Source organism: Odocoileus virginianus, unplaced genomic scaffold (genome assembly GCF_023699985.2).
Source record: "Odocoileus virginianus isolate 20LAN1187 ecotype Illinois unplaced genomic scaffold, Ovbor_1.2 Unplaced_Scaffold_19, whole genome shotgun sequence".
In the NCBI taxonomy this organism is placed as follows: Eukaryota; Metazoa; Chordata; class Mammalia; order Artiodactyla; family Cervidae; genus Odocoileus; species Odocoileus virginianus.
Genome location: NW_027224281.1, coordinates 530880 through 602765, shown reverse-complemented (window position 1 = coordinate 602765; position 71886 = coordinate 530880). Strand labels below are relative to the sequence as shown.

The 71886-nt window shown below is 39.5% G+C and overlaps 3 protein-coding genes, 1 long non-coding RNA gene and 2 pseudogenes across 5 annotated transcripts; 2 read left to right on the top strand and 4 right to left on the bottom strand.

Moving 5' to 3' along the window:
- Positions 1 to 2320: 2320 nt before the first annotated feature.
- Positions 2321 to 4130, bottom strand: LOC110151934 (olfactory receptor 8B3-like). The gene is made up of 2 exons (XM_020915404.2): positions 4117 to 4130; positions 2321 to 3311 (listed from the first exon to the last, which is right to left on the bottom strand). The coding sequence occupies exons 1-2, from the start codon at positions 4128 to 4130 to the stop codon at positions 2321 to 2323; spliced, it is 1005 nt and encodes a 334-aa protein (XP_020771063.2).
- Positions 4131 to 21780: 17650 nt separating this feature from the next.
- LOC139033584 (olfactory receptor 8B3-like) lies at positions 21781 to 33366 on the bottom strand (annotated as a pseudogene).
- A 794-nt stretch (positions 33367 to 34160) lies between these two features.
- Positions 34161 to 35391, bottom strand: LOC110152893 (olfactory receptor 8B3-like; annotated as a pseudogene).
- A 2401-nt stretch (positions 35392 to 37792) lies between these two features.
- On the bottom strand, positions 37793 to 41242 carry LOC139033575 (transmembrane protein 225-like). 2 transcript variants are annotated; one of them, XM_070462985.1, is made up of 4 exons: positions 40780 to 41215; positions 39996 to 40142; positions 39564 to 39698; positions 37803 to 38582 (listed from the first exon to the last, which is right to left on the bottom strand). In XM_070462985.1, exons 1-4 carry the CDS (start codon positions 40955 to 40957, stop codon positions 38341 to 38343), a joined length of 702 nt encoding a protein of 233 aa, XP_070319086.1. In that variant the 5' UTR covers positions 40958 to 41215; the 3' UTR covers positions 37803 to 38340. The 2 variants fall into 2 exon arrangements, with proteins under 2 accessions (XP_070319087.1, XP_070319086.1); XM_070462986.1 differs by lacking the exon at positions 39564 to 39698 and having other exon boundaries at positions 37793 to 38582; positions 40780 to 41242.
- On the top strand, positions 41179 to 48150 carry LOC110152889 (uncharacterized). The gene is made up of 3 exons (XR_011486125.1): positions 41179 to 41274; positions 47318 to 47409; positions 47757 to 48150. It is a non-coding gene; the product is annotated as an uncharacterized lncRNA (long non-coding RNA).
- Positions 48151 to 64717: 16567 nt separating this feature from the next.
- LOC110125424 (olfactory receptor 8G1-like) lies at positions 64718 to 65665 on the top strand. Its single transcript, XM_020874447.2, has one exon. It carries the CDS (start codon positions 64730 to 64732, stop codon positions 65663 to 65665), a length of 936 nt encoding a protein of 311 aa, XP_020730106.2. The 5' UTR covers positions 64718 to 64729.
- The last annotated feature ends 6221 nt before the right edge of the window (positions 65666 to 71886 follow it).

The window sequence follows — 71886 nt, the reverse complement described above, 5'->3', positions numbered from 1 at the left end:
ATGCTTCTTACTTTACAAAAGTCCTAGTCTTTAATGTGTGGCTCCAAAAAGAAAAACATGATGGGAGGGGAAAAGGGTACAGGCCTTTAAATTCCCTGGAAGTCACTTCAGCTGGATCAGGAGTGGATTATAGCCAGGGTGGGGAGATGCACCAACAGCGGCTGCTCCCCCTGTGTCTGCACATATGGTTCAGAAGCAGAAATCAGTCATCAGAGCACAGACACTGGGTATTGGAGGGGAAGGTCCTACTAGCCGACCTTGGGTTACATAAGCTTTGTCGAAGCCTCTCCTAGACATGTGCTTGCCTGACATCCATGGAAAATATTTATATTAACCCATGACGCATCATATGGAGGATTTTATAGGTTGCATTTTTTGCCTTTAAAAAATAAGAATGCAACATCTTTTCCAGTACAGACAGTGTAAAAATATGTGTATCCACTGAGTATTTCTTTCAAGATGTCATTATACTACCAGTTGCACTTTGAGGTTGAGTAATTTAAAATCTGTATGGAAGTAGCACATGAAGCTCCATAAAAAACTGTCAAAAATCAAATAACTTAAGCTGATAGCCTATTTAGAGAAACACTGTGAGCTCAATAATATTTCTAGGGCCTTATAGAAAGGAGAGCAGGGTCATAGGTAGGAGCTTTCAAATCTGTCAATTTATTCTCTAAATTACTTCTTCCTAACTTGCATTTCAAATGCTCTTAACTATTTTATTACCTGCAGTTGCCCTCTTTCTCCCTGATTCCAAATGTGACACACCCTTTTCACCATCATTTCCCAATGCCCTACTACTGTACAATCATGTACATTATAACTTTGTCAAAGATTTATATACATATAAATACATATACAGTGAAATACATAGGAATTCATATACACATGAAATACATATACAGTCCTGCATAGAAGAATACAATGTCAGAATAAAATCTGTTTCCTCAGCCTTATGACCACTTCCCACACAGCGACCTCTTATTTTCTGGCTATTTGTCTTGTAGAGGTCTGTCTTGATGATGTGATTCTGGACTCCTTTCTTTGCCATGTCCTGTTCTCTTAATAATAATAATAATAATAATAATAATAATAATAATAAACACTTTCAAACACCTGAAATTCAGTTTTCTTAATTTTAGACACATACAAAAACACTTCCTATATGAGTCAATCATTTCACCAATGTGTGCTAAGTCATTTAGTTGTGTCTGACTCTTTGTGACCCTATGGACTGTAGTCTTCCAGTCTCCTCTGACCATGGGCTTCTCCATGTAGGAATACTAAAGTGGGTTGCTTTGCCCTCCTTCAGGGGATCTTCCAGACCCAGTGATCAAACCCACATCTCTTATGTTTCCTGCATTGGCAGTCAGTTTCTTTATGATAGTGCCACCTGGGAAGCCCCCATCTCATCAATATACTAGTCCAAAAGACCTTCCTTTCCCACCCAAAGAAACCTATGAAACTCTTTGCCTAAACAAGCAAACAAATAATAAAAAAGCACCATGCACAATGAGAGAAATTCATACATCCCCTGGAATAAACAACAGTTAAGCTTCAAATTAAAAATATTTTCTCATTAATGATCATACTGAAATAAATAGAATAGAATGAAGTAGATGTAAGTAGACTACAGAAGTAGTAGACTTGAAATTAGAAGGCTAACAGTTTAGTCTAGATTTTTTTCTTTATGAACCTGTGACATTTAATAATTAACCATTCAGAGCTTCATTTTACCATCAATGAAATAAATATATTTAGATGATCTGCTGAGTTCATTGTGCAAAGGTAAAGAGAAAATCTCAGCCCAAAGAAGTTTGATGTAAAATATTTACCAGATACAAAATAAATTACAGATAAAGCCTTTTGGAAACTTCAATCTCTGACATTTAAAGGAGACATAGCCTTCCAGATTAGAGAATGGAAAGATGGGAGTAGAAACAGAATATCTGATGCATGTTTCTAACAGCAAGTGGCCGATAAGCACAACTCCAGTGAAACAATGTTACTTTAGTCTTATCTAGCTGATTTTCATCACTGGTCTGTCATTATATCAGAGGGGTCTCAAATTTGATCACTTGGGGGCCATTTTCCTTTTCAGTAAAAACTCAAAGTATGAAATGACAATAAAAATAACAGAGATGCTACATTTTTAATTTAAAATTACTAGTAAGAAGAAAACCTGCAGGAGATCTCATGCAAACGATTCAGAAAAATGAAGTAACAGAAAAACCAGAGATAAATTATTGGGGGAAGCCTCAAATATTATTTAAATCATGTTATTTAAAAAAGAGATAAATAAGATTCTAACTATAAATATTTAAATAAACACACAGAATCTCCTTCTCCTAAAACTATATGCACAGACAGATAATGTCTCTGATCTAAACTTCACCATCCTCAGGACTTTTCTCAGAGCAAGTTTAACATCTTTGTTTCTTAAGCTGTAAATTAAGGGATTCATCATGGGAACCACGTTGGTGTAGAAGACAGAAGAGAATTTTCCCTTATTCATGGGCATAGAAGATGGCTTGAGATACACAAATGCACTAGATCCAAAGAACAGAGAAACAGCAATGATGTGGGAACTGCAGGTGCTGAAGGCTTTAGACCTGCCCTCTCTGGAGCTGATGTGAAGGATGTTGGAGAGGATGAGGCCATAAGAGACAAAGATGGTGAGACTGGGAAGAATGATGTTGATTCCTGACACGATGATTATTTCCAGCTCAAGGATGTAGGTACTCGTGCAGGAGAGCTGGAGCAGAGGGTAGGTGTCACACAAATAATGGTTGATAGTGTTTGCATCACAGAAGGTCAGTCTCAACATGCCTCCAATAAGGGTCATGGCATCCAGAAAGGCCATCAAGTAGGAAATGAGCATAAGGCTGGAACACACTTTAGGGGACATGGCAGCATTATACAAGAGTGGGCTACAGATGGCCACATAGCGGTCATAGGCCATTGATGTCAGCACATAGCATTCAGAAATACCAAAAAAAATGAAGAAGTAAAGCTGAGTCATGCACCCCATGTAGGAGATAATCTTCTTTGATATGATGTTGATCAGCATTTTAGGTGTAAAAACAGAAGAATAACAGAGATCTATTAAGGACAAATTAAACAGGAAAAAGTACATAGGTGTGTGTAGGTGTGAACTCAGCCCAATTAGGATGATCAAGCTCAAATTTCCCATCACGGTGACCACATACATTACTAGAAACAGGAAAAAGAGGGGGAGCTGAAGAACTGATTGGTCTGTTAATCCTACTAAAATGAACTGAGTCATGAAAGAGTCATTCCCTGGAGCCATTCTTCTCTAAGGGGATCTGTGAAAACAGGGGAGAAGGGTTACATAGAGAAAAAAGAGTATTTCTCACATCTCCTCATATAAAGTGATGTATGCACTGGGAATGACTGCGAATAGCCCAAACTGGATCCATAGAATTTACTTATCATTACCATGGAAATGAGTGACATAAATTTCCCTTATAAACATTTTACAAACTAAAGCATTTGTAAAGCACACAAAGCATATTTGATGCTTTGCAAAGCACCAAAATATAGCCTTTTATCCAAAGGAATAATGGTGGCTCAGGGGTAAAGAATCGATCTGCGAGACACAGACAAGGCAGGTGTGACCCATGGGTCAGGAAGATCCCCTGGAGAAGGGAATGGCAATCTACTCCAGTATTCATGCCTGGAGAATCCTATGGACAGAGGAATCAGGAGGCTACAGTCCATAGGGTTGCAAAGAGTCAGAAATGACTGAGCAACTGAACAACAATGGAAAAGAAGTGTGAACGAGGACAGTTTCCCTTTTCTCATCTCACCATTATTTCATTCACTTGGATCCTCTCCTCACCTCTCCTCTTCTTTTGGCAGCAACCCCAAAAGCCTGGTTTTTGCCTCTAGTGCACATAAGACTATACAGGGTAGGAACCAAGAATATTGCTTCCAATTTATTAAAAAAAACAAACAAACAAGGTAAGAGGAAATAAAGTCTAGGACAGCTTAAGTTACTCCATATCAGTTCAGTCACTCAGTCATGTCTGACTCTTTGTGACCCCATGGACTGCAGCATGCCAAGCCTCCCTGTCCATCACCAACTCCCGGAACCTACTCAAACTCATGTCCATCAATTCAGTGATGCCATCCAACCATCTCATCCTCTGTCTTCACCTTCTCCACCTTCAATCTTTCCAAGCATCAGGATCTTTTTCAGTGAGTCAGTTCTTCGCATCAGATGGCCAAAATATTGGAGTTTCAATTTCAGCCTCAGTCCTTCCATATACCATACAAGAAAAGTTATAAAAGTTGAAGAAAAAGTGTTCCATCCACGGAGAAGAAACTTACTAAGGAACTGCATCTCTTGTATCTGTAAATGATTCTGAACATTCCCTACTCTTCCCTCAAACAGATTTCTCTGCAAGATTCAGTTGAATCTCAGGACTGCACAAATAGGAAATGAACTGTCATCTTAGGTTCTCAGTCTCCCTCTTGAACAAGGAAAACATGAATATAAATGGGATTCAGAAACTCACCCTCTTAAGGCAGAATATCTCAGGGCTTTCTTCTTGTTTTTACCCTTTGGTCCTGGAAAGGCAATTTCAGTTTCTGAGGATTTGGTTCATTGATTTTAAGAAATCACCATCTGTAATTAACTTTTATATGCCCTAGAATTCTTTCAGAATTAGAGGTCACAGTTTTGATTATGATTTCAGTCCTATCCAGCAGCAGAAAAAATAAATGGTTGCTATTATCACTTTGGCCACATAGGAATTTACAGAGGTTTTAATGTAAGTGTAATGATATAACATACTCAGATATAGATATGGCAGCATCTTGTTCCATCTATTCCCCAGGGAACAATTTCTATGTGTAATAGGGAACTAAGGGGATTGTATATACAATCTTTCTTTAGTTCCTTATAGACTCAATATTTAACTCAAGCTTTTCCCTTGCTATAGGGATTGCTTATCCTCCAAGGAACAGCCAAAATTAATGACCATTTCCCATCAGCAAGATGGCAGAAGAGCAAGCCCTAGAATCTCCTTCCTTGCATGAACACACTGACTCAAAACAAATTATGTACAGATTCCCTCTGTAAGAAACCCAAGACTTAGTTAAAAGGATGCTGCACACAGTTCCAGCATGATACCAATTATGTTGAAACTGTTAAGAAAATGTAAGGTACATCTTGCCATATACCTATGGTGATCCAGAACTATGTGATTGGGACAAAATTCTCCAGTTCCCAGGTTCTCCCTGGGGAGAGAAAGAGATGCACAATACATCCAAAGCCCCAACTTTTCTAAGGGCCGTTCAGAAGACTGGCCTCTGTATAGCCTGTGTGAGAAAGCTGAAGGGATATGGGATATGGCATAGTTTAGCTGCCTGAGGTGAGAGAGAAGAGAGACAGCAATTTGGGCTAAAACTAACTGTAGCCACCTACCCCACATTAACTTAACACAGCTAGTAGTAGAAAATAGTTTTCCTACAGTTTCTCCTAGGTAAAGCAAAAGGTACACTGTTCAACCAATGACCCAACTAATCTGGGAGCTGCCCGAGGAATTGACGAATCTCCTGTGAAGGGTCCACGGGATCCTGACATTCTCCAGAGGCCTGGAGCTACTGAAAACAAAGTGGGTTATACTACCACAGGATTGAGAGGTCTGCTTTTTCTAGCCAAGTTTATTGAGAGGGTCAGCTCCTTTACAAGGGCAGGTCATGAGAATTAAAATAGTTTGCTATTTTGTCTATATGCAGACATGAGTGCAGAAAAACAAGGAAAAATGAAGAAAAGTGTAATTACATAAAAAAAAAAAAGGCTCTTTCCAAGAAAGTGATCCTAAAATTGGCCCTACTGAAGTGGAGATACATGATTTACTTGACTGATAATTTAACTATCATAAAGATGGTCAAAGTAGTTGAAGAAAAATACATTAACAAAGTGGCAATTTTATTCTTTGAAGAGTACCAAACAGAAATACTGAAGCCAAAATACCATAATTGAACTGAAAAATTCGCTAGAAGGTCTAAATAACAGACTAAACAAATGTAAGAAAGAATTATAGAGTTTGGAAAAAGGATATCTGAAATAATTTAGTAAGTGGAGCAAAAAGAAAAAAGAATGAAAAGTTGTGTCAAAAGTCTAAGATTTATAGGAAGTGTTAATATCACGAGTCACATAGGCATTCCATGGATCACCACAGGAGAAAATGTGAGTGATGATCTAAAAGATTTCTCAAATAAAATCTGGCTGAAAAAATCCTCAAGTCTATGCAAGCAACTGGACATCCAGAAGTAGGAAACAAAAACCATAACATCCCAAATAAGATGATCCCAAAGAAATCCACCACAAGGCACATTACAATCGAGTTAACAGAAGTCAAAGAAAGAGCTTTCTCTTTAAGTATAATTGATTTATGTCAGGAAGCATTTAACAGGAGGCTTCCTGTGTGCCTGTTTTGGATCTGTCAGGAATCCTTTGGTCCTTATTAATTCCTGAATATTCAGGAATTAAGAGGAGAGGCATGCCTTTCCCAGGGCTGAGGAATCCAGGCATTTCCTTTGTTAGTTTCTCATTATGGTGATAAGTACCCTCTTCTCTCTTTAATAGGGATCGCCTTGTGTTTTGTAAGTCTGGAATTTTAATCTTTATCTTTGCTGAGAATAACTACCTTGTAAGACAGTATATATGCCCACACCATGTTGATTAAAACACCTTTGCTCCATCAGAGCTTTGGTCCCTGTGTCTTTCTTTCTTTCTTCTCTCTCTCTCTCTCTCTCTCTCTCTCTCTCTTTCTGGCTGATTCCCTGGAGCATGAAGCTGGCTGCATAACCCAGGGAATATTAGCCTCTTTCCTTCTTTCACTCTCTCATCGTCGACTCTGGACCACCAGGTTCCAGTCCAATAAAGGACCAACAGATTTACAACATCATGTTAGTTTCAGGTGTAAAATATAGTGATTCAATATTTTTGTAGATCATACTTCATCTAAATTTTTATGAAAATATTGACTATATTCTCTATCTATATAATATACCCTTGTTGTTCATTCATTTTATACATACTGTTATGTATCTTTTCATCCCCTACTCCTATATTTCCCTTCACCCCTTCCCTTTCCTCACTGGTAACCTCTAGTTTTGTCTCTACATCTGTGAAAATGTTTATTTCTGTAATATTCACTTTTATTTCATTTTTTAAATATTTCACATATAACATAACATATAGCATTGATCTTTGCATTATTTCACTGAACATACTATTCTCTATGGTCAACTACATAATTGCAAACAGCAGAATTTCATTTTTTCATGACTGATATTTATATTAACAACAAAAAAGATGTCCTTTTCACTATAGGAAGTCAAGAAACACCTGGAGTAACAGGCAAATTTGGCCTTGGAGTACAGGATGAAGCGGGGCAAAGGTTAATAGACTTCTGCCAAGAGAACACACCAGGTCACAGCAAACACCCTCTTCCAACAACACAAGAGAAGACTCTACACATGGACAACACCAGATGGTCAACACTGAAATCAGACTGATTATATTCTTTGCAATCAAAGATGGAGAAGCTCTATACAGTCAGCAAAAACAAGGCTGGGAGCTGACTGTGGCTCAGATCATGAACTCCTTATTGCCTAATTCAGACTGAAATTGAAAAAAGTGGAAAAAAACCACTAGACCATTGAGGTATGACCTAAATCAAATCCCTTATGACTATACAGTGGAAGTGAGAAATAGATTAAATGGACTAGCTCTGATAGACAAAGTGCCTGATAACTATGGACAGAGGTTCGTGACATTGTACAGGAGACAGGAAACAAGATCATCGCAAGAAAAAGAAATGCAAAAAAGCAAAATGGCTGTCTGAGGAGGTCTTACAAATAGCTGTGAAAAGAAGGGAAGTGAAAAGCAAAGGGAAAAAGGAAAGATATACCCATTTGAATGCAGGGTGTTCCAAAGAATAGCAAGGAGAGATAAGAAAGCCTTCCTCAGTGATCAATGCAAAGAAATAGAGGAAAACAATAGAATGGGAAAGACTAGAGATCTCTTCAAGAAAATTAGAGATACCAAGGGAAATTTTCATGCAAAGATGGGCACAATAAAGGACAGAAATGTATGGACCTAACAGAAGCAGAAGATATTAAGAAGAGGTGGCAAGAATACACAGAAGAACTGTACAAAAAAAAATCTTTATGACCCAGATAATCACGATGGTGTGATCACTCACCTAGAGCCACACATCCTGGGATGTGAAGTCAAGTGGGCATTAGGAAGCACCACTAGGAACAAAGCTAGTGGAGGTGATGGAATTCCAGTTGAACTATTTCAAATCCTAAAAGATGATGCTATGAAAGTGCTGCACTCAATATGTCAGCAAATTTGGAAAACTCAGCAGTGGCCACAGGACTGGAAAATGTCAGTTTTCATTCCAATCCCTAAGAAAGGCAATGCCAAAGAATGCTCAAACTACCACACAATTGCACTCATCTCACACGCTAGTAAAGTAATGCTCAAAATTCCCCAAGCCAGGCTTCAGCAATACATGAACCATGAACTTCCAGATGTTCAAGCTGGTTTTAGAAAAGGCAGAGGAACCAGAGATCAAATTGCCAACATCCGCTGGATCATCAAAAAAGCAAGAGTGTTCCAGAAAATCATCTATTTCTGCTTTATTGACTACGCCAAAGCCTTTGAATGTGTGGATCACAATAAACTGTGGAAAATTCTGAAAGAGATGGGAATACCAGACCACCTGACCTGCCTCTTGAGAAACCTATATGCAGGTCAGGAAGCAACAGCTAGAACTGGACATGGAACAATAGACTGGTTCCAAATAGGAAAAGGAGTACGTCAAGGCTGTATATTGTCATCCTGCTTATTTAGCTTATATGCAGAGTACATTATGAGAAACGCTGGGCTGGAGGAAGCACATGTTGGAATCAAGATTGCCGGGAGAAATATCAATAACCTCAGATATGCAGATAACACCACCCTTATGGCAGAAAGTGAGGAAGTACTAAAAAGCCCCTTGATGAAAGTGAAAGAGGAGAGTGAAAAAGTTGGTTTAAAGCTCAACATTCAGAAAACTAAGATCATGGCATCCAGTCCCATCACTTCATGGCAAATAGATGGGGAAGTAGTGGAAACAGTGGCTGATTTTATTTTTCTGGGCTCCAAAATCACTGCAGATGGTGATATATATATATAAAACTCAGCCATTAAATGTATATGTGTATATATGTATAAATTCATTTGTTGATGGACACTTAGGTGGCTGCCACATCTATGTTATTAAAATAATGCTGCTGTGAACACTCCTGTCATGTATTTTTTCATATTACTGGTTTTGTTTCCTTCAGATATATTCCAATTGTTGGATCATCCATAAGTTTTATTTTTAGTTTTTTAAGAACCTCTGTAACTTTTTCCATAGTGGTTGCACTCATTTGTATTCCCAGAATTGTATTAAGGTTTTCTTTTCTCAACATCCTTGCCAATTTTTGTTATTTGTGTTATTATTCATGAGAGCCATTCTAACAGGTGTGAGGTGATAATCTCACTATTATTTTCATTTACATTTCTCTGTCATTCAGCTGGTAAAGAACCTGCCTGCAATGAAAGAGACCCCGGTTCGATTTCTGGGTTGGGAAGATCCCCTGGAGAAAGGATAGGCTACCCACTCCAGTATTCTTGGACTTCCCTGGTGGCTCAGATGGTACAGAATCCACCTGCAATGTGGGAGACCCAGAGTGATCCCTGGGTTGGGAAGATCTCCTGGAGGAGGGCATGGCAATCCACTCTGGTATTCTTGCCTTGAGAATCCCCATGGACAGAGGAGCCTGGCGGGCTAGAGTCCATGGGTCACAAAGAGTCGGACATGACTGAACAAATAAGCACAGCACAGCATTCCATTGTGTACATATACCACATCTTTTTTATCCCCTCAGTTTCTGACGGGTGCTTAGGTTGCTTTGATATCTTGACATGATCTCACAATTTTCATTTTTAACCATTCCACTAGCTTATTTAAGTGGTTGATCAACAGTCTACCATATATTTGCCTTTACCTGTGAAATCCTCTCTTCCTATATTTCTTAATATTCTTTCAGTCTTTTCTTTTTCAATAAGAAGGCATTTTAACATTTCTTATATGGTTGGTTTAGTACTGATGAACGCTTCTAGGTTTTGCTTGTTGGTGACACTCTTTATTTCTTCTTCAATTCTGAATGATAGCTTTGTTTCAAAGAGTATCTTAGGTTATAGTTTTTTTACTTTCAGCACTTCAAATATATTATGCTACTTCCTCTGGTCTACAAAGTTTCTTCAGAATAGTCAGTTTATAATAGATGTATGTGGATTCTCTCATATGAAATTCCTTATTTTTATATTGCTACCATTAATATTCTACTGTGATCTTAAATTTTGCCATTTTAAATATGAAATGGATTGGTTTGGTTCTCTTTGGGTTCATCTTATTTGAAACTCTCTGCTTCTCAAACCTAGATATTGGTTTCCTTCTTCAGGTTCACGAAGTGTTTAGCCATAATTTCATTAAATACTTTTTTTCCCCCACCACTTTCTTGCTCTTTTCCATTGCTGGGTCCACTAGAATACAAATGTTAGTAAACTTGATGCTGTCATGGAGCTCCCTAAAACTATTCATACTTTTAGATTTTATTTGCATTTTTTTGCTATTTTTACTGGGAAATTTCCATTATTCTCTCTTTCATATCCACTTAGGTGTTACCCTTTATCACTAATCTACTGCTAATTCTCCAGTGTACTTTTCATTTCAATTATTATATACCTCAGTTATGATTTTTAAATATATTTTATAGTTCCTTGTTAAAATTTTCATAGTGTTCATCTGTTCCTTTTCTTACTTTAGAATTCTCATTGCTATTGCTTTGAACTCCATCAGGTAAATTATTTATCTCCTTTCTGTTACAGTTTTTATTGAGGTTTATTTGGTTTTTTTTTTTTGTTTGTTTGTTTAAAACAAATTCTTCTAACATCTCAGTTTGCTTAATTTTCTATGTCTCCATGACATTAGGTAAAATGATTACCTATCCCATGCTTGAGAGTGGTTTCCTGTGTGTTAGAATGTCCTTATGCAGTCTGTGAATGTCCAGTGGCTTTGCTGGGAGAACTGGATCTGAAGTGAGCATGGACTGTGTCTTCTCCTGGACTGTGATGGCAGCACTGCACTGGTGGGATGCAGGATGGAGTTGGTGGGACCAGAGCAAGAGCCAGGGGTGAGCAAGGGCTCGTCCAGTTCTCAATGGCTGTCACTTCCCTATCATGTCCAGAGCTATAGCCTAAGAAGGTGGTACAGGAACCTTCAGAAACTGAGTTTCTCCTGCATTTGATGGCAGTCAGTATTTGGGAGAGGACCAAGGCCTGAGAGATTGGGTCTATATTTCTATGCTGGTTTTTCCCCAGTGTGCATGCCTTGGTTAGCAACTTTTTCCCCCAGTGTGGTGAGTGACTTGTTAGTGACTTTTTGCCAATTTTCCCCCAGTGTGCGTGCCTTGAGTGGTGACTTGTTAGTGACTTTTCCCCCCACTTTTCCCCTTGATTACTTGCTTGCCTTGATTACTGACTGAGTCATGGTGGAGGGGTTGGTGCCACAGCACAGAACTGAACTTGCCCTCTCCCAATATGGAAAAGGATGTGCACTCTGGTGACAGTATTCTTTCCTGGACACAACTTCGTTCCTCCTGGAGTGCCTGCAGAGACATATGAGTTGACAGTTGGCTCAGTTGCAGCCTCAGTGTCCAAGTCACCTCCCACCCTTCCAAGTGTGCACACACTTGTTAGCTATGGTATCCTCCCCTTTAGCGGGCAGCAAACACAGGAGCATGAGAGGCTGGGGCAGGAGCTCAGTTAGGCCTGGGTAGACGGGGATGTTGGGGTGGTCCTTGCCAGCTGGATGGAGTCCCAGGCAGTTTTCAATCTGCTGCCTCCATGCTGTCATTGAGAGTGAGCAGGTCTGGCAATGCTCTTCAAGAGCAGGGTGTCAGTTACTTGCAGCATTCAGTAAATCTCCACTGGTTTTCAAGCCAGAAAGGAGGCTTATTTCCTGTTGTTAAACCCCAGGGCAGGTGTGCCTAAACTCTGGCCCCAAATCCTTGTTCCTCCAGGAGGATTCCCCAGCCTATGATATGCCTTTCTTCTTCTCTGCCCCAGGTGAGACGTATAGGTCCCAACCATATCACTTCTCTCCCCTTCCTGGAAGACTCCATATGGATCATTCTTTATACCTTTCATTATAGATCAGCTGTTCTGTTCTTGCCCAGATGGATTTCAGCAAGAGTTTCTCTATATATAGTTGTAACGTGATGTGTTTCCTGAAGCAGGGTGAGCTTAGCATCCTGCCAACCTGCGATCTAGAACTCCCTCTTCATTTTTGTAGTTTAGATTGCTTTAGGAAATCTCTGTGCAGAGGATAAGGCTCAGGTGAAAATTTAAAAATTTGGTCTTTTTGAGCATGTATCATTCCAAGCACACGCACAGGGACTTTCTCCTTATCTCTATATATGCTTATTTTTTAAAAAGTCCTGTCTTTTTAATAGCAGAGTTATATTCCATTGTGTATATGTATTACAGCTTCCATTCATCTGCCGATGGACATCTAGGTTGCTTCCATGTCCTAGCTATTGTAAACAGTGCTGTGATGAACTTTGGGGTACACGTGTCTCTTCAATTCTGGTTTCCTTGGTGTGTATGCCCAGCAGTGGGATTGCTGGGTTGTATGGCAGATCTATTTTGAGTTTTTTAAGGGATCTCCACACTGTTCTCCATAGTGGCTGTACTAGTTTGCAATCCCACCAACAGTGTAAGAGGTTTCCCTTTTCCCTGCACCCTCTCCAGCATTTATTGTTTGTAGATTTTTTGATAGCAGCTATTCTGTCTGGCGTGCGATGGTACCTCATTGTGGTTTTGATTTGCATTTCTTGGATAATAACTGATGTCGAGCATCTTTTCATGTATTTGTTAGCCATCTGTATGTCTTCTTTGGAGAAATGTCTGTTTAGTTTTTTGGCACATTTTTTGATTGTGTCATATATTTTTTGGGAATTGAGTTGCATGAGCTACTTGTATATGTTTTAGATGAATTCTTTGTCAGTTGCTTCATTTGCTATAATTTTATCCCATTCTGAAGGCTGTCTTTTTACCTTGCTTAGAGTTTCCTTTCTTGTACAAGAGCTTTTGAGTTTAATTAGGTCCCATTTGTTTATTTTTAGTTTTATTTCCATTACTCTGAGAGGTAGGTCATAGAGGATCCTGCTGTGATTTATGTCAGAGAGTGTTTTGCCTAAGTTTTCCTCTAGGAGTTTTATAGATTCTGTCCTTGCCTTTAGATCTTTCATCCATTCTGAGTTTATTTTTGTGTATGGTGTTAGAAAGTGTTCTCATTTCATTCTTTTACAGGTGGTTAACCAGTTTTCCCAGCACCACTTGTTAAAGAGATTGTCTTTTCTCCATTGTATATTCTTGCCTCCTTTGTCAAAGATAAGGTGTCCATAGGTACGTGGATTTACCTCTGGGCTTTCTATTTTGTTCCACTGATCTATATTTCTGTCTATGGGCCAGTATCATACTGTCTTAATGACTGTAGCTTTGTAGTAGAGTCTGAAGTCAGACAGGTTGATTCCTCCAGTTCCATTCTTCTTTCTCAAGATTCCTTTGGCTATTCGAGGTTTTTTGTATTCCCATACAAACTGTGAAATTATATATTTTAGTTCTCTGAAAAATACCATTGGTAGTGTGATAGGGATTGCATTGAATCTATTGATTACTTTGGGTAGTAAACTCATTTTCACTAAACTGATTCTTCTGATCCAATGAAATGCTATAGTTCTCCATCTATTTTTGTCATCTTTGATTTCTTTCATCAGTGTTTTATAATTTTCTATATATAGCTCTTTTGTTTCTTTAGGTAGATTTATTCGTGAGTATTTTATTCCTTTTGTCTCAATGGTGAATGGAATTGTTTCCTTAATTTCTCTTTCTGTTTTCTCTTGGCATATAGGAATGCAAAGGATTTGTGTGTTAATTTTATATCCTACAGATTTACTATATTCATTGATTAGCTCTAGTAATTTTCTGGTGGTGTCTTTAGGGTTTTCTATGTAGAGGATCACGTCATTAGCAAACAACGAGAGGGATTTGTTTTATTTCTTTTTCTTCTCTGATAGCTCTGGCTAAAACTTCCAAAGCTATGTTGAATAGTAGTGGTGAGAGTGGGCACCCTTGTCTTGTTCTTGACTTTAGAGGAAATGCTTTCAGTTTTTCACCATTGAGGATAATGTTTGCTGTGGGTTTATCATATATGGCTTTTATTATGTTGAGGTATGTTCCTTCTATGCCTGCTTTCTGGAGGGCTTTTATCATAAATGGATGTTGAATTTTGTCAAAGGCTTTCTTTGCATCTATTGAGATAATCATATGGTTTTTATCTTTCAATTTGTTAATGTGGTGTATCACTTTGATTTGCAAATATTGAAGAATCCTTATATCCCTGGGATAAAGTCCACTTGGATTCTCTTTGCTAGAATTTTGTTGAGGATTTTTGCATCTATGTTCATCAGTGATATTGGCCTGTAGTTTTCCTTTTTGGTGGTATTTTGTCTGGTTTTGGCATTAGGGTGATGGTGGCCTCATAGAATGAGTTTGAAAATTAGCTTTCCTCTACAGTGGTCTGGAAGAGTTTGAGTAGGATAGGTGTTAGCTCTTCTCTAAATTTTTGGTAGAATTCACCTGTGAAGCCATCTGGTCCTTGTCCTTTGTTTGCTAGCTTTTTTACACTTTCAATTTCCATGCTTGTGATGGATCTGTTTGATTTTTTATTTCTTCCTGGCTGAATTTTGGAAGGTTACTTTTTTCTAAGAATGCATCTATTTCTTCTAAGTTGTCCATTTTATTGGCATATAGTTGCTGATAGTAGTCTCTTATGATCCTTTGTATTTCTGTGTTGTCTGTTGTGATTTCTCCATTTTCATTTCTAATTTTGTTGACTTGATTCTTCTCCCTTTTTTCTTGATGAGTCTGGCTAATGGTTTGTTTATTTATCTTCTCAAAGAACCAGCTTTTAGTTTTGTTGATTTTTTTCTATAGTCTTTGTTTCTTTTTCATTTATTTCTGCATTAATTTTTATGATTTTTCCTTCTACTAACCCTGGGGTTCTTCATTTCTTCTTTTTCTATTTGCTTTAGGTGTAAAGTTAGATTATTTTTTTTCTTTTAAAAATTTATTTTATTTAATAAGAGGATAATAACTTTACAATATTGTGATGGTTTTTGCCATATATCAGCATGGATAGGCCACAGGTATACATATGTCCCCTTCCTCTTGAGCCTCCCATTCCTCCTCCCTCCACAGCCTATCCCTACAGGTTGTCACAGAGCAATGGCTTTGGGTTCCCTGTGTCACAAATCAAACTCCCACTGGCTATATATTTTACATATGGAAAGTTAGATTATTTATTTGATTTTTCTCTTGTTTCCTGAGGTAAGCTTGTATTGCTGTGAACCTTCCCCTTAGCACTGCTTTTACTGAATCACATAGGTTTTGGGTTGTCCTGTTTTCATTTTCATTGATTTCTATGCATATTTTGATTTCTTTTTTTATTTTGTCTGTGATTTGTTGGTTATTCAGAAGTGTGTTGTTTAGTCTCTATATGTTTGTATTTTTAATATTTTTTTTCCTGTAGTTGACATCTAATCTTACCACATTTTGATCAGAAAAGATACTTGAAATGATTTCAATTTTTTTTTTTTTAAATTTACCAAGGCTAGATTTATGGCCCAGGGTGTGATCTATACCTGGAGAATGTTCCGTGTGCACTTGAGAGAAAGGTGAAATTCATTCTTTTGGGGTGAAATGACCTATAGATATTAATTAAGTCTAACTAGTCCATTGTATCATTTAAAGTTTGTGTTTCCTTGCTAATTTTCTGTTTAGTTGATCTATCCATAGGTATGAGTGGGGTATTAAAGTCTTCCACTATTATTGTGTTACTGTTAATTTCCCCTTTCATGGGGAAATCTAGGTAGGAAACACAGAAAAGGTTTATAAACTCGAATCCAGAACAATAAAGTAAAGGACAATGGGATCATATTTATCAATAATTACCCTAAATGTAAATGGGTTGAATGCCCTGACCAAAAGACAAAGACTGGCTGAATGGATACAAAAACAAGACCCCTATATATGCTGTCTACAAGACAGCCTTTCATTGGCCTTACACATTGCAGTGCTCCTATGTTGGGTGCATATATATTTATAGTTGTTATATCTTCTTGGATTGATCCTTTGATCATTATGTAGTGTCCTTCTTTGTCTCTTTTCATGGCCTTTATTTCAAAGTCTATTTTATCTGATATGAGTATTGCTACTCCTGCTTTCTTTTGGTCTCTATTTGCATGAAATATCTTTTCCCAGCCCTTCACTTTCAGTATGTATGTGTCCCTTGTTTTAAGATGGGTCTCTTGTAGACAGCATATATAGGGGTCTTGCTTTTGTATCCATTCAGCCAGTCTTTGTCTTTTGGTTGGGGCATTCAACCCATTTACATTTAGGGTAATTATTGATAAATATGACCCCATTGTCATTTACTTTATTGTTCTGGATTCAAGTTTATAAACCTTTTCTGTGTTTCCTACCTAGAGAAGATCCTTTAGCATTTGTTGAAGAGCTGGTTTGGTGGTGCTGAATTCTCTCAACTTTTGCTTGTCTGTAAATCTTTTGATTTCACCTTCATATTTGAATGAGGTCCTTGCTGGGTATAAGAATCCAAGTTGAAGGTTTTTCTCTTTCATCCTCAAGTATGTCCTGCCATTCCCTTCTGGCCTGAAGAGTTTCTGTTGAAAAATCAGCTGTTATCCTTATGGGGATCCCCTTGTGTGTTATTTGTTGCTTTTCCCTTGTTGCTTTTAATATTTTCTCTTTGTGTTTGATCTTCATTAATTTGATTAATATGTGTCTTGGGGTGTTTCACCTTGGGCTTATCCTGTTTGGGACCCTTTGGTTTCTTGGACTTGGGTGGTTCTTTCATTCCCCATTTTAGGGATGTTTTCAACTATTATCTCCTCAACTATTTTCTCATGGCCTTTCTTTCTGTATTCTTCTTCTGGGATTTCTATGATTCGAAAGTTGGGGCATTTAACATTGTCCCAGAGGTCTCTGAGGTGACCCTCATTTCTTTTACTTCCTTTTTCTTCTCTGCTTCATTTATTTCCACCATTTCTATTTCTATCTTCTGCCTCACTTATCCTATCTTTTGCCTCCGTTTTTCTACTGTTGGTTTCCTCCAGAGTGCTTTTGATCTCAGTTATTGCATTATTCATTATTGATTGACTTTTAAAAATTTCTTCTAGGTCCTTGTTAAACATTTCTTGCATCTTCTCAATCCTTGTCTCTAGTCTATTTATCTGTAACTCCATTTTGTTTTCAAGATTTTGGATCATCTTTACTATCATTATTCTGAATTCTTTTTCAGGTAGACTCCCTATCTCCTCTTCTTTTGTTTGGTTTGGTGGGCATTTATCATGTTCCTTTACCTGCTGAATATTTCTCTGCCTTTTCATTTTGTTTAGATTGCTATGTTTGGGGTGGCCTTTCTGTATGCTGGAAGTTTGTGGTTCCTTTTTATTGTGGAGCCTGCTCCCTGTGGGTGGGGTTGGACTAGTGGCTTGTCAAGGTTTCCTGGTTGGGGAAGCTTGTGTCTGTGTTCTGGTGGGTGGAGCTGGATCTCTTCTCTCTGGAGTGCAATGAAGTGTCCAGTAGTGAGTTTTGAGGTGTCTATGGGTTTGGTGTGACTTTGGGCAGCCTGTATTTTAATGCTCAGGGCTATGTTCCTGCATTGCTGGAGAATTAGCATGGTATGTCTTGCTCTGGAACTTGTTGGCTCTTGGGTGGAGCTTGGTTTCAGTGTAGGTATGGAGGCTTGTTTGGATGAGCTCTTGTTGATTAATGTTCCCTGGAGTCAGGCATTCTCTGGTGTTCTCAAGTTTGGATTTAAGCCTCCTGCCTCTGGCTTTCAGTCTTATTCTTACAGTAACCTCAAGACTTCTCCATCCATACAGCACTGATGATAAAACATCTAGGTTAATGGTGAAAAGATTCTCCACAGTGAGGGACACCCAGAGAGGTTCACAGAGTTACATGGAGAAGAGAAGAGGGAAGAGGGAGATAGAGGTGACCAGGAGGAGAAGAGGGGAATCAAAAGGGGAGAGAGCAATCTAGCCAGTAATCAAATCCCTATGTGCTCTCCACAGCCTGGAACACCCAGAGAGGTTCACGGAGTTACATAGAGAAGAGAAGAGGGAGGAAGGAGATAGAGGTGACCAGGAGGAGAAGAGGGGCAATCAAAAGGGGGGAGACCAATCTAGCAAGTATTCAGTACCCTAAATGTTCACCACAGCGCAGAATACTCAGAGAGAGTCACAGAGTTAGGTAGAGAAGAGAAGGGGGAGGGAGGAGATAGAGGTGACCTATCTCTATAGGGGCGAGAAAAGCGAGAGTCAAAAGGGGAGAGAGCAATCAGGCCAGTAATCACACCCCAAAGTAAAAATGGGTACTGAAAATTAGATTCTTAAAGGTACAAAATTGATAATACATACAAAAAAGCAAAAATTAAAAATCTAGAGTAGAGGTTAGATTCTCAAAAATACAAAGTTAAAAATAAAAAAAAATCAATCACAAAAATTATAAACTAACTCTGGCGGGGGGCTGGGCTGGGCTGTAGCCAGCTAGCTCTCCTTTGGTTTTTGCTCAATCCTTTGTTCTGTAACCAGCCAGGCTGTGCCTTAGGTTAGAGCTTTTTTTGCGGGAAAGTTCTCTTTTTTTCTCTTGAGGTATCCTGCAGTTTGGATTGCTATCTCAGATTAGCTCCTTCAGATTGTCCTCAGGACATTCAGGCCCGGTCCTTACCCTAAGCATGCACCCCACACCTCCCCCGCTTGCTGGTGACAAACACGAGAGTCTGGATATTTATCCGCTGGGAGCTGTGGTTAAGGGACGTATTCTGTGGGTTTTTGTTTTTTTTTTTCCTTTCCTCCAGGTTATGTTGCCCTCTGAGATTCCAGAACTTCCCACACACACGCTGTTGAGAGGGTTTCCTGGTGTTTGGAAACTTCTCCTCCTTCACGACTCCCTCCCCAGGACAGGTCTCTGTCCCTAACTCTTTTGTCTCTCTTTTTGTCTTTTATATTTTGTCCTACCTCCTTTCAAAGAGAATGGGCTGCCTTTCTGGGTGCCTGGTGTCCTCCGCCAGCATTCAGAAGTTGTTTTGTGGAAGTTGCTCAGCATTCAAATGATCTTTTGATGAATTTGTGGGGGAGAAAGTGGTCTCCCTGTCCTATTCCTCCACCATCTTAGGACCGCCCCCGTGTCTTTTTCAATTATGGTTTTCTCAGGGTACATTCCCAGTCGTTGGATTGCTGAGTCAGTGGTAAAGAACCTGCCTGCCTGCCTGCCAATGCAGGAGACATAGATGTAGGTTCAATCCCTGGGTCTGGGAGATATCCTGAGGAGGACATAGTAACCTGTTCCAGTGTTCTTGCCTGGTGAATCCCATGGACAGAGGGATCTGGTGGGCTACAGTCCATAGGGTCACAGAGAGTCAGACACAACTGAAGTGACTTAGCATCCATGCATCCACAAGGTTGTTTTTTCCCCAGTTTTTAAAGAAATCTGCATACTGTTCTCCACAGAGGCTGTATCAATTCATGTTGACACCAACTGCGCAAGAGGTTTTCCTTTTCTCCTCATCCTTTCCAGCAATTTTTGTTTGTAGATTTTGATGATGGACATTCTGATTGGTGTGAGGTGATACCTCACTGTAGTTTTGATGTTCATATCTCTAATAATGACTTATGTTTAGTATTTTTTTCATGTGTTTATTGGCCATCTGTATGTCTTCTTTGCAGGAATGTCTGTTTAGGTCTCCTGCCCATATTTTGGTGGGGTTGTCTATTTTTCTGACGGTGAGCTGCATGAGCTGCTTATGTATTTTGAAGATTAATCTTTTGTCAGTTGTCTCATTTGCAATATTATTTCCCATTCTGAGGGTTGTCTTTTCATTTTGTTTATAGTTTTCTTTGCTGTTCAAAAGCTTTTAAGCTCAATTAAATCCCATTAAAATTTTTTGTTTTTATTTCCACTAATCTAGGAGGTGGGTAAAAGAGGATCTTGCTGTGATTTATGTCAAAGTGTTCTACCTACATTTTCTGAGTTTTATAGTTTCTGACCCTACATTTAGGTCTTTAATTTGATTTTCTTTTTGTGTATGGTGTTAGGAAGTGTTCTCATTTCATTTTTACATGTAGCTGTCCAGTTTTCCCAGCACCACTTATTGAAGAAACTGTCTTTTCTCCACTGTATAGTATTGCTTGCCTCTTTTGTCAAAGATAAGGTGCCCATAGGTGTGTCAGTTTATCTCTGGGTTTTCTAGCTTGATCTGTTTGTCTATATTTCTGTTTTTGTACCAGTACTATACTGTCTTGATCACTGTGACTTTGTAGTATGTTATGAAGGGAGGAAGTTTGGTTCCTCCAGTTTCTTCATTGAGATTGCTTTGGCCATTTGAGGTCTTAGGGAGGAAGGTTGATTCCTCCTGTTCTACTTTTCTTTCTCGAGATTGTTTGGGCTGTTTGAGGTCTTTTGTGTTTCCATAAAATTGTGAAATTTTTTGCTCTAGTTCTGTGAAAAATGTCATTGGTAATTCGACAGAATTTCATTGACTCTATAGACAGTTTTAGGTAGTATAGTAATTTTCACAATATTGATTCTTCCAATCCAAGAACATGATATATCTCTTCATCTGTTTGTGTCATCTTTCTTTCATCAGTATCTTATAGTTTTCTGCATACAGGTCTTTTGTCTCCTTAGGTAGGTTTATTCCTAGGTATTTTATTCTTTTTGTTGCAATGGTGAATGGGATTGTTTCCTTAATTTTTCTTTCTGATTTTTTGTTAGTAGTGTATAGATGCAGGGGATTTCTGTGTATTGATTTTGTATCCTGTAACTTTACTAAATTCATGATTAGCTCTAGTAATTTTCTGATGGTATCTTATTTGCAAAGAGTAAGAGTTTTACTTCTTGTTTTCCAATGTAGATCCATTTTATTTTTTTTCTTCCCTGATTGCCATGTATAGGACTTACAAAACTTTGTTGAATAATAGTGGTTAAAGTGGCTACTAATTGTAATTGTCTTCTCTTGTTCCTGATCTTAGAAGAAATGTTTCCTGTTTTTTACTATTGAGAATAATGTTTGTTGTTTTTTACATATTACATTTTAAAGAACTTTATGAAGTCATTTTAACAGAGAAAAGTAAATCAAAGGGAAAATCCATTATCCCACCACCACCACCAAAAAAGAAAAGAAAAACCCTCAATACTAAAATAATAAATGCATATGTACTATTAGATATTTCAGATATAACAGAAGCATTTGGGAAAGTCCCGTTTCAAAAGTTGTTCACTAGTAAGCAAACTCTGCTGGACCTTCCCCATCAGCTCCTTCAGATCCCCACTCCTTTCCTCTGCAACTTTCTCTGGACCCCTCCCTGAAGGCTGGCTTTTATGGGCTGCATCAGTAGCTCCCTGGTTACCTGGTGTCTACTTGGGAACTGTCAGGGGAGGCACGAGCTGAGAGGGAAGGAGGGAGGGGCAAATTGCATTCATGGGACTAAGACATACAAACCACTACATAAAACAGACAAGGAACAAGAATATATTGTAAAGTAATATATGGATATTTAAGAAATCAGGATGGTGAAACTGGGTATTGTGATGTTAATACCCATGACAATGAGAACCACCACCTCATTGACATAGGTGCTGGTACAAGAGAGTTGGAGGAGTGGGAGGATGTCACACAAGTAATGGTTGATGACATTAACATTGCAGAAGGTTAGTCTAAGCATGCACCCTGTGTGGGCAAACACTCCAGCAAATCCCATCACATATGCAGCCAAACAGAGCACCAAAAGGACCTGATGGGACATGGACCTTATACAGCAAGGGATTACAGATGGCCACATAGCAATCATAGGCCATTGAGGTCAACATATAGCACTCAGAGATGACAAAAAAGAGAAAGAAAAACAGCTGAGTCATGCACCCCACAAACGAGATGGTATTCTTCCTGAAGACAAAGTTCATCAGCATCTTGGGGGCGAAAACAGAAGAGTAATAGAGATCAATGAAGGACAGGTTGAAGAGAAAATAGTACATGGGGGTGTGAAGGTGAGAATTTAGACCAATAAGAAGGATCAAGCCTAGGTTGCCAACCATGGTGACAACATAGATCATTAGAAACAGGTAATAGAGGGGTTGCTGGATGGCCTGTTAATCCAGCAAGAGTAAATTCAATCACTAAGGAGTCCTTTATAGCCAGCTTTCTAGTCTCAACTTTGGAAATCTGTGAGAACAGAAGAAAATTTCATTAGTAGGGAACACAGCTTTGTCCTTACAAACTAGGTTTTATATGAGCTTTATTTATGAGAAAAAGTCTCAGACTGGCAGAAATCATGTAAGTCCTCCTCTGCTTCATAGTGTCTGAAGGCACACACATCTCAACATTTAAATCACTGCCTTTTTATTAAATTTATTTTTAATTGAAGGATAATTGCTTTACAGTATTGCATTGGTTTCTACCAAACATCAACATGAATCAGCCATAGATTTGCCCATGCCTTCCCCCATGTCTTTTGTTTTCATGAGTTGTATGGGACAAATAATAGCTCTAACTTTACTAAAAGATAGAGGGATGGGATAGCTGAGGAACAAACCTAACTGTTGATGAGTTTCAGTAGTAGGAATGTATCCCCATCACTCCAACCAACACATCTGCCCAGTCACTTTTTCCCTACTCAAGTTTCCATCACTCTACTAGATATCTCAGTTTCCCTGTGGTGACCTTCAAGAAAGAGAGAATTCATATAGAGCAGAGGTCACACCAATATTCTGCTTCCTGGAAGGAAGTTTTTAACAGTCAATATGATTTACAGACACTCTACTACAAGATATTATGAAGTCAATAATTAATAACAGATCTGGAGGAGAGCCTTGGTGGCCTAAACTTTATACTTAACCATATACTCCATTGCTTCTACACTTTCTCGTGCTCTATTTCATCCTAGAAGAACAGAGGATGAATAAAACAAGGTGGATGTACTTTACCATGTTTTACAGAATGGCATGAAAGAGAAATAAATTAAGTTGGGTGCTAATTAAATTAGCCGTTAAATTAGTGAAAGCATACCAAGCTGTATTCTTATAATGACATGTAAAGTTGTATAATACATACATTTCAACAAAAGAATTTTAGGAGAAAAACAAATATTTTCTTCCTCTGATATTGCTATGTTCTAGATTTGCCACTTGGAACTCCTTTAGGTTCCCCTGCTACCAGAGGGAGGACAAGGCTAACACAGAGAATACTCAGAGAATGCTCAGAACAATACAAGCAGTCATGCTGGAGATCCAGACCTTGGAGTTTCTTGTTATTCAGTAGAAATGCTTTTCCTCATTTTTTAGCAACGAGAGAAAAAGAAACCTGGTTAACTCACATTCTTTCCATTGAGGGAACTCAGTGTCAAGGGAACTTCATATGTGTTTCACCTCCACCCTTCTGGAAGAACTGGATTTGGAGATATTGACACTGAGCAGATGCAGTCACAGAATCTTCTCCGTGTTGGCAAAAGAGTCAGAGCACTGATATGACAGTCTGAACGTTACAGGAGTTAGTCTAAAGTTCAGGTTAAACTTGTACCTATAAATCTTTCAAGAGACTGTAAAGGGAAACCACAGACTTGGCAGCTCCACCACCACGGTGTAGATTTCATGGCATTTGCTTAAGGCTTGTATTTTTTTTATACCTGATTAGAAATCCAGGGGTAAGTGTCCCTTAAGACTTTCCCATCATGATAAGCTCTGCAGGCAAGAAATTTGTGTCTGTTTTCACAGCCTAATCATTTCCTTCAGGGAATGTACATCCCTGAAGCATAGAAAAAGTTCCTCTCTGTTCTTCATAAAAATGAAAATAATTAATGTCACTGAGAATTTCATTAACTGTCATTCCAGGTAACATATTAATCTTAGTAAAATTTATCAACACTTCGGTAAAGGTTATTTATTTTGCTTTATAAAATAGTTTGAGTATCTTTAAATATATATGAACATTTTATAGACATATAGACAAAAGGATATTTTATTGCTTTTAGATATTATTGCTTCAGTAAAATGCTATTAGATATAATTCTAATCCAACATTCCATGAAAATTTACTTTGGGCTGTTCTGATTCAATATGTCTTTGCTTTTAATAAATTAAGTCTATAAGAAAATCAGGGGCTTCCCTGGTAGATCAGCTGGTAAAGAATCTGCCTGCAATGCAGGAGACCCCTGTTCAATTCCTGGGTGGGAAGATCCCCTGGAGAAAGGATAGGCTACCCACTCCAGTATTCTTGGGCTTCCTTGGTGGCTCAGACAGTAAAGAATCCACCTGCAATGCAAGAGATATGGGTTCAATCCCTGAGTTGGGAAGATTCCTTGGAGGAGGTCATGGCAACCCATGCCAGTACTCTTTTTTTCCCCCATTTATTTTTATTGGTTGGAGGCTAATTACTTTACAATATTGTAGTGGTTTTGCCATACATTGACATGAATCAGCCATGGATTTACATGTATTCCCCATCCCGAACCCCCCTCCCACCTCCCTCCCCACCCCATCCCTCTGGGTCTTCCCAGTGCACCAGGCCCAAGCACTTGTCTCATGCATCCAACCTGGGCTGGTGATCTGTTTCACCCTTGATAATATACATGTTTCAATGCTGTTCTCTCAAAACATCCCACCCTTGCCTTCTCCCACAGAGTCTAAAAGTCTGTTCTGTACATCTGTGTCTCTTTTTCTGTTTTGCATATAGGGTTATCATTACCATCTTTTTAAATTCCATATATATGCTTTAGTATACTGTAATGGTCTTTATCTTTCTGGCTTACTTTGCTCTGTATAATGGGCTCCAGTTTCATCCATCTCATTAGAACTGATTCAAATGAATTCTTTTTAATGGCTGAGTAATATTCCATGGTGTATATGTACCACAGCTTCCTTATCCATTCATCTGCTGATGGGCATCTAGGTTGCTTCCATGTCCTGGCTATTATAAACAGTGCTGCGATGAACATTGGGGTGCACGTGTCTCTTTCAGATCTGGTTTCCTTGGTGTGTGTGCCCAGAAGGAAGATTGCTGAGTAATATGGCAGTTTTATTTCCAGGTTTTAAGAAATCTCCACACTGTTCTCCATAGTGGCTGTACCAGTTTGCATTCCCACCAACAGTGTAAGAGGGTTCCCTTTTCTCCACATCTTCTCCAGCATTTATTGCTTGTAGACTTTTGGATAGCAACCATCCTGACTGGTGTGTAATGGTACCTCATTGTGGTTTTGATTTGCATTTCTCTGACAATGAGTGATGTTGAGCACCTTTTCATGTGTTTGTTAGCCATCTGTATGTCTTCTTTGGAGAAATGTCTGTTTAGTTCTTTGGCCCATTTTTTGATTGGGTCATTTATTTTTCTGGAATTGAGCTTCAGGAGTTGCTTGTATATTTTTGAGGTTAATCCCTTGTCTGTTGCTTTGTTTGCTATTATTTTCTTCCATTCTGAAGGTTGTCTTTTCACTTTGCTTATAGTTTCCTTTGTTGTACAAAAGCTTTTAAGTGTCATTAGGTCCCATTTGTTTATTTTTGCTCTTATTTCCAATATTTTTGGAGGTGGGTTATAGAGGATCCTGCTGTGATTTATGTTGGAGAGTGTTTTGCCTATGTTCTCCTCTAGGAGTTTTATAGTTTCTGGTCTTACATTTAGATCTTTAATCCATTTGGAGTTTATTCTTGTGTATGGTGTTAGAAAGTGTTGTAGTTTCATTCTTTTACAAGTGGTTGACCAGTTTTCCCAGCACCACTTGTTAAAGAGATTGTCTTTTCTCCATTGTATATTCTTGCCTCATTTGTCGAAGATAAGGTGTCCACAGGTATGTGGATTTATCTCTGGGCTTTCTATTTTGTTCCATTTATCTATGTTTCTGTCTTTGTGCCAGTACCATACTGTCTTGATGACTGTGGCTTTGTAGTAGAGTCTGTAGTCAGGCAGATTGATTCCTCCAGTTCCATTCTTCTTTCTCAAGATTGCTTTGGCTATTTGAGGTTTTTGGTACTTCCATACAAATTGTGAATTTATTTGTCCTAGTTCGGTGAAGAATACTGTTGGTAGATTGATAGGGATTGCATTGAATCTATAGATTGCTTTTGGTAGTATAGTCATTTTGACAATATTGATTCTTCCAATCCATGAACACGGTACCTTTCTCCATCTGTTTGTGTCCTCTTTGATTTCTTTCATCAGTGTTTTATAGTTTTCTATGTATAGGTCTTTTGTTTCTTTAGGTAGATATACTCCTAAGTATTTTATTCTTTTTGTTGCAATGGTGAATGGTATTGTTTCCTTAATTTCTTTTTCTGTTTTCTCATTGTTAGTGTATAGGAGTGCAAGGGATTTCTGTGTGTTAATTTTATATCCTGCAACTTTACTATATTCATTGATTAGCTCTAGTAATTTTCTGGTGGAGTCTTTAGGGTTTTCTATGTAGAGGATCATGTCATCTGCAAACAGAGAGAGTTTCATTTTCTATCTGGATTCCTTTTATTTCTTTTTTGCTCTGATTCCTGTGGCCAAAATTTCCAAAACTATGTTGAATAGTAGTGGTGAGAGTGGGCACCCTTGTCTTGTTCCTGATTTCAGGGGAAATGCTTTCAATTTTTCACCATTGAGGGTAATGTTTGCTGTGGGTTTGCCATATATAGCTTTTATTATGTTGAGGTATGTTCCTTCTATTACTGCTTTCTGGAGAGTTTTAGTCATAAATGATGTTGAATTTTGTCAAAGGCTTTTTCTGCATCTATTGAGATAATCATATGGTTTTATCTTTCAATTTGTTAATGTGGTGTATTACATTGATTGATTTGCAGATATTAAAGAATCCTTGCATTCCTGGGAATAAGCCCACTTGGTCATGATGTATGATTTTTTTTAAATATGTTGTTGGATTCTGTTTGCTAGAATTTTGTTAAAGATTTTTGCATCTATGTTCATCAGTGCTATTGGCCTGTAGTTTTCTTTTTTTGTGGCATCCTTGTCTGGTTTTGGAATTATGGTGATAGTGGCCTCATAGAATGAGTTTGGAAGTTTACCTTCTTCTGAAATTTTCTGGAAGAGTTTGAGTAAGATAGGTGTTAGCTCTTATCTAAATTTTTGGTAGAATTCAGCTGTGAAGCCATCTCGTCCTGGGCTTTTGTTTGCTGGAAGATTTCTGATTACAGTTTCAATTTCCTTGCTTGTGATGGGTCTGTTAAGATCTATTTCTTTCTGGTTCATTTTTGGAAAGCTATACTTTTCTAAGAACTTGTCCATTTCTTCCAAGTTGTCCATTTTATTGTCATAGAGCTGCTGGTAGTAGTCTCTTATGATCCTTTGTATTTCAGTGTTGTCTGTCGTGATCTCTCCACTTTCATTTCTAATTTTATTGATTTGGTTCTTCTCCCTTTGTTTCTTAATGAGTCTGGCTAACGGTTTGTCAATTTTGTTTATTTTTTCAAAAACCCAGCTTTTAACTTTGTTGATTTTTGCTATGGTCTCTTTAGTTTCTTTTGCATTTATTTCTGCCCTAATTTTTAAGATTTCTTTCCTTCTACTAACCCTGGGGTTCTTCATTTCTTCCTTCGCTAGTTGCTTTAGGTATAGAGTTAGGTTATTTATTTATTTATTTATTTTTTTTTTTTTTTTAGGCTTCTTTTTTTTTTTTTTTTTTTTAATTTTTATTAGTTGGAGGCTAATTACTTTACAGCATTGCAGTGGTTTTTGTCATACATTGAATTAGCCATGGATTTACATGTATTCCCCATCCCGGTCCCCCCTCCCAACTCCCTCTCCACCCCATCCCTCTGGGTCCTCCCAGTGAGTTAGGTTATTTATTTGACTTTTTTCTTGTTTCTTGAGGTAAGCCTGTAATGCTATGAACCTTCCCCTTAGCACTGCTTTTACAGTGTCCCATAGGTTTTGGGTTGTTGTGTTTTCATTTTCATTCATTTCTATGCATATTTTTATTTCTTTTTTGATTTCTTCTATGATTATTCAGAAGTGTGTTATTTAGCCTCCATATGTTTGAATTTTTAATAATTTTTTTTCCTGTAATTGAGATCTAATCTTACTGCACTGTGGTCAGAAAAGATGACTGGAATGATTTCAATTTTTTTGAATTTCCCAAGACTAGATTTATGGCCCAGGATGTGATCTATTCTGGAGAAGGTTCCGTGTGCACTTGAGAAAAAGGTGAAATTGATTGTTTTGGGTGAAATGTCCTATAGATATCAATTAGGTCTAGCTGGTTCATTGTGTCTTTTAAAGTTTGCATTTCCTTGTTAATTTTCTGTTTAGTTGATCTATCCATAGTTGTGAGTGGGGTATTAAAGTCTCCCACTATTATTGTGTTACTGTTTATTTCCCCTTTCATACTCATTAGCATTTGCCTTACCTATGTTGGGTGCATATATATTTATAATTGTTATATCTTCTTCTTGGATTGATCCTTTGATCATTATGTAGTGTCCTTCTTTGTCTCTTTTCACAGCCTTTAAAGTCTATTTTATCTGATATGAGTATTGCTACTCCTGCTTTCTTTTGGTCTCCATTTGCATGAAATATTTTTTTCCAGCCCTTCACTTTCAGTCTGTATGTGTCCCTTGTTTTGAGGTGGGTCTCTTGTAGACAGCATATATAGGGGTCTTGTTTTTGTATCCATTCAGCCAGTCTGTCTTTTGGTTGGGGCATTCAGCCCATTTACATTTAAGGTAATTATTGATAAGAATGGTCCCATTGCCATTTATTTTGTTGTTTTGGGTTCATGTTTATACAGCCTTTCTGTGTTTCCTGTCTAGAGAAGATCCTTTAGCATTTGTTGAAGAGCTGGTTTGGTGGTGCTGAATTCTCTCAACTTTTTCTTGTCTGTAAAGCTTTTGAGTTCTCCTTCATATCTGAATGAGATCCTTGCTGGGTACAGTAATCTAGGTTGTAGGTTATTCTCTTTCATTACTTTAATTATGTCCTGTCATTCCCTTCTGGCCTGAAGGGTTTCTATTGATAGGTCAGCTGTTATCCTTATGGGAATCCCTTTGTGTATTATTTGTTGTTTCTCCCTTGCAGCTTTTAATATTTGTTCTTTGTGGTTTATCTTTGTTAATTTGATTAACATGTGTCTTGGGGTGTTTCCCCTTGGGCTTATCCTGTTTGGGACTCTTTGGCTTTCTTGGACCTGTGTAATTATTTCCTTCCCCATTTTAGGGAAGTTTTCAGCTATTATCTCCTCAAGTATTTTCTCATGGCTTTTCTTTTTGTCTTCTTCTTCTGGGACTCCTATGATTTGAATGTTGGGGTGTTTCACATTGTCCCAGAGGTCCCTGAGGTTGTCCTCATTTCTTTTGATTCTTTTTTCTTTTTTCCTCTCTGCTTCATTTATTTCCACCATTTTATCTTCTACCTCACTTATCCTATCTTCTGTCTCTGTTATTCTACTGTTGGTTCCCTCCAGAGTGTTTTTTATCTCATTTATTGTATTATTCATTTTTAATTGATTCTTTTTTATTTCCTCTAGGTCCTTATTAAAGATTTCTTGCATCTTCTCAATCTTTGTCTCCAGGATATTTATCTGTGCCTCCATTTTGTTTTCAAGATTTTGGATCATTTTTATTATCATTATTCTAAATTCTTTTTCAGGTAGATTTCCTATCTCCTCCTCTTTTGTTTGACTTGGTGGGCATTTTTCATGTTCCTTTACCTGCTGGGTATTTCTCTGCCTTTTCATCTTGTTTAGATTGCTGTGATTTGGAGTGGCCTTTCTGTATTCTGGTGGTCTGTGGTTCCTTTTTATTGTGGAGGTTTCTCCCAGTGGGTGGGGTTGGACGATTGGCTTGTCAAGGTTTCCTGGTTAGGGAAGCTTGCGTCGGTGTTCTGGTGCGTGGAACTGGATTTCTTCTCTCTGGAGTGCAATGGAGTGTCCAGTAATGAGTTTTGAGATGGGTCTATGTGTTAGGTGTGACTTTGGGCAGCCTGTATGTTGACACTCAGGGCTATGTTCCTGCATTGCTGGAGAATTTGCGTGGTATGTCTTGCTCTGAAACTTACTGGCTCTTGGGTGGTGGTTGGTTTCAGTGTAGGTATGGAGGCTTTTGGATGGTCTCTTATTACTTAATGTTCCATGTAGTCAGGAGTTTTCTGGTGTTCTCAGGTTTTGGGCTTAAGTCTCCTGCCTCTGGATTTCAGTTTTATTCTTCCAGTAGCCTCAAGACTTCTCCAACTATACAGCACTGATAATAAAACTTCTAGGTTAATGGTGAAAAGATTCTCCACAGTGAGGGACCCCCAGAGAGGTTCACAGAGTTATATGAAGAAGAGGAGAGGGAGGAGGGAGATAGAGATGAGCAGGAGGAGAAAAGGGGGGACTCAAGAGGAGAGAGACAGATCTATGCAGTACTCTGTTCGCTAAGTGTTCTCCATAGCCCAGATACCCACAGAGATTCACAGAATTGAATTGGGAAGAGAAGGGGGAGGGAGGAAATAGAGGTGATCTGAGGGAGAAAATGGAGAGTCAAAAGTGGGAGAGAGTAATCAACACACTCCTGAGTAAAAATGGGTACTGAATACTGGATTCTTAAATGTCCAAAATTGATATCAAATACTGAAAAACAAAGATTAAAAATCTAGAGTAGAGGTTAGACTCTTAAAAATACAATATTAAAAACAAAACCAAAACCACAAAAACTTTTAAGAAATATATATGAAGTTCAGTTTAAAAACAGGGCCTCTTTTTTTGTTGTTTTTGCAAGGTTATAGTGAAATGAAAATGAAAATTAAGGAGTAATAGAAGAGTAATAGAGGACTTTAAAAGAAAATAAGAGAAAAAATAAAAAAAGAAAAAAAATTTTTTCCTAATTAAAAATAGTAAAAATATATGAAAATGAAAATGAAAGTTAAGGAGTAATGGAGGAGTAATAGGGAATTTTAAAAGAAAATAAAAGAGAAAAAATTTTAAAAAAAAGAAAAGAAAAAAATTTTTTTAATTAAAAAAACAAAACAAAACAACAACAAAAAGTAAAAATATATCTAGGAATTTCTCTGGAGCTGTTGCGGTCAGTGTGTTTGGTTCAGTTTCAGATAGCTCCTTGTTCCAGCTTACACTTCTTGATATCTATAGGCCCCTTCCGGTGTAGTCGGTGTTACCTACAGGGATTTTAATCTGTTGCACCGGTCACTTCTGAAGCGGTTCCCTTTGTTTATTTGGCTTCTGTTTGATGGTCTCTTCAGTGTCTAATTCCTGCCCTGACACGAGTGGGCGGAGGTGGTCTCTTGTTTAGGTTCGCTTGTTCAGTCGTGCTGCGGGGAGGGAGGGGCGCTGCAGACAAATGTCACTGGCCTGTGTGGGGAGCACTCGCAGTGTTCCGGCCACACTGGGTTTGCCCCGCTCACGGGTGTGTGCTTTCCCCGTCTACACTGCTCAGGCTCCAGGCTGCTCTATAGGGAGCGGGCCCTGCGTGGTGTGCAGTTCCAGTTTTCGGGTCCTCCACAAAAGCGTGGACTCGGTTGGGCCTGCGTTTTGTGCCTTCCCCGGCCCGAGCAGCTCAGGCAGCCAGGAGCTTGATGGGCGCACTCTCCCCAGGTGTGGTGCACCTTCTCCCCTCCACGGTCCCAGCCTCAGTTTCCACGCGCCAGTCAGGTGCGTGCGCCTTGTGTCTGTTCTCGGGAGCTGGCCTCTAGCCGCGACCCTCCCGGCGGATGTCGACCATCCAGAATCTCAGGAAGTCTTTGGTTAGAAACTGGGAGCCTGTTTGCAGTTTGGTAGGGGTGCCGTCTCTGGGGCCGAGTTTGCCCCTTTCCCCTCCCCCTGCCTCCTGCCTCCAGTCCACTGCTGGCTAGCTCTTCTCTGGAATTGCTCAGTCCCTTTGTTCTGCGAACGGCCGGCAGTGTGTTTGGGCCGGTTAATTTTCTCTCTCTCTCTCTCTCTCTCTCTCTCTCTCTTGCTATCCCACAGTTTAAGTTGCTATCTCACGTTAGCTCCCTCCGATTGCCCTCAGGGCATTCAGGCCCGGTCCTTACCCTAAGCAATGCCGCCCGCTCCTCTCCGTTCCGCCCCCACTTGCTGGTGGCGGATGCGGGCATCTGGGGTACTTTTCTGCTGGGAGTTGCTTTTAGGCACGTAATCTGTGGGTTTTATTTATTTTTCCTCCCAGTTAGGTTGCCCTCTGAGATTTGAAAACTTCCCCCAGACCTGCCAGTGCGAGGGTTTCCTGGTGTTTGGAAACTTCCTCTATTAAGACTCCCTTCCCGGGAACGGGTCTCCGTCCCTAGCTCTTTTGTCTCTCTTTTTATCTTTTATATTTTGTCCTACCTCCTTTCGAAGATGATGGGCTGCTTTTCTGGGCGCCTGATGTCTTCTGCTAGCGGTCAGAAGTTGTTTTGTGAAGTTTGCTCAGCGTTCAAATGTTCTTTCGATGAATTTGTAGGGGAGAAAGTGGTCTCCCCGTCCTATTCCTCCGCCATCTTAGTTCCCCACCCCCCACTCCAGTATCCTTGCTTGGAGAATCCCCATGGACAAAGAAGCCTGGAGGGCTACAGTCCATGGAGTCGCAAAGAGTTGGACACGGCTGGGTGACTAAGCATAGAGCACATAAGAAAATCACTATTCTTAGACTTCTATTTCAAGAAAATATGACTTTAGAATTCCTCAGTTCAGTTCAGTTCAGTTCAGTCACTGAGTTGTATCTGACTATAATTCCTAGATATGTATTAACTAGTACTTATGCTTACAAGATTGAAGCTAAAATTTATTTTGAAATAAGTATAGATTCACATGGAGTTGCTAAAATAATGCATAGAGTCCCTTGAACACCATCTAGCTTCCTATCATGATGACATCTTTCACAATTGCTGTGTAACAGTGAAGCCAGGAAATTGACACTGGTTTAGTAATGGTAACAAGACTTCAGGACTGCAGACAGTGAGATTTTTAGTAGCCTTATAGGCACTGAGTGTTTCCATAGTGTGTGTGTACATGTGTGTAGGTCTATGCAATTTGATCCTTTGTATATATTCATGTAGCAACACCATGACTGGATACAGAACTGTTTCAATACATTTAGAAATTCTCTTACACTATTCTTTCATATTCACACCCATCCCCTTTCCCATTCATCTCCGTTTTCTCCATCTCCATCTCGCTCATCTCCACCTCCATAGTCAAGTCATTTGGAGGATAATAAATGAAATCAAACAATATGCAATCTCTGAGACTGGCTTTTTTCACTAGTCATGATACCTTTAGTGTTCATCCCATTTGTTACATGTATCAATAGCCATTCCCTTTACTGTTGAGTAGCATTCCAGTTTTTAAAATTTAAGTTTATTCCATCTTCAGTAGTAATTTAAATATTACTATTTTCTTGTATTTATACAAAAGTAAATCTGTTTTATGAAAAATATTTCAGGGGCGGTGGGTAGAAATCACAGTTGAACCTGATTCTTCTTTGCATCCTTTTTAAACCAACATAAGTCAAGGCTCTCATTCTTCCTTCTCTAAGAATAAAGACTGAGACATCCAGATTTTTAGCAGATTTTAATAATCAAAGACAAAGGGAAGGCAAGGAATGCCCTACCACTACACTTCGTGAGAGTATACAGCATCATTACCAGTCATAAGCAACTTAGTCAGGAAAAGGCATTTGGTTATAACAAAATTTCTATTAGCTAAATTTATTTTCATTCATTCAATCCCAGTACACATGTGATAGTTTCAGAATTGCAAGTCAATACCAGGGTGAAAAACACATTTACTGTCTGGAGTACAGTGCTTATATACAGTTTTTGTTTTTGTTTTTTTTTCTACCCTTTCTTCTTATAATGTATAGTCAAATAGGTAAGTGACACCATCAAAGAAAGAATTTACAAATACACAAAAAGGAAAGTCTATAATGAATCCTGTGTTGCTAGAGTTGGAGATGTTTCTATTAAATATGTATTAAGACTCATTGTTATTCAGTCACTAAGTCATATCTGACTCTTTGCAACCTCAAAGACTTGCAGCACACCATAGGAGCCACAGTTTTAGGGGACAGCCACACTTTCTTGGATTTCACCCGCAAAACACCCTAGTAGGTCCTCACAGTGAAGATCTGAGAAAGAACTATCTTGGTTCTCACAGGGGAGGGAAAGAGCAATATTTGTAACAATTGCTAGTAACAAATAGTACCAATTATTGGTAACAAATAATACTAATTATTAGTAACAAATAATACTAACAAATAGTAACAAACTTCATTTGGAACTCCCTTTTCTTCAAAGTCTTACTCACTGCAACTTGGATATTTTTGTTCCTCAAACTGTAGATGAAAGGATTCACCATTGGCCCCACAATGGTGTAAAAAACTATGGACACTTTATCTTCATCCAGAGACCTAGCAGGAAAAGGCTTGAGATGCATGAATGCTGCTGATCCAAAGAAAATGGAAACCACGATTATGTGGGAGCTGCAGGTACTGAAGGCTTTGGACCTGCCCTCTGCAGAACGGATGTGGAGGATGTTGGAGAGGATCAAGGTGTAAGAAACGGAGATGGTGACACTGGGCACTATGACATTGACACCCACCACAATGAAAACCACCAGCTCGTTGATGGAGGTGCTTGTGCAGGAGAGCTGGAGGACAGGAGGAATGTCACACATGTAGTGATTGATGATGTTTCCATCACAGAAGGAGAGTCGCAGCATGCACCCAGTGTGGGCCATGGCACCCACAAGCCCCATGGCGTATACACCCACCGTCAGCATGAGGCAGACCTGATGGGACATGGAGACCTTGTAGAGCAGGGGCTTACAGATGGCCATGTATCGGTCATAGGCCATTGACGTCAAAATACAGCACTCATCAATAACAAAGAAGGAGAAGAAGCAGAGCTGAGTCATGCACTCTGCATAAGAGATGATGTTCTGGCTCACAAAACTCATCAGCATTTTAGGGGTAATGACAGAGGAGTGGCAGAGATCAATGAAGGAAAGGTTGAAGAGAAAGTAGTACATGGGAGTGTGCAGGTGAGGGTTCAGACCAATAAGAATAATCAAACCAATGTCCCCCACCACAGTGACCACATAAATTGCTAAGAAAATGAAAAAGAGAGGCAGCTGGAGTTCTGGCTTCTGTGTTAAACCCAGCAGGATGAACTCGGTCACTGAAGAGTCATTCTCTGGGGCCATTCTTCGCTAGGACATACCTGGAGAGCAGGACAGAGGGTGATGTTAAAATGAGTGCCCTGCTCTCTCCACCCAGCCCCACTCTAATGAGAGAGACCCAGAACGTGAGAAGGAACCCCAGCCCACCCTTCTGTGTGCCTTTGTTTTCTCCTCTGTATAAAGGCTGAGGACATTTTTAAAGATGTGTATCAAAAACAGTAACAGGCAAGTTCTGCAGGGATAAGATTGAGTAACCCTGGGACCTCTTGACAGCAGCCTCTCTGCTCCACTTCTGCTCTGACAGTTTACCAGGCCCACCCAATAAATAGTGATCATCTCAGCAGAGAGAAGGCGTGTCATTTCAGAGAGTCCGTTGCTTCTATAGATGAGGTTTGGAAGACGAGTAACAGGACAGATAAAATTCAACACTCACCCTTCCGTATGGAGACTTCAATGTTGGGACTTGCTACCTCTGCTTCATTATTCTCAAGGAAAAGCAAGTGGTTATGATGAAGTTTAGAAACAAACAACCCAGAACAGAGATTCTTCTTCTTCTTTGCTATTGTTTTTGTTGTGAGTGCATTTTGGACTGAGAGAGTCAGAGCACAGACCTCGGTACACCAGGCTCTGAGGTACCATGAGTTACAGGTCTTGATTTTTGATGGTAGCTCTGCCAGAGTGTTCTCTCCAGCCTAGGGGGTGGATATAACATCTGCTGGTGCCCAGGGAGCACCTGCTAATATGACCTAGAGGTTATTGAATTGAGAAATCCTAGAGACCTGATTAAAACTTAGAAGTCTTAGGTTTTCATTGTGTTTTCCCCAGAGATCATGATTTGCAGCAAAGAGAAATTATCTACCCTGCATTTAAGCTGAGGTCACTATAACAATGATATTTTGGAAGTAACCCATTTTCCATACATTTTGGTTTGTTGCCAAATGGTACACATCCTCAAATAGAAAACAGGTGACCTTTCCTGAATACACAGTACCTACCCCTCTATGAAATACTAACCACTTGTTTGTTTATTTAGTTTGTTTTACCACAACACATGCATTCATATGCTCACTTGCATTTGAATCTAAGTTCCATAGGGGCAGAGATTTTGTCTATTTTGTTCAGTGTTATTTTTGTAGCAACTTAGAGTAACACCTGGCATATGCAGTAGGTACTGAATAAATATTTGCTTAATAAACACTGAAGAAATGATAATCCCTTTCCCCCACGTTTCTTGGGGCCAATTGTAGATATTAAAATAGAAATGTTACCCCCCTGGCAAAAGCTTATATAGTTTAAGTCAATGTTTTTCTTTGTAGACCTGAGTGTGGTGCAGGATAAACATCATTAAGGTATGCCTGGATGTTTCAGTAGACTGGCCCAACCCTTTTGTGGGTTTCTGATAGGTACTATTTCAGATACTGAGGAATTATTAGGAGACAATCCTATGCCTTCTAGGAACTTATGGTTTAAGAGAAGTACACATATAAAAAAGAACATTTTAGCATTTGTTACAAATAAGTCTCAACAGAGAAGACATGATGCTTTCCAGTTGTGGTGTTGGAGAGGACTCTTGAGAGTCCCTTGGACTGCAAGGAGATCAAACCAGTCAATTCTAAAGGAATTCAACCCTGACAATTCATTGGAAGAACAGATGCTGAAGCTGAAGCTCCAATACTTTGGCCACTTGATGTGAAGAACCAACTCATTGGAAAAGACCGTGATGCTGGGAAAGATTGAAGGCAAAAGGAGAAAGGGGCGGCAGAGGATGAGATAGTTTGATAGCATCACTGACTCAGTGGACACGAGTTCAAGCAAACTCTGGGAGATAGTGAAATACAGGGATATTGGTGTGCTGCAGTCTGTGGGGTCGCGAAGAGTCAGGCACAACTTAGTAACTGAACAAACAGTAACACGGGTAGTTATCATATTGAAAACACTCTCTGATATAGCTGGTCTAGTCCTAAACACCCAAGAGAAACTCTAGCTCATGGGCAGAGGGAACTGTGTATAAGAATATTCATAGCAGCACCATTTGTAACAGAATAAAGAAACAGGGTTGCCCCGGTGGCTCAGTGGTGAAGAATCTGCCTGCCGATGCAGGAGACATGGGTTCAATCCCTGGGTCAGGAAGATCCCATAGAAAAGGGAATGCAACCTGGGAAAACCCATGGCCAGAGGAGACTGGTGGGCTACAGTCCCTGGGGTCACAAAAGTGTCGCATACAACTTAGTGACAAAACAACAACAATAAAAGAAAACAGCTAGCTTTTCATCAGCTGGAAAATTAGTATTTCACATTATATCCCTAAAGGGGAAACTTAACAGTAGTGTGAATGAATGAAGTAAAACAAAATTTATCAATAAATCACAAAACCATAGAGTTGAGTGAAAAAAGTGAGTTGCTAAAAATAATCCGTACAGTATGACATTTAATGATCTTTGGACACTTGGATAGCTACTTTCTACAAATTTACAGATGCATAATTTGCAAGAAAAATGACATGAATGTAAAAGTATCAACAATACATCTTTAAAGGTGTTTTGCAGTGAAACAAATAAGGGAATTGAGATTAGAAAAAGAATTAGGGGAATATGAGCTATGCCTATAATGTGAAAGTTGGGTGATGTATATACAGGCGTTTATTATGTTCTTTGTATTTTTTCTGAAGGGTTGAAATATTTTACAATAAACTCAATGAGACTAAAGGTAGTACACATTATTCTAAAACATTGTGATAGTTAATAATACAGCAAGTATCATTATATGATGATATTTATTATATTAATAGCATGTTATTAAATGGTGAGAACAAATAAAAGCTGGTCAGGGTAAAAAAAATTTTGTAAGGCTTCTGGATCTTATAGACCCCAACCCAGTTTTAGTCATTTATATAATGCCAAATCAGACCATACAGCTGGACCTTCACACACCACATATGCACAAGCTGTTGCCATTAAGATGAACATATACTGAAAATAAATTGTCAAATCATAGAGCCCAGGTTACACGACGTGCTTGGACATTCAGTCTTTCTGAACAATCTTCTTTCACGTGGGCAGAGTGTACACGGACAATACTACGAGGCATTGCAGTACCTGCTGGTAACGAGACGACTTTGATAGAAACCCCATGTTTCTCCATAACCTGACTTTCTCTGGCAGATTTGCGGATGGTGATCAGGCTGCCAGAACCATTGATGGACCGCTTGTACTGTAAGAGAGAGAGGAATCCTGGGAAAAAGAGAAGCCAGGGGAGGGTGATGAAGGAACAATAGAAAAGTCACAGAAACACTTCCCTCCCTGTGATCCATGAGGCCCAGGTCTAAAGCCTAATGGTTCCCTTTGAACTGGCCCAAGCCATTCAGGAGGGGGATGCTTTAGCAGGAGAGTTTAGAAGTGTGTGCACAATAGCTTAAATACAGCCCAACTACAGTCCCCGGGGTCACAAAGAGTCGGACTCGACTGAGCACACATGCACAAGATTTGGGGCTTCCCTGATGGCTCACAGGTAAAGAATCTACCTGCAATGCAGGAGATGCAGGACATGAGTTCAATCCCTAGGTTGGGAAGATCCCCTGGAGGAGGAAATAGCAACCCTCTCCAGTATTCTTGCCTGAAAATCTCATGGCCAGAGGAACCTGGCAGCCCATGGGGTCTTGGAAGAGCTGGACATGACTGAGTGCCTGAGCACACACAGGCAGTGCTCAACTCAACACAGTTGAGAATTCTTTCCAACAGAGGCCACGCTTCTGAGTTAGGAAGTTTAATTCCAAGGGAAATTTTAAAGGCTTCTTAGAAGAGTCCCTGGTGTTTGTAGGTGGTCACTGGGCACCAGACACTGATTCTGTCTGCCCTCAGGCTGTTCTGGCCTGACACTATGCCCCCAGGGCCACTGCCTCCACATGAGTGAACATTCCCTATCAGTTACTCTCTTTAGTCTTGAAGTTAGCGGTTATCTCCACTCTGAATGGGGCAGGTATGAAAGAAAAGGTGGAAAAGAAGGGTTCCCTTGGAGGCAAGCATATTGAACATCTCACTCAGCCCACATCCTTGCAGGAACCATCCTCAGAGTGAGTCTAACTCCCCCACTGGCCCTTCAAAACGCAAAGGTTGGTAACTTTCCCTCTATCTTCTTTTCCCATCCTTTCACTCTCCTGCCTATCAGAGATGGATTTGCTCTTAGCTCCCATCAAGGGCCCTGAAGACACTTACCAGAGGCGAATAACAATACAGCATTTAAGTATGCAGTGAAATTGATCCAGCAGATCTTGTAACTCAAGTAGTACACGAATTTACCTTGATTTAGCATGTGGTGATACAGGAGGAGTGCACTGAGCAGAAGGATGCCTGATGTCCGGACAAAAGGAGAAACAAAAATTCCTTCTGACAGATCCTGGCTCTCGTATTTAAGTCTTAACCTGAGATATGCTTGACTTCCAAACCCCTAGCACGCACAAGTGAACCTTCTCCAAAGGCCAATGCCACTTGAATGGTGGATCCAATTTGGCAGCTACATATCTAAGCCAAAGAACTGGGAAGGCTGAGTTAGACAGAGACCACAGCCTGGACCTACAAACCAAGTATGCCTCCAATCCTATGTTAGGGAAGACAGGAAGTTACCTGTGACTGAAGAAAGGAAGTTACCTGTGAGGAAAGCGAGGCAGGCAGTCATAATGAGAGTATATTTGGTTTGAGGAATCATATAGGTGAATTCAAAACCCAGAAGCAAATTATGCATGAAGGAAAGGCTGACCACCACAATCAGAATATTCCTGACCACTTCCAGGCCATCTGTTGAAAAGAAGAAGCTGTATTGAGAGGAGGACAGATATTTCTTCTGGCTCATTTCTACTTGGGGCACACAAATCTCTAGGTAAACATGAATGAGGTGAAACATTTGATTAAATAATAAAGAGCAGAGATAGGGCAAGAAAGAGGCAGGGGTCTTAAGCTAAATGGGAGATGGAACCAAAAGAAATTGTTCTCTATCTTTGTATCTCTGTAAACTTCTTTCTCTTCTATTTTTTCAAAATGTATTTCTTGCTAAACACTTCTGTCTTCCTCTAGTGGCAATGTAACAAGTTTTCTTTGCTGCCAGTCACTTTTCTTTTATATCCTCACATTCTAGATGTGCTAGATACCCTGTTGTTACTATCAGGGCTTCTCAGAGATCCATCAGTTAAGTCTGTGAGCTTCTAAACCTTTCTCCAAAACATGCTAATACTGAGCTTTTGGGGTAGGCCTTGACTGTGTTGATTATGGAAGTGGGCACACTGCAACCACAGGTGGTTGCACTAGAGGATACTGGTGAGATGAATGGAAGTCAAGGAAGGATGAACCCTCATTCTCCACTTGATCTTAGCCAAAAGGCCGAGAAGCGATTGAACCCTCATGCTCTACCCATCTCTTTCCATAGTATAACTCTGACCTGCTGGCCACAGGGAAGTACAACATATCCATGGACTGTGGCTGATTATAGGGTCTTGGGGTCCCAACTTCAGTACAGTCCATTCCTCTATGGTGATTCCTACAGCCAAGAAGACTAAGATCCAGGAGGACAAGAACAGGTTGGTGGCCTCAACCTTTCTGACAAGTGTGCACACCATTGAGATTGGAGATTTTAAGCAGAGACCATAACCAATATCTCACGTGCTTCTTCTCAGATATGATTAGTCACAAGAAAGAGGGCAAAAATCTAACTTTTAGTGATTGCTGACACATTGGCAGTGGCAGAAGCTGAAGTAACTTATGAAACAGAGAGGATAAATCCCACTGTTCCCCACTCCTCCACTTAGGCTAGTCTGTCGTCACGGCTGCCAACTGCCATGGAATCATCTTGGTCTGACCCTTGACCCTGAGACCTACTGCTGTGGAAGCACCTAGGGCCTAGAGGCCTTGAAAGAGGATCCAGATACAGAAGGAGGTATGATGTCACTCACAGAGAACACTATCAGATATAGGAGCCACTAGAGGATCTGAAAGAAGTTAGACATTTATGATAGAAGACATTAGGATTATATGTTCCAGGACTGATGAACATTAGATAGGGATCAATGAAATGCACAAGGTATTTGGATCACTATGTGAGATGTCAGCTAGCTAGCATCACAAAAGAGAATGCCCACTCATAATTTGGGGTGTTTTGAAGATAGGTGAAGGATTAGTGAGACACAGGTCAGAGAAGAAATGATATATGTAGTTAGGGAAAACAGGAGTCAAGATAAATCACCATAGATGGTGATTGCAGCCATAAAATTAAAAGACACTCACTCCTTGGAAGGAAAGTTATGACCAACCTAGATAGCATATTAAAAAGAAAAGACATTACTTTGCCAACAAAGGTCTATCTAGTCAAGGCCATCCTAAAGGAGATCAGTCCTGGGTGTTCATTGGAAGGACTGATGCTGAGGCTGAAACTCCAATACTTTGGCCACTTCATGCGAATAGTTGACTCATTGGAAAAGACCCTGATGCTGGGAGGGATTGGCAGCAGGAGAAGAAGGGGCCGACAGAGGATGAGATGGTTGGATGGCATCACTGACTCGATGGACATGAGTTTGAGTAAACTCCAGGAGCTGGTGATGGACAGGGAAGCCTGGTGTGCTGCGATTCATGGGGTCTCAAAGAGTCAGACAGGGAAGCAAGAGAAGCCATTTCAATGAGAAGCTCGTCCACTGCAATGAAGAGTAGCCCCTACTCGCCACAACTAGAGAAAGCCCTCATGCAGCAACAAAGACCCAGAACAGCCGTAAATAAAATAAATGAATTATTTTTAAAAAGAAAGAAAGGAACCAGCTCCTCTCACACACCTGAGGGCAGGAATGAATGCAGGTTCTCAGTGGGACAGGAAGGTCAGTGCCCAGACCACCTGGGCCTCCCTTCTCTGCCCTTCTCTGCCTCCCTCACCCCCACCTCCCTGGAGCCCAGCTCCTCTCCCACTTCCCTCAAAAAGCAGAATCTTTTACTAAACACTAGGAACTCTGGAGATAAAAAAGAAAAATGGAATAATTATTCATCTAAAGCAGTGTCTGTGTCACTTATGAGCTTGATTAGGTGCTTCTGTGATCTAGTTTCAAGACGTGAGTACCCCCTAAGACTCCATCCCCTGGGTTGGGGTGTCGTGGACAAGTGTGGGACTGTGTTGTTTCTGGGTCTCTTTCCTGGATATTTGTTTTCCTTTATTTCAGAATGAAAGTATGATAGCTACCTTCCTCTACTCTACTCAGAATACCTTTCCGCTTGGGAGTGAGAGACCATAGGCTAATACTCCTCACTATTTGAGACCTGGATGGTCTGATTCCTGCCCGTGGGATATGTATTCTAGGCAACACTTTATCATGATCCCAGGAGCTGAAACAGCTCCTCCTGACATCTTGAAGAGAAAGTCACGGAGGGTCAACCCGAACCCTGGGGCTCACATGCATGGGCAGAAGATCCCCTTCTGCCTGTTGGAAGTTAGCGGAGGTGATGACCACAGTGTTTACGGGTCGGGAGTCTCTATACAGCATCTCTGCGGTCTATGTCTGTACTTGCACTCAGATACTTTTCACATCACTTGGCTTCCCCATCCCCTTCTTCATCAGATGTCTTTCTGAGGCGTGGACTTTGACCTTCAGGACAGACTCATGTGCAGAACTGGGCTGTGGCGTTTCACTACATTCTAGTCCAGGATTTCTTGATTATGTACCTTTCTGGAATGCTACTGAAATAAAAAAATTTCATTTTCCCACCCCAGATTTGCGTAATCAGACAACTGGGGTTAGAGGGAGCCACTTTAGCTCTACGTCCCCTCTGACAGATAAAACCTGAGGACAGTGTGAAGCTCTCACTGAGAATGGACTCTGAACCATTTCCTTTTGCATTTTCACAGTATTTGAGGGATCTAAAAAGCCACATTTGATTTTGGTAGAAATCTCTACAAGATGTTGCTTCACATTACCATTTGTTGGATAAACACCAGCAAAGCATAACAGTCATGCAGACCAAGGGTAAGAACACGCCTTCACTCCACCGACCAGGGCTCCCTTCAGGCTAAAGCAGCCGTGGCTGGAGGGGCAGCAGCAAGCCCAGCGTGCCCACGGGCGCTGCCAGGCACTGTGTGTGGTGGGGGAGCGGGGACTTTCCCCGGTGGCTTGTACTTAGACAGTGAGAGCGGGGTTTGGAGGGAGCAGCGGTTCTTTCCAAACCTGAATGTGCTAACAGAAAGCTTCAGAAGGTCATAGCTTAAAAAGAGCTAAAAAATTAAAAAACAGGATGAAAAGACAAAGCTACCACTCTAGTGTCCAGGCTTTTCACTAGCTCACATGACTTTAAACATTCTCCTTTCCTCTACCTTGAGACAGCACCTAAATCATGGCTTTTGGATAAAGGAAAAGAGGAAGAAGAGAGATGGCAGACAAATCATTCTCTGTGTTTACACTTAATGCTTGTCTCTCTGTGTAACTTCTTGATCTCTAAGATTTATTCCATTCCAGAGGCTTTCCCCAAGGAAGCAAAGGAGAGTGACAGGTATAAGTCAATAAAATCTTCTATATTGATATCCCCAAAGCAGCCAAGTTAATTTTCACATGTTATTTCACATGTTATCCTAATAATCCAAATCCTATATTATTTTCTGTTTAAGGATTAAAGAAAAATATCTCCTAGAGGTACATGTGCCCTTTAGTATTTTGGGGGATGACTACACCATGCCAGTGGTGGAAAATAAATTATGTAATCAGTATGAGAATAAGATCGATGATGTGCTGTGCACCACAGAGAAGGATTTGATACATTTGAAATAATCATTTTAAGTCAGAAAACATGTTTACAATTATGTATAGGGGCTCAGCTCACTTTAATTCAACAGACATAAGTTAGCACAGAGAGCAAGTCACCTTGATTATCTCCTTCCACATTGGGAGGGATACCTGACATAACTGTGAAGACGTTGCTTTAGCTCATTTAACTGACTCATCCTCAACAAAAAGCATATGAGATAGTTTGAATATTTGCCCTTGCCTTTGAATTACATTTATTGATTTTTTCAATTTTATAGCAAAAATTGCAATTTTGCAGCAAATTGCAAATACATTTTAGTTCTAAACAAACTACTTGTGTGGTGAGACAGTCACACACACACACACCCACACACCCACACACACACACTCACACAGAATCACAATAGTCTGACTTGAGATTTATTTAACTAAACATTGTTCACAATATGTGTGATTCATGGGCTGGTAGAAGGTTTGTGTAGGTATTGGGTATACTTGAAGTTTTGTGTTTAAAATACTTAACTCCAATTTTTTAAATAACAAACAAAATAAAAAATAAAATATTGGCTCCAGTAGACCTTATGCAATAATTTTGCTAGAACATATATAAGGAGAACAGAGGCTTATCTGCAATACTTTATTTTCAAGATAAGTGAGAATCCTGTGTTAAATATTAACTCTTCTAACACCATAAATCATATCCTTGAGGACACATTTCCTTTCACTGAGAGATGATCTGTTAGCAAAATTCAAGTATACAAAATAGTATTATGAACTAGATTCATATGCTGTACATTAGATTCCAGGAATTTATAACTGAAAGCTTTAAAAAATAGTCACCATATAAGGTGGTGATGTGTTAGCTTGTGATAATCATCTCACAATATATCAAATCATCAGTTGTACACTTTAAGAGTATGTGTGTGTGTGTGTGTGTGTGTGTGTGTGTGTATTCAATTGCCCAGTCATGTCCAACTCTCTGAGATCCCATGGGCCATAGCCCACCAGGCTCCTCTGTCTATGGAATCCTCCAGGCAAGAATACTGAAGTGGGTTGCCATTTCCTTCTCCAGGTGATCTTCCTAACCTGTAGACTGAACTCTCGACTCTTGTATTTCTTGCATTGGCAAGTGGATACTTTCAAACTAGGGCCACCTGGCAAGCTTACACTTTAAGTATACACAATATTTATTTGTCAGTTATACCTCAAAAATCTGTAGGGGGGCGGGGACTGAATCTTACTCTGTGATTTTTCTTCCAGGAAATGAAAATCTTCTTGTATAAATTAGCATATCTTACCTCTTTTTCATATCACGAGTCTGTAAGTTGGAGAAAAGGTATTCTGATTGAATTAGGTATCTGGTGGTGATTAGCTTATCTTACATCTGAATAGCCCTTTGTGTCCTTCAGCCTAAGTGAATTCTCCCTTCTTCTGAAGACAGTTTAAAATCTACCCTTCCCTAAAGACTGCTATTATCGCTATAGACAGCAGTGTTCTGCCTCATCTCTGAAACTAAACCAGTTTCTATCGCTTTTTATAATGACTGCTGGTCTCCTCAGGGAAGGGTTTGATATATGAGGAGTGACACTTCTAAGCCAAGGAGAGCACTGAATACGGTGCTTCATTCATTCAGCAGTTGGTCAGGATGAGGCACGTGTTGGCCCGTCCGCTCCTCACTAGACTGCGATGCAGTGAAGGGACTGACGCTGCGTCATCTTTCCATGTGCTCATCTGCAGGGAAACCCTCAGTACTTGTTACGCCCATGTTCTGTGATTTGTGGGAATCTCAGTTCCTCAACCAGGGATTGAAACCAAAGGTCATAGCAGTAAAAGCCCTGCGTCCTAACCACTGGAATGTGAGAGAACTCCCAAAAATACTTAATAAATAAACTTAAAAGATTCCATCATTTTTCACTTAAAGTTATATGACTGAATTTTTTCCATTCCTGGACATATATTCAGAAAAGACAAAAAACTAATTTGAAAAGATACATGCACCCCCCATGTTCATAACAATACTATTGTTATGATAGTATTGGCAATACTCCTGCCAAGCAGGAGACATGGGTTTGATCTCTGGGTCAGGAATATCCCCTGGAGGAGGAAAGGACACCCCGCTCCAGAATTCCTGCCTGGGAAATTCCATGTACAGAGGATCCTGGCAGGCTACAGTTCAAGGAATCACAAAAGACTTGGACATGATTTAGTGACTAAATAACAACAACAAAAAGACATGGAAGCAACTTAAATGTCCATTTTCAGATGGATATATGAAGAAGATGTGATACATATAACATATACAATGGAATATTGCTCAGCCATTAAAAAAGAGTGAGAAAATGCCATTTGCAGCAACATGGATGATCCTAGAGATTATTACACTAAGTGAAATAAGTCAGATAGAGAAAGACAAAAATGATATCAGCTATATGTGAAATTAAAAAAAAAAAAAACACTATACAAATAATTTAGTTACAAAATAGAAGAGATAGAAAACAAATTTAAGGTTACCAAAGACTTGAAAGGGGAGGGAGGGATAGATTAAGTGTTTGGGATTAACAGATACCTACTACTACATATAAAATAGATAAACAACAAGGACCTACCATATAACACAGGGAATTATATTTGATATTCAATATTTTGTAATGGTTTATGAAGGAAAAGAATCTAAAAGAGAATACATATATACAGACATATATATAACTGAATAACTTTGCTGTACACTTGAAACTGATACAACATTGTAAATCAACTACATGTCAATAAAAATTTTTAAGGTAAAAAGAATGGCTTTAAATAATTTTGGAGTAGGAATAAATTTATATAATATTTGAATTGTTCTTTTTTTAAAATTAAAGCTTTATCCACATCTTATTTTAAAATGTGACTGGAAATCTACCATTATAGTTTAAAATAATTCCTTTAAGAATATTACACTCTTTTCTTTACGTATTTCTTCATCATTGTGTTCTAAATATATATATAATATGGGGCTATGTTAATTACATTGTTCTGGAAATGTGATGATATTATGCAAGTTTCTGCATGTAAAGAGAATATTATAGGATATATTCTTACAAATATTCAGCCCACTAAACCACAGAGGTCAGAATGTCTTGAGGAACACTTGGTTTTATATTTCTATGCATAAAATACTTGAACTGAGAACAGAAATCACATTCATTTAAACCTGCTTTTTCTTAGCTTAAAGAAGAAAAGGAACAAATGACATCTTTGCTCTTAAAGTGATGAGAACAGGGAAAGAAAAGTTACTCAGCTAGTTTCAGAGGAGGAAGGTGAGTTTCACAGTCACAATGTTCATGTTGTATAGGAATTAAAACAAACAGGTTCTAAATTAATTCCTGATTTTCCCGTAAGCTAGCGGTTCTGATGTTTGCAGGCCATCAAGCCACAGGAGTGAAGAGAAGAACCTGTGGACACCTATCTTAGACTCAGATGTATAGTGTCCACTTTGCTTATTTAAGTCACTCAGTGTCTAATGTGTGAATTAGTCTATGACATCATTGGCCTCTAAGACAGGAATTTTAATACCAGAAATATTTTTATACACAATGGACAATGCACGAAATGTCTTATTTAATTTGCATGACGATTCTTAGAAGTATTTTTTTTTTTTTTACAGGTTAAAACATGAGCTCAGAGATCCTCTTTGATGGATCAGATGGTACACTGTGTTAGACCTGGCAATGAAACAAAATGTATTTGACTCGTGATTCAGTGCTCTTTGTGCCACTTTTGTGTTAATGGTGTCTTTCTTTAAAAGGGGGCAATTATTTGACAGTCAACTTTGATTTTTTTTAAAAAATTATATTCTAGACCCGTCTGTCCAATACTACAACCACTAGCCTTGTGTGGTCACTGAGCACTTGAAATGTAGTATGATTTGAGGTGTACTGTAAATATAAATACATTATTAATTTCAAAGATTTGTATGAAAAAGCACAAATTGCTTCATAGGGATTTTTACATCATTATATGTTAAAATGTAAGTTTTTGTATATACCAAATTAAATACAGTATTAAATTGATTACAGAAAAAAATGGGCTTCTAGGACATTAATCACTCATGTGACCATATTATCTTTCCTTTTCTAAATTTTTTTTTCTTTTTAACTTTTTGACCATGTGGCATGTGGGATCTTTTTTCCTCAGCCAGTGTTCACATCTACACTTCTTACACTGGTGGTGTCTTAACAACTGGACCACCAGGAAAGACCCTGCATTATCTTTCTATTGAGAAATGCTGATCTAGACCTTATTTTTGAAAAAATACTTTCAATTCTCATAGTTTTAATAGTAGTAGGTAGTGCACAGAAATATTTAAAAACTTAGGTTTTAAATTGCTAAATTGTTTTTGAATTCCAAAATGCACCTAAGTGTAAGGCGAGTGCTGAGGAAAAGAGAGCAAGCCGGGAAGTCAGTCAAGAAAAGGGAAATTTAGAGGGAAACAAGACAGTGACTAGCCCTTAAGGAGAACCAGCATCCTCCCTTTCTGACGGGGTCTTTCTTATACCCCACCAATGAAAAATTCTCTGAAGGGATGGTTAATTTTTAGCCTGTAGTTGAGTCCTGTGGTCACATAGCCAGAGGTCTGGAATCTGGTGGTCTCGTAGCTTTGAGAAGGTAGGCACCAGTGAGAAAACAGAATGTCATTTGGGCAATTTGGTCAGTCTCAAGGATCACTGTGATTTTATTCTTTGTTTGCAAGGTCAACATAATGAGCCATCTTAACAATGAGACCCCATGTGGGCCCTATCATTCCAGCCTTTTTGATATAGGATAAGGGCCAAAGGTCAATCTTCCATAATTGCTTCCTGTGGGACAGGGGCATCATGGGGTGAGATAAGAAAAGAGCGGGGTGTGGGTCAAAGGGCTTTGTGTGGGGTTGAAGCTTCTGATAATCTGAGTGAGTCAGAAGTAGTTTGTGGATAGTTCGGTTGGTGAAGGCTTGTAAGGGGTGCTGAAGAAATTTTGAAAAAAGAGCATTAAACATAGGTCATAAGTTAGAATAAGGGTAAGTAGAAGGAGAGGTCCTAGAAAAGGTAGGACCCAGGGCATCCAATTCCAATTGCTTAACCAGTTTTCCCATGAGTTACTGAGGTGTTGATGTATTCTCGAGGACCTCTGTCATTTTTGCTGCTGCCTTTCTGTTCACTTCAGTTGCCGAGTCGAGAACAACTCTTTGCAACCCCATGGGTTGCAGCATGCCAGGCTTTCCTGTCCATCATCAACTCCCAGAGCCTACTCAAACTCATGTCCATCGTGTCGGTGATGCCATCCAACCATCTCATCCTCTGTTGTCCCCTTCTCCTCCTACCTTCAATCCTTCCCAGCATCAGGGTCTTTTCCAATGAGTCCATTTTTTGCATCAGGTGGCCAAAGTATTGGAGTTTCGGCTTCAGAATATTCAGGACTAATTCTTTTAGGATTGACTGGTTGGATCTCCTTGCAGTCCAAGGGACTCTCAAGAGTCTTCTCCAACACCACAGTTCAAAAGCATCAGTTCTTCAGGGCTCAACTTTCTTTATAGTCCAACTCTCACATCCATACATGACTACTAGAAAAACCAAAACTTTGACTAGATGGACCTCTGTTGGTAAAATAATGTTTCTGCTTTCAAATATGCTGTCTAAGTTGATCATATCTTTTCCTTCAGGGGGTAAGTATCTTTTAATTTCATAGCTGCAGTAACCATCTGCAGTGATTTTGGAGCCCCCCAAAATAAAGTCTGTCACTGTTTCCATTGATTCCCCATCTATTTGCCTTGAAGTGATGAGACCAGATGCCATGATCTTAGTTTTCTGAATATTGAATTTTAAGCCAACTTTTTCACTCTTCTCTTTCACTTTCATCAAGAGGCTCTTTAGTTCTTCTTCGCTTTCTGCCATAATGGTGGTGTCATCTTGAAAGGTTGTTGCTGAACCATGAAAAGATGCTGGGATTCTTGGCCTCTGGAGGAGAAGAATTCAATCTGGGGCCAGAGACGAGGCTTGATCACTCAGAGCTTTTGTGTAATAAAGTTTTATTAAAGTATAAAAGAGATAGAGAAAGCTTCTGACATAGGCATCAGAAGGGGGCAGAAAGAGTACCCCCTTGCTAGTGTTAGCAGTGGAGTTATATACTCTCCAATTAGTTATTACAATGAATCAAAAGAATGTCTGGAGGTTGTAAAGACCTCACCAGATCTACTCCCATAATTTATATTTTAAGATAACAGGATTAGCCAGAAGATTTTTTCCAGAGACTGTCCTCAAGTACGATACATTACTGTTATATGATCCTAAGGAATGTAGAGGGGAAAAAGTTTGTCCTTTCTTCCTCTTTGAGAATTCCAAACCCCTCTCTCCTTGGGGACCCCTAGATTTCTTATCAACCTGCCTAGGAAATGACTCTCTCAATCTGCATATCTGAGATTATTAATATTTCTCCCAGCAATCTTGATTCCAGCTAGTGCTTCATCAAACCTGGCATTTCACATGATATACTCTGCATATAAATTTAAAAAGCAGGGTGACAATATACTGCCTTGACATAGTCCTTTCCCAATTTGGAACCAGTCTGTTGTTCCATGTCCAGTTTTAACTGTTTCTCCTTGACTTGCATACAGATTTCTCAAGAGGCAGGTCAGGTGGTCTGGTATTCCCATCTCTTTAAGAGTTTTCCATAGTTTGTTGTGATCCACACAGTCAAAGGCTTTGGTGTAGTCAGTAAAGCAAATGTAGATGTTTTTCTGGAACTCTCTTGCTTTTTCCATGATCCAGCAGATGTTGGCAATTTGATCTCTGGTTCCTCTGCCCTTTCTAAATCCAGCTTGATTCTTGATTCTTAAATCCTGCTTCCTTTACAATGCCTGATTTATTGGCATAGAAGCAGCAAGCTTCCTCCAAAAATAGGCATAGGCCTCCTTTTCCTGCTGTGAGGAGGTCTAATCCTCTTCTGTTTTGGAGGACCACTGCTGCCAGGGAATCTAGCTGGTTTTGGATAGTGATAAGGCTGTTAGCTATTTCTTCTAGGCTGTCAGTGAGGTCTTTAGAAAGGCTTTGATAGTAATTTAAAGAAGTTGTGAGTCCTGTGGTCCCTGTCCCAATCCCAGCAACTATTCCTAAACTGATTAATAAAGAATTGAATTGCCCCTCTGGTTCAGTTATTGCTGCGGCCAGAGCAGCAGGTAGTGATAGAAAATGATTGACACACAGTTTGGGAAAAAGAAACTAGAGACAGAATTAAAGTTTTAAAGATGGGACCAGGGGACTCAAGACCTCTTGGATCAAGAGCCCTGTTCCTCAGATCCACATTCCTGTTATTTAGTGTATTGGCAAACAGAAAGTATTTGTCGTGCTATGATGGAGTCAGGCTCCTCTGTCCCTGGTCACGTCTCCCATTTTATTGGTTACTTCAAACTATCTTTGTTATTTTCTTGTACAAGGGATATCACCTAGCTGGAGGTCATAGACCTGCATATGCCTTGGGAAAACATCTTGGTGTGTGCACAAGCAGTGTTCTGAACTTGAGCTGACCCAGATTCACACTATGTTTTCCCTTAATTTAGCAGGGCATGATGACTCCAACTAATCAACCCAATGTACTTTTATTTGGGTTATGCTGTATTTTTATATTTTGCTTTTATTCTTTTCCCATGGTGATTTTCTCATGGCTTAGCCAGAGCAACAGGTGTCTATTAATCCCTGCAGGTTTTGAATTAGTGAGACAGGGAGTGTCTGATTGTTAGGAGCAATAGAAATATCTGGGGCCAGATATACCAGGGTGCATGTTCCTGTCCAGTTAGTGGGAAGACATAAATAGGTAGTGGTTCCACATAAGAAAAATATTCCAGGAGTAAGAAGACAACAGCTGAAATCGATAGCAAATAGGAGCCTTTCTGGGAACTTGTGAATAGTCTCTGAAAATGACAGTGAACTCGCCAGTGTAGCCGCTACAAGAGGCATATTTATGCCATATGCAGAAGGGAGTCTTCCTGAGAAAGTAAGAGAATGTCCTGCAATTCCTGAGACATGGTAGGTGGATCATCCTGAAGGGAAGGAGAGATATGAAATGTGATTACAGAGGTGTGGTGGTATAGTTCCTAGTTCGGAGTAAGAATTGTTTATAGAATTTTGTCTGGAAAAAACAGAAAGGAGATTGTTGTAGATGAATGTCAGGAGTGGTGGGTCCTCCTCTAGCTGGTTCTTTATGAGTAGAAGTGATATCTTTAAGGAGAGAGGTCGGTATCTTGTCCAGATTGTGAATTTGATCAATTGAATATAAATAACACATGTATGATATAAAGAGAGATTCTCCTCCATATGTGTGATAAAGAGAAGTGTTTATGTGAGTCCACTTATCTGTGGAAGTGGGGAGTGCCAATCCTCTGGGTGAGGAGATGGATAAGCAAATCCAACAATCACTGGCAGGGTTGGGTTTGAGGTACTTAGTAAACAATGGGTCAGATTTAGAGTTCTGAATAGGTAGGCAAGGTTTGGGGCAGGGTGAGTTATAGGCAGGGTATTAATGTGAAGTTTGGACTATAAAAGAGGAGGGGGTAAAAGTAAAATTGTGATGTGACATCCCATGTCTAAGGGCAGAAAATGATAAAAATAAGAATCCAGGTGTAGAAATCAATTTGGGTTGGTGTGAACTCTATGAAATCTCCTTGAAGACAAAGATTATTTATGATGCCAAGGAGTAAAGGGAGATCAATAAGAGTAGTGTTTCCAGGAAAGGTAAGGGCTTGTTTTACTATGTGAAGGAAAGTGGATAATGAATTCATCTAGGCTGATCACAGTAAGAAGAGGGCCATGACCCAAAAAACAAGAGCTATGAAGGACTGATGCTAAAGCTGAAACTCCAATACTTTGGTCACCTGATGCAAAGAACTGATTCATTGGAAAAGACCCTGATGCTGGGAAAGATTGAAGGTGGGAGGAGAAGGGGGCAACAGAGGATGAAATGATTGGATGGCATCACTGACTCAATGGACATGAGTTTGAGCAGGCTCTTGGAGATGGTGATGGACAGGAAAGCCTGGTGTGCTGCAGTCCATGGGGTCACAAAGAGTTGGATACAACTGAGCAACTGAACTGAATTGAATGGAGAAGTAGGTAAAACAGAAGGAAAGTTTTTGAATGATAGTCCACTCAGGGAGACACAGAGTAAACTCCTATTTTGAATAGGATAAGTAGGGGAAATCCTAGTCCAATTAGTAACCAATACATCTGTTTTTGTTTTACTTATCAATATTTGTTTTTGGCTGTTCTGTTCCTTCAGGAATTTGATCCAGCTAAAGCCTGGTGGGTCCCAGAACAGTGCTGGTGTAGCAAGGAGCATCTGAGTAGGGAATGTTTTTTAGCAGAGATGGAGAGTCTCCTGGGGCCAGTTTTAATCTAGAGATATGAAACCAAAAGGAATGACCTGCTAGTTTAGCAGCTGTTAGTGTGGTTAGAATGACCTCAAATGGACAACATTATGGTGTAAGATTTTAAGCAGGACTCGTTCCCCAGGTATGAGTGTTAGGTCAGCCGAGTTAATTTGATGTGGCTTTGGGAGAGAGCAATCTCATGTTCTCTCATGAGGTGTCTAATAAGGTTAAGGGTGGGATGATAATCTCCCTGCAAGGGACTGGTAGTAGGAAACTGATTTAAGAGAAAGGGCATCCATACATGAAGTCAAAAGGACTGTGGAAAGATGGGGCCTGTGGAGTAGCCCTAATGTTAGCCTAAGCCATGGGAAGGAGTTTGGTCCATCGTGGCCTTTGCAGTTCTAGAGAATTTGGTTAGGTACGTTTAAGAATAGAATTTGCCTTTTCTACTTTTCCTGAGGATTGGGACCTGTAAGGAATATGTAATTTCCAAGTTATGTCAAGGGATTGGTCTGCTTGTTGAACGATTTGGGAGATAAAAGCTGGCCCATTACCGGATTGGAGAGAGAGTGGGAGGCCAAAGCGAGGGATGATTTCTTATATGAGAAACTGTCACCTCTGAGGCAGTTTCTGATCTCATAGGAAAAGCCTCAATCCACCCTGAAAAAGTGTCTACTAGAGTGAGCATGAGTTTTATTTTTCATGTTGGAGGCATGTGAGTGAAGTCAATTTGCCAGTCCTCTCCTGGGATATGTCCTGGAGCCTGATGTGTTGGTCATGAGGGAACAGGCTTTAGGGCTCCCTGTGGTGAGACTGAGGAGCAGATAATGCAAGCGTGAGTGATTTGTTGTAGGAGTGAAAGAAGGTTAGGGTAGGTGAAAAGAGGTTTTAAGAGATGACAAAGAAATTTAGTGCCTATGTGTAGGGCCTGATGAATGTAAGAATCCCTGTGGTCTGAGACTGGGGAAGGACATAGTGGCCCTGTTTTTGTAACCAGTCTCCTTGTGGTTGTGCTCCCTCTTGTAATAATTGTGTTTTTTCTTTGGGGAGGTAAAGGGGCTTTATGTTGGGGATTACTATATGTTGTGGAGCTAGTGACTGGAGTGAGGCTTGTTTTATTTCTCAGTCTGCGGCTTAGCTGCCTCATGAAATGGAGTCTGAGGCCAACTGGTGACCTCAGCAATGTGTGATGCCTACTGCAGTTGGCACGCTAGCTGCTTTTAAAAGTTGGAGTATAAGCTGGGTGTTAGGGGAAAGCCTTTAGTAGACAGACGCCCTCGTTCCTTTCAGGTGGCAGCATGTGAGTGTATGATGTGGAAAGTATATTTAAAATCAGTGTATATGTTTGCTCTCTTGTTAGCTGCGAGGGTAAGGGCTCTAGTTAGTGCAATAAGTTCTGCCTTTTGGGAAGAGTTTCCCGAGGGGAGAGGTTGGGATTCAATAATTTTGGTGTCAGAGACAGTTGCATATCTAGCTACTTTTTTCCCTTCTGATGTTGTAAAAGAGCTGCCATCAATATACCAAGTAAAGTCAGGGTTATTTAAAGGGGTTGAGGAAATGTGGGAGAAATGGGGCATCAGGTCTTCTAATGCTCTTTGCAAGTATGGATGGGGGGCTCAGAAGAATTAGGGGTAAGGGTGGCAGGGTTGAGAGTAGGACAGCTTTCAAAGGAGAACTTGGGAGATTCGAGAAGGATGACATGAATTAGTTGGATGCATGAAGGAGATAGAAGGGTCATGGATTTGTGAGAAAGTAAGTCCTTAAAGTCATGTGGTGAAAAATGACAGTGGGTGCTCCAAAAGAAAGTTTTTTACTTTCCTGAGCGAGGAATGTAGCAGCTGCCAGAGCATGTAGGCAGGCTGGCCATCCTTGAACTGTCAAGCAACAAGGCTGAAGGAGGGACCCTGATTTTGTCACAAAATTCCTAGGGCAATTTTGTGTCTCTCAGTATTGAGGAGTACAAAGGGGCAAGAAAGGTTAGGCAATGTTAGAGCTGGGACTGAGAGAATGGTTTGCTTAAGGGTGTTAAAGGCTGAATAGATATTTGATTTTAGCTCTAGGGGTTCTGAAAGACCTCCTCAGGTGGCTTGATATAGGGGTTGTGCCAAGAGGATGAAATTAGGAATCCAGAGGCGTAGATATCCAGCTAACCCCAAGAAGGACAGGATCTCTGTTTTTGATGTAGGGAGTGGTAGGGTGGATATAAGGGACTTTCTATCAGGTAGTAATATATCTTTTTGTTGGTGTTAAAAGGACTCTGAGATGGGTGACTCTAGGAAGAGAGAGCTGAACCTTGGTGGGAGATACTCTATAGCCTCGATCAACTAGAAAATTGAGGAGTTGTATAGTGTATTGTTGAGAGTGTATAAGTGAAGGACTACAAAGGAGGAGATCATCCACATACTGGAGGACAGTACTCAGAGTAAGGCCAAGAGAGGTTAGGTCTGATGCTAGAGCTTGGTCAAAGAAATGAGGGCTATCACAAAAGCCTTGTGGGAGGACTGTCCATGTCAGCTGTTGGGAGCAATGATTGTCTGGATCAGTCCAGGTAAAGGCAAAGAGGTCTTGAAAGTCTGGGTGTAAAAGGATAGTAAAGAAAGCATATTTGAGGTCTAGAACAGTGACATGGGTAGTGGAAGAGGGAATGAGAGAGAAAAGAGTATAGGGAGTTGGAACTACTGGGTGTATGGGGATGACAGCCACATTGATAATTCTCAGGTCCTGGACCAGGTGATAGGAGCCATTTGAATTTTTGCAGATAGGATAGAGGTGTTTTAGGGAGAGTGAGTTGGGCATAAGAAGCCCTGACATAGGAGTTTAGTGATGATAGGTTTAAACCCTTGATGATGCTCTTGGGAGATGGGGTATTGTGGTTGACTGGGGGATTTACAAGAGTCGTTGAGATGGATATGAATTGGAGCATGGTGAGAGGTAACAGATAGGTTACATGTATCCCCAGCTATGGGGTTCACAGACTAGGAGGGCAATGGGGCAGGGGAAGAGGAGGTGGGGTTGAGGAGCAGTAGCCAGGCTAGATCAGAGGGTGGGCTTGGGATAGTAATAGAGGCTTTGAATTTTGAGACATGTTCTCTCCCAAGGATAGAAGTGGGGCATTTTGGGAGTATGAGAAAAGAATTGGAAAATGAGGTATCATGAAGTATGCAAGGTAGAGGCCCAGATATGGCATAGATATTAAACTGTCAATCCCAATAGCAGAGACCTGTGATACCTTGGTTTTTCTGGAGCAGGCAAGCATAGCAGAGTAAGTGGCCCTCCTGTCAATGAGAAAGGAGATTGGCTTACCTGCCACTGTAAGATTTACCCTGTTCTCCATAGAGGTGATGAGAGTCAGGCCCTGGGGCCCTGGGCACGTTTAGTCTTCAGCAGCGAGTCCAAGGAGTCTGGGCAGAGCTGGATCGGAGGACTCCTGTTGGGGATCAGGAGAGGATGTCTTGATCCCTAGAGGGGGATCTGGGCAGTTGACATTACAATGTCTCTTTATGGCACAGCTGGGGCACGGATCTTGGCTTTAGGCATAAGCAGTGGCCTCCTTTGCCACATTTGAAGCAGGGCCCAGGTGGCTTCCTTTCTTTGTTGGTTGATGGAGGCTTCAAGCCTTGTAATGCTGTGCTGTCCTTAGTCACTCAGTCATGTCTTACTCTTTACAACCTCATGAACAGTAGCCCACCAGGCTCCTCTGACCCTTGGGATTCTCCAGGCAAGAATACTGGAGAGGGTTGTCATGCCCTTCTCCAGGGAATCTTCCCAACTCCAGGGACTGAACCCAGTTCTCCTACATTGCAGGCAGATTCTTTACCAACTGAGCCACCAAGGAAGCCCAGGGCCATGTAGGGCACTGGCTAAAAGGTGGTATTTGGCTTGATCTCATTGCACTTTCTCTAGCATTGCCTGCTCTTCCCAGTTATTGAACATTTTTAAGGTTAAATTTAAAAGGTCTCATTAAGGGGTTTGAGGGCCTTCTGCCTTTTTTAGTTTCTTTCAGATATCTAGGGATGACTGTAAGATAAAATGGGTGTTAAGAACAATGGTGAACCATGAACTTCCAGATGTTCAAGCTGGATTTACAGAGCTGGAAAGACAGAGGAACCAGACATCAAATTGCCAACATGAATTGGATCATCAGAAAAGCAAGAGAGATCCAGAGTAACATCTATTTCTGCTTTATTGACTATGACAAAGCCTTTGACTGTGTGGATCACAATAAACTGTGGAAAATTCTTCAAGAGATGGGAATACCAGACCATTTCACCTGCCTCCTGAGAAATCTGTACACAGGTCAGAAAGCAACAGTGAGAACTGGATCTGGAACAACACACTGGTTCCAAATAGGGAAAGGAGTATGTCAAGGCTATATATTGTCACCCTGCTTATTTAACTTATATGCAGGGTACATCATGAGAAACGCTGGGTTGGATGAAGCACAAGCTGGAATCAAGATTGCTGGGAGAAATATCAATAACCTCAGATATGCAGATGACCCTACCATTATGGCACAAAGTGAAGAAGAACTAAGGAGCCTCTTGATGGAAGTAAAAGAGGAGAGTGAAAAAGTTGGCTTAAAACTCAGCATTCAGAAAACTAAGATCATGGCATCCCATCCCATTGCTTCATGGCAAATAGATGGGGAAACAATGGAAACAGTGACAAGCTTCATTTTTTTTTTTTTTTTTTGGCTCCAAAATCATTGCAGATGGTAACTGCAGTCATGAAATTAAAAGATGCTTGCTCCTTGAAAGAAAAGTTATGACCAACATAGACAGCATATTAAAAAGCAGAGACATTACTTTGCCAACAAAGGTCCATTTAGTCAAAGCTATAGTTTTTCCAATAGTCATGTATGGATGTGAGAGTTGGACTATAAAGAAAGCTGAGTGCCAAAGAATTGATGCTTTTGAACTGTGTTAGAGAAGACTCTTGAGAGTCCCTTGGACTGCAAGGAGATCCAACCAGTCAACCCTAAAAGAATCAGTTCTGAATATTCTTTTATTTTTTAAATTTTTTTTCTTTTATTTACATGTGTTCCCCATCCCAATCCCCCCTCCCGCCTCCCTCTCCATCCCATCCCTCTGGATCTTCCCAGTGCACCAGCCCTGAGCACTTGTCTCATGCATCCAACCTGGGCTGGTGATCTGTTTCACCCTTGATAGATAAAGACCAATACAGTATACTAACACATATATATGGAATTTAAAAAGATGGTAACGATAACCCTATATGCAAAACAGAAAAAGAGACACAGATGCACAGAATAGTTCTGAATATTCTAAAGCTGAAACTTCAATATTTTGGCCACCTGATGCAAAGAACTGTCTCATTGGAAAAGACCCTGACACTGGGAAAAATTGAAGGTGGATGACAGAGGATGAGATGGTTGGATGGCATCACTGACTCAATGGACATGAGTTTGAGCAAGTTCTGGGAGTTGGTGATGGACAGGGAAGCCTGGCATGCTGCAGTCCATGGGGTCACAAAGAATTGGACATGACTGAGCGACTGAACTGAATCACTTACTGAGGTACTATAGGACCCCAGGCTGGTTTATGAGAATGGAAGACTGATTGTAAAGCCACACCTGGATTTTCAACTGTTTGTGTCAGTATCCCGAACCTCTGTCATTGTGCAAGAGTCAACTATACTTTTGTCCAGTGAGTGGAATGTTGAATGCATATGGCAAAGACTATAGAGCAGGAACGCTGGAAACTTCCCAATGTACAAATGTAACAAACTCCCTTAGAAACACAAAACAGAAACCATCAGTCAGTCCATTGCATCTAGACAAGAAGACATTTTAGTTTCATATGCTGTATCAGAACCCCCCCCCCCCCGAACATTTTTCCCACTTCACTGTCAAGATGAATATAACTTGCCCTTGGAACTGCCCTTTTGGTCCAAGACTATCACCTGAGTGGTCACTTCTATGCAGGCAAATGCTTAGATGCTTGAGGCTGTCAATGACAGTCTCATAGCACTGTGGACTTATCTTCCGTATCATCTTTATGCTTTTACATTTGATAAACCATTTCATCAATTTCTCCCTCTTCTACTGAAGCAGCCTCATCCAAGAGAATTTTTGAGAATAAGTCTGATGTTCAATATTTGCCTTCTCCAATACAGTAAGCATTGACTACATGTGACTATTGAGTACTTAAAATGTATCAGTATTACAGAAAACAAATGGATTTTAAATTTGATGTACTTTAGTTACATTTTGAATGGCTCACAGAATAGTGGCTACCATGTTGGAGAGCTCAGAAGAGCAATAGACAGCAATCCTTCTATATTTAATTTGCTCACCATTGTAATCTCAGGCTCAATTTTTTTTATAATGTCTTCATAAAACTTTCTAATCAGTTTCCCCATCAATAAAGTGAGAATAATTTCAGTATATATAAAACAAATAAGGATAAAGAAGAAGAGTACTTAAAATGCTATTTGACACAAAGTAAGTGATATGGGCTTCCTGGGGAGCTCAGCTGGTGAAGAATATGCCTGCAATGTAGGAGACCCCAGTTTGATTCCTGGGTCAGAAAGATCCTCTGTAAAAGGGATAGGCTACCCACTCCAGTATTCTTGAGCTTCACTTGTGGCTCAGATGGTAAAGAATCCATCTGCAATGTGGGAGATCTTGGTTTGATCCCTGGGTTGGGAAGATCCCCTGGAGGAGGGCAAGGCAACCCACTCCAGTATTCTTGCCTGGAGAATCCCCATGGACAGAGAAGCCTGGTGGGCTACAGTTCATGGGGTAGCAAAGAGTTGGACAGGACTAAATGACTAAGCACAGCACAAGCACAATGCAAGTGCTATATAATTGTTTGCCATATATATGCATGAAGTTCTATGTAGACACATTTTAAAACATACAGTTTGCATCTCTTAGTTTTTGTCCCAACACCTACTATGGTGTGTTGCATGTCGGCTGAATGAATACATTATTAGCTGCTTTAAAATACATGTAATACATCAAATGTATTTTTTTTTTATGAATGAACTCACCTACAAGTTACTATTCAGATAAACTTGGGAAAATTAACTAATCTTTCTGTGCCTCAGCTTCTTTATTTTTTAAGTATTCCACATTTTTTAGGTTTAATCATATCAAATTACACCGATTCAACCTAATATTCAGGGTTTCCATGGTGGTTCATATGGTAAAGAATCTGCCTGTGATGGAGGAGACCCAGGTTCAATCCCTGGGTCAGGAAGATCCCCTGGAGAAGGGAATGGCTGCCCACTCCAGTATTCTTGCCTGCAGAATCCCATGGATGGAGGAGTCTGGCAGGCTACAGTCCATGGGGTCGCAAAGAGTTGGACATGACTGAACAACTAACACTTCACTTTTCAACCTAATATCTTCCACACTGAGCTATAGTGAGAATTGAATGAGTTAGCAAATATAACAAGATTAATATTAAATGCAGTGCATGGTAAGTGCTCAGTAAACCCTGGCTATAAAAAATGGACTTATGTACATAAAAATAAAATGTTTGAAGACTATATAGAGCAGCTACAACTAATAAGACTGACACATTAGCTACTGTGCTAACAAGACATTTACTACTAATAATTAGTTACAATTAAGTATTTCCCCAAACCTCAAGTAAACAGAAAAAGATTGAAATCATGGCTTCAAATATTTCAGAAATTATATTCATACAGTAAGCATTTTTTTCAAAGAGTGTCTAGATTGATGTCTGCAGGCTTTAATTTCTAGACCTTAAATTAATGACTGTCTACTGTCTCAATACTGAAAATATTATACACAAGAGAGCTCATGATATTATCAACAAAGAATGAGAAAAGAAAATTTTAATTGCTTCTATACTCCCATAGCTCATTCATGGTGAAAGGAAATCTTGAGGGAGTTCCCAATAGCTTCCAGCATGTTTTTGATATTATTGATACCTCTGTATATTGAAACCTTAGATAAAAGCATGTCACTTTGGCAAGCATCTGGTAGAATTAAGAGGAAATTACAATAAGGAGTCATGAATCTTGATTCATAGTATTTCTATGAACAACTCGAATCAAAATCTGAATTTGAACACCGAGTAAAAGAGAGCATAGGAATTTCTATCTTGAACATCATCTTCAAGATTTCCTTTAGAGAGTACTTGCTCTAAAGCAGACATACAACCCAGTCTAAGGTTTCCAAGTAAAGGGTGAGTATCTGAACTCCATCTGTTCCAGAATTTTTAAATCTCAGCATATTAAGGGAGTCTAACCTCTGCAAGGAGAAGGAAATGGCAACCCACTCCAGTGTTCTTGCCTGGAAAATCCCATGGACGGAGGAGCCTGGGAGGCTACAGTCCATGGGGTCGTGAAGAGTCAGACATGACTGAGCGACTTCACTTTCAGTTTTCACTTTCATGCATTGGAGAAGGAAATGGCAACCCACTCCAGTGTTCTTGCCTGGAGAATCCCAGAAATGGGGGAGCCTCCTGGGCTGCCGTCTATGGGGGTCACACACAGTCGGACACGACTGAAGCAACTTAGCAGCAGCAGCAGCAACCTCTGCAAACACCGTTACAGAGATTTCCTAAAAATGGTTGCTATCTAAAAATGGTTATTCACTTCTCAATGTAACACCTCTGAAGGCAGAAAACTATCTTTTTCATAATTCAACCCGTATTATATTTAGACCCATTTAATGATTAGACAGCCTTGCTATTGAAACTGGTATTTTATGGGCTGTAGCTCTGTCCTTTGAGGTAACATAGAATAAATCTAATTTAAATTCATGTTATTAATTGTGTAGGTACTTGGAGTAAATAATTTTGATCCAAATATTGTTGCCTTAGATAATTATAATTTGAAATTCTCCATCATAAATTATAGCCCTCAGATCGAAGCACAATTCACCAGATGTTTTTTTTTTCCTTGTGTGATTGTCACTCCTTTAACTTAGGATGTTATGTTCTTTTTAATGAAATCATTGGCAGATTGATGTGTTTTCTCTTGATCCAGATGTTTTGAACACAGATTCATTAGGCCAGTGCTTCCCAATTTTGAATGTTTTTGCAGACCTGGCTTATTCCTACTTATATCCTTCCAGATTCAGGTTTCTTTTGGAAGCTTTCATTGCCCCCTCCCCTGGATTAGCACCATAGCCACCATGTCCTGAAGGATCTGTTCAATCATTTATCACATTGTTTAGTCTGCCCCCTCCACTCTCTCTAGACTGTAAAACTCTGAAGAGTAGGGATTCTGTCTTATTCATCTCTCTATCCTAAGTGTCCACAGCAAACTGTACTTACAGACTGTTAAATTATTTACAATATCAAAGGCTATCAGATCCACAGGCTAACAATATCTTCTAGAATCATTATCATCATAAAAGTGTCTGTTACTCTTCTTTACATTAACATCTTCTACAAATTTCATAATGATTTCTTTTATGGTATTGTCAGAGTTATTAGCATATTTTTTCAGTACAAGATTAAGTATACAGTACCATGGAATAATTCTCAAAATGATATCTCAAAGTGCAAGTTCCAATTTTTTTAAAGTAAATTTGTGTTTTAAAAGGTGAACAGTTTTACCCATTGCCATTACTAAGCTCTATAAAAATAGCTTTTTAAAAATTCACAACTTTGCAATGTCCTGCTAACTAAAGACTAAGAGGACCTTACTTTGAAATGATAATCTTCATAATCACAACTGAAATTTATGCCTATGGATGAAAAGTGTCAATAACAAGAGGGTGGCAGAAAATAAATGCTTGTATCATGATTAGAAATTTTTCCAGCTCTTATGCTCATTGCATGTAGTATGTGTTTTATGCATGTTTTGATTTTGAGATAGTATTTGCAGAAGACATCAGTGTTAGCTCAAGGCCTTAATTACCACTTTTGTTTCTTGTGGATATGTCAATTGCTTTTATCTGTACTATTAGGAAATCATTATCCATAGTTATACTGAAAAACCAGTCACGGCTAACAAATCACTTAAGTCTCTGAATTTATTAATAGTATCTTCATCTATATAATGGGAATAATATACTCATAAGTTTGCTTGGACACCATTTATAAAAGGCCTTGGACAGCACATGGTATGCACTGAATAAATAGTAACCATTTTGACACATTGATAATCTCTGATGACACCTCTTGGGTCTCTTTCTTTTGAAGTCATCACACTGTGTTGTGCATGGAATTATCAGCTTTCTTCCAAACCATATCCCAGAGATAGAAAGGTGCAAATAGTCTTTCTGCCTTGGTCTCTTGTGCCTATGGGAGAGTGCTTTGGTTTGAAGGTGAATTTGAAGGTGAGAACAAAGACACCAAGACCACACCCATACTGTTGTTATAGCCTCAGGATCATGCAAGATCACCACGCTGCAGCCCTGGTTTCCCAGAACCTAAGCCCAGGATCATAACAGGTCATACAGAGTACTCAGCACATGGTGAGTATTCCATAAGAGATTTTAGGATGAACGAATTTAGGCTTTAATATTTCACATTTCTGAATTCTCCTCATTAAGAAACTCATGTCTTTCCTGGATGTGGAGTTCAAGTTGAATGATAGACTTATTGTTAGCTATCCAGTTGCTTTCTTGAGCTCTCTATCTGAATTTTTGAAAAGGTGACTGTAGTGAAGGTATTCACTGCAAAGGATCAGTTATTAATATACTACTGCCGGTACTTTATATTAATTTTTCCACTTACATTAATTACTGTGAGTGGTTGCTCTGATATGACAAAGAGATAGAAATAGAAGGGCAGATATGAGTAGCTAAAAGAAGAGATGGAAACTGAGACAGAAAGGCCTTATTTTGTATGCTTGATCACATACTTATTATATGCCTAACTGTGGGAAAATATCCAACCACTATGTTAGTTATCCAGCATTTAAAATAAGCATAATAATGTTTGCTCTGTAGAAGAGCTGAAAGGAATGAAAACAAATCATGGAAAGTTCTTATAATAAAGTTAACAGAAAATTTCTTTGGCTGTCTAGGGACTGGGCAATACCGAGACCTAATGGGAGAGTGCTTTGGTTTGATAGCATAGAACAAACAAAGGAACATTCTATCTTATATTCATTATTTACACATCCTATGTTACTGAGATGCACTTTGACCACTAACGTAGATCAGGAACAGAGAGAGAACTGGAGCTATCTGCTTGAAAAGTCTTGGTTTTTATATTACAAATATTGTGTTATAAGACAATAAATATCCACTTCAATTCTTCAATTCTTCCATAAATCTCCAGAGGGAAATGGCAGCAGGAAATCACTCCTCAGTGACTGAGTTCATCCTCGCTGGGCTCACAGAGCATCCAGGACTCCAGCTGCCCCTTTTCTTCCTCTTCCTAGGAATCTATGTGGTCACGGTGCTGGGAAACCTGGTCATGATCATGCTGATTGGGCTCAGTTCTCGCCTGCACACCCCCATGTACTATTTCCTCAGCAGTTTGTCCTTCATTGACCTCTGTCAGTCCACTGTCATTACCCCCAGAATGCTGATGAGCTTTGTGACAGAGAAGAATACTATCTCCTACCCAGCTTGTATGACTCAACTCTTCTTTTTCCTTGTTTTTGTTATATCAGAAAGTCATATGTTGGCTGTAATGGCGTATGATCGCTATGTTGCCATCTGTAACCCCTTACTTTACAATGTCACCATGTCTTATCAGCTCTGTTCTTGCATGGTGGTTGGGGTTTATATCATGGGCTTGACTGGTGCCACAGCTCACACAGGCTGCATGCTAAGAGTGCTTTTCTGCAAGGCTGATGTGATCAACCATTACCTCTGTGATCTTTTCCCTCTACTGGAGCTCTCCTGTTCCAGTACTTACATCAATGAGGTGGTAGTTTTGTGTTTCAGTACATTTAATATCCTCACCCCCATCCTGACCATCCTTGGCTCCTACATCTTCATCATCTCCAGCATCCTCCACATTCGTTCCACGGAGGGCAGGTCCAAAGCCTTCAGCACATGCAGCTCCCACATCTCAGCTGTTGCTATTTTCTATGGATCTGCAGCATTCATGTACCTGCAGCCATCATCAGTCAGCTCCATGGACCAAGGGAAAGTGTCCTCTGTGTTTTACACCATTATTGTGCCCATGCTGAATCCCCTGATCTACAGCCTAAGGAATAAAGACGTCAAAATTGCCTTCAATAAATTCCTTGAAAAAAGATGTTTTCTGTGAAAATGAGTATTTTGCCTTGGCAAAAATTTATAATTTCTTGAGAAAGTTTGGTCAGGAAACAGTCCAGACACAGGAATGTATGTCCACAAATAATGAGATCATTGTTACTATTAATACTTGATTATTTGGGATGAAAGTGGCAGGGAGAGGACTGGACTCATAGTGTTATCATATGGAAAGCAGCACTGTTTGAGGATGTGCCAGTGTCTACATGTCCATAAAACTCAGTATTACCTCTAAACATTAAAACAATATCCAAAGGCCTTCATGTGTATTATTTCATGTATGGAATATGGAACTCTTTTAGTCAAGACTTATTCGTCTTTTAAAATTATTGTTTTAGGATTAAATTTTTTATTTTTTGACTGCACTGTGTGGCTTGCAAGATCTTAGTCCCCCCAATGAAGAACTAAACCTGGGTCCGCTGCAGTGAAACTGCTGACTCCTAAACACTGGACTGCCAGGGAAATCCCAAGATTTATTTGTCTTAATTCAAGGAATAGATCCATTTTATCTGTATCCTTTGACTTTCTCAATATCTTGTGTCCCTGGTGCTGTTTACTAATAAGACAAATATCTCCAAGTGTGCTCTCCAAAGTAAACCATGTTTAACCATTTGCAATCTATAAAATTCAATCTTTAATTCTTAGTTTGTGCACAGAAATGTACTAGGAGGTACAAGGGCATATGACGGGTGATAAGACATAATTCCTATGTTATGGGACACACATATGTTCAATACTATTGTGGAAGAAATTGACAGTAATAAACAGCCCTAAAGAATTATGTGTATTTTGACTTATATCTTTATGCAGGATTCTTTACTCCACTGTTCTGAGATAATTCTACCACCTCCATTTCCTTGACCATCCTGTACCCATTTTCTCTTGTCTCTAAAAAAATCTTAATTTTTTGCCATTCATATTATAGAATCTTAGATTTAGAAGTGACATTCTTTTATTATTACAACCATATGGATAGTTCATGCACAAAGTTTAAAATTGAAAACATACTTTCTGATTAATGGTAAGTACCCTCTTATCCCCAAAGTATCTATTATGGAAAAGAAGCTGAGTTATTTTGAAGAGGAAAAGGGGATGTCTAAGCAATAAATTCCCTCTTTACCCTTCGACTCAGCATGAACTGTTAATACGTGATAAAAATACCTGGTGCCTCAGATGGTAAAGAGTCTGCCTGCCAATGCAGGAGATATGGATTCAATCTCTGGGCCTGGAAGATCCTCTGGAGGAGGAAATGGCAATCCCTTCCAGTATTCTTGCCTGGAAAAGTCCACGGACAGAGGAGCCTAAGTGGGCTACAGTTCTTGGGGTCACAAAGAGTCAGTCACGACTAAGTAACGCTTTCACTTTTCTTTTCAAACTGTGTTTTAAACATCATCTGTCTCATCTAAAAAGGCTAAAGTAGTGTTTTCTTTGAAGTCACCTTGCCTTCAAACATGTAATAGTAACACTTCTGTGAGATATCACCCTTTATCTTACCTCATAAAACCTAAATTTGTAACGTGTGAGGCAAGGTTATGCCTCTCTTTGAGAATAAGAGGAAAATTCCCTCTTTACTTTCTATGTACTAATCATTCCTAAAGTTCATATTCTACATTTTAATCATATAAAAACTCTCTGTACACATGTGTACCTATCCATATGTGTACATATGTGTATGTATATATGTCTATGTTTATGTGTAACTAATATGAATATTATATATTACAAACCAATCTACATTTTTATTGCTAGGGTGTGTTTTATAAGGCTTATATGTGTAATAATTATTTTATTACTCTATGCATTAAACAAAGAGCATTGAATAGATTTTTTCATGTAGATGGCTGAAAGATAGGAATGAATATTTCTGAGAATTTTTGTTTGTTTCCAAGCATGAATTTGTGTTTTTCTGCTGTTCAACACTCAGTCATGTCTGACTCTCTGTGACCCCATGGACTGTAGCCCATCAGGCTCCTCTGTCCATGGGATTCTCTAGGCAAGAATACTGGAATGGGTTGCCATTTCTTCCTCCAGGGGATCTTTCTGACTCAGGCATCAATCCTGCATCTCATACATTTCCTGCATTAACAGGTAGATTCTCTACCAATACAGCCACCTGGGGAGCTCCATTTGTGTATTAAAACTATCAAAAAGATTAAAGAAAGATAAAACATGTCTGTACTGACTCTAATGATATAAGAACTGGTAGAAGACATGCTACTAAAATATAGGGATAGCAGACAGATTCCAAAGCAAAGATGAAACTTTACCACAAAAATGGGAGATAAGGGACTTTGAAAAAGAACTACTACAAATGAGACAAAAATGAACAAATATATAGCATTTTTCAGATACCAGTACAGAAGGGCACACTATTTTAATAATGGAAAAGAATATGATACAATAGATATATTCTAACACTAGGCACTATGATCAGTTTGGAACGGTCTCATACAGAGTTTGTCTTTCACTAATTCTCATAAAGCATATATTAATTTCTAAAAAAATATACAGTTCCTCATGTACAACTAGCATTTTCAAGATGTCAAAGGAGTGGATTTCAGAAAATCACTTATCTTCTGCTTTAGTCACAATTAGGTGCGATTGTGCATCACACACACAGAAGTACACACATACCATAGTATGTAAATCTGAAGGTGACTCAGGATGGGTTCAGTGGCTTACTGGGGACATAAAGCTGCTTTTCAATTGTGACTCTGCTACAACATCTGGCTTCCATCCATTTTTTGGTCTCAGAGAGTAGTTCCAGATTGATCCTTCGTCTCTATCTTCAGCCATCAGAACTAAAGATAGGGAAGGAGAGATAATGTACCCTAACTTGAAGACAGCTGCATGGAAGTGACAGACCTCACCTCCTCCTATTTCCCTTTCTGTGACCCAGTCATATGGTCTATGGTGGCAATAAGTGGGGCTAAGAAAAACCATAGTATCTATATAGCCACCTACCCAACTACAAATCAGGGCATTTATTATTGAGGAAGAAAGGGAGAATTAGGAATAACTAACAGTGTTGTCCACTCTTTTCAGTAATTGTATTTAGCCCTAGACAGCAGTATGTTGTTCTCTCTAGAGTTAATATTTGAATTTGGCTTTGTATCTAAAAGAATAATGTGAAATGTGATTGAAATGATATGCATAACATGTAAAATATATTAATATTTCATAACTGTTAGGGTTTTCCAGAAAACTATTTGTCCCACTGGGTGGAATAGTTTCTGCAATATCTCAACAATGTGTTTTATTCCTGCTACTTCATTCTTGCTGCTTTCTGGTCTTGACATGGCTTCTTGATTCCATTCTCCCTTTCCAGTTTTGAACACCTTCCAGTTATAAACACATTTGAAGAACAAATGCAAGTTTTTAATTCTCCATTCATTTCTGACCACTCCACACTATTATCAAACACATTTCTGGTTCCTCATATGTACTACATAATGATGTCTTTTATGGTACTCCTTACCATTAAAGAATGCTTGTGGATGTTCTATCAAAATTATCAGAATGTTGAGAACACTTGCTTTGTGTTACATTGTACCATATTTATTGTTCTAAGTCTGAAAATTATTGATGAGCAACTTTTTTCTATGTGTTTATGGATTATTCTAGTCTAGGTTTTACCCCTTTTTTGTAGAAATCTGCAAAAAAAAAAAAAACCCTTAAAAATCAGAATAAAATCTGATAACCAACAATAATTTAAAGCCTTTCAAAATTTGATTAGCCAAATTACAGAAACAGCCCAAGGCATGTGGGATATGCATAATGGATTATTGAGCCATGAGAAAGAAATCACTCCTGTCATTTTGGACAACATGGAAAGATCCAGAGACATTAGGTTAAGTGAAATATGTTAAACAGAGAAAGACAAATACTGTATGATATCACTTATATGTGAATATGACAAATATGAACTCATTGAAACTGAAAGTAGAATGGTTTTTACCAGATGGTAGGGGATAAGGAGATGCAGGTCAAAGGGTACACATCTCCAGTTGTAAGATAAATAGCTCTGGGGATCTAATATACAGATTAATGACTGCAGTTAATAATATTGTATTATATGGTTCTTTTTAATTCTTTTTTTTTTTTTTTGCCACATGGCATGTGGATATTAGTTCCCTAACTAGGGATTGAACCTGAGACCCCTGAAGTGGAAGTCCAGAGTCTTAACCACTGGACTGCCCGGGAAGTCTATTTCATATGTTTCTAAGAGAGTAAATCTTAAATGTTTTTACCATAAAAAGAAAGTGGTAACTATGTGACATGATGGAGGTGTTAGCTAAAGCCATAGTGGAAACCAATTTGCAATATTAAATTGTATTAAATCAATTGTATATAGTAAGCTTATACAATATTATATGTCAATTATATCTCAAAGTTGAAAAAGGTAAACTTTATTAACAAATTTCATAGTAATTTTTTCCTCAAAATGATATAACATTTAACAAATACTTTGGATAAAAACATTAAATACAATTTTTACTTCCTAGCAAATACAATTCAGAATTTATATAGAACTAAAATAATCTCAATAACATATGTATCTCTATATTGTTTCTCAACATACTTTTTATAATATTAGAGGATATTAGGTCATTATTTTTTCTTGATAAACTTGTTAGGACTCAATTATGGCACTATCTAACAGATGCTTTCATTCAATCCCCAAGTTAAAATATTAAAAATATTTTTGTTTTATGGGTGTATCATGATAGCTAAATACAGTTAGCAGAGGAAATGAAAACAGAAGCTTTTAAAGCTCACATGTGAATGCTGTTCTCTGATTATATATTATTCTCCTTGTGGAAAATCACTTTAGAAAACTCTTTCAGGGTATGTCTTTGTAATTTCCTGAAATTTTGAACTTAGAATTAACTTGACATGAAATTCACCAGAGCTGTAAAAAAATCCATCACATCCTGGCTTGCAATGTATAATCTAACAAGAGCAATGAACCACATTCATGTGACCATATTAAACACTTGAGATCCAATGGAGAAAAGAGAGAAATTCTAATTGTTTATTTTCCCAGTAGTTGATACTTGTGGGATGTTTCCAAAGGGAAGTAAGAATCATTAATTGTCAGGGAGTGTTTGACGGGAGGATTCCTACGTGCTGTCTCTCATGAGTCCTTTGTCCCTCTTCAAGCGGAACAGCACGCTGCTCCCAGGGACTGAGGTCATTGTGTGAGGCAGGCTTGGGTCTCCTTTAGTAAACATTCTCTTTAGGACAAAACTGCTTAGTCTCGTTCCCCTTTCTTGAGATATGGATTGTGTCCTGACCTTGTGACTAACATTACCCCTTGTTCCCTTGGTAACGGTTGCTGTATGTTTGGTTTTCTGATCTCTATCATTCCCGAAAGAAGTTTCTTGTACTGCAGCCTGTATATACTCATAGAAAAATCATTAAAGCACCTTTGTTCCATTAGAGCTTAGGTCCCCGGGTCTTTTTTTGTCTCTCTCTCTCTTTTTCTGGCTGACTCTCTGGAGCGTGGAGACCCGTCATGCTCACTTTTCTGCCCGGGCTTCTTTTTTTTTCTTTTTCTTTTTTTTTCCATTTATTTTTATTAGTTGGAGGCTAATTACTTCACAACATTGCAGTGGTTTTTGTCATACATTGAAATGAATTAGCCATGGATTTACATGTGTTTCCCATCCCGGTCCCGCCCCCCCCCCACCTTCCTCTCCACCCGATCCCTCTGGGTCTTCCCAGTGCACCAGGCCCGAGCACTTGTCTCACACATCCCACCTGGGCTGGTGATCTGTTTCACCCTAGATAATATACATGTTTCGATGCTGTTCTCTTGAAACATCCCACCCTCGCCTTCTCCCACAGAGTCCACTAGTCTGTTCTATACATCTGTGTCTCTTTTTCTGTTTTGCATATAGGGTTATCGTTACCATCTTTCTAAATTTCACATATATATGTGTTAGTATACTGTAATGGTCTTTATCTTTCTGGCTTACTTTGCTCTGTATAATGGGCTCCAGTTTCAGCCATCTCATTAGAACTGATTCAAATGAATTCTTTTTAATGGCTGAGTAATATTCCATGGTGTATATGTACCACAGCTTCCTCATCCATTCGTCTGCTGATGGGCATCTAGGTTGCTTCCATGTCCTGGCTATTATAAGCAGTGCTGCGATGAACATTGGGGTGCACGTGTCTCTTTCAGATCTGGTTTCCTCGGTGTGTATGTCA

Excerpts from the sequence above, each read along its gene's own strand:
- LOC139033575 (XM_070462985.1), bottom strand. The coding sequence starts at position 40,957 with ATGGTGTGCACACTTGTCAGAAAGGTTGAGGCCACCAACCTGTTCTTG. Across the intron at positions 39,699-39,995 it reads CTGCCTCGCTTTCCTCACAG|GCATCCTTCTGCTCAGTGCA; the intron begins GTAACTTCCTTT and ends TCCGGACATCAG. Across the intron at positions 38,583-39,563 it reads TGTATTGTTATTCGCCTCTG|GATTCCTCTCTCTCTTACAG; the intron begins GTAAGTGTCTTC and ends TCTTTTTCCCAG.
- LOC110125424 (XM_020874447.2), top strand. The coding sequence starts at position 64,730 with ATGGCAGCAGGAAATCACTCCTCAGTGACTGAGTTCATCCTCGCTGGG.